We start from the raw sequence: 64,363 nt of genomic DNA, 5'->3' as shown, positions 1-64,363 counted from the left end.
AAATTTCGGTAAAATGGCGTTTTTAAGATTTAGGTTTTCGGGGAAATGTGCCTTTGGTCAAATGGTTTTCGGGCAGCGTTTTATATACTACTATACTTCTACATTTTGATATACAACCTTGTGCTTTTGCATATTTACAATTAGTAAACATTTATAATATTTGCAAAACAATTTTTTTTATAATGATGTACTTTTATTGATTAATAACAGCTTGGTATGCATTTTTCCTTTGGAATTTTGTTTTATACTCTACAACGAAATACGCACAACGAAAATGTAATAACACGAAAACAATGTAATGACGTCATATGTATATTTGTTAACCGCAATATTCAGCTTCATACATTGAAATAGGAACCTGAAAAAATAAACATTTTAATACTTTAAAAATTACAATTTTAAATCACATTTATTAGGTTTTGTACAATTATCTTTGCTGATTTTACTTTTATCAACTCACTGTTGGAACATCTTGATGACAACTTTCATAAGGAATCACGTGGTCAGGAGAGTTGGTTAAACTTTTGTGGTAAGGATAGGTATACGGCCCAGGAAAATTCGGAAAAGATAACTAAAAAAAATATTTCAAAAAGTTTAATTTAAAAAACTGAATGCTGTTTTTAAACTAAATTATCATTTTTTTTTCTTTATTTTTTTTACTTCATTTAATTGCTGGTTGTGATTTTCGACTGCTGGTGTATGGCCGATCACTTGATGTCGGGACATAAAATCTTGACTTTGTGAACCTAATGACGTCATACATAAGTTTGTTTGGTCGTTTATATTTGCAGGAGCCTCTTTATTAAAACCTGTCCATTTTAAAAAATAAAACTAATTATTTGTAAAATATAATAGTGTACAGCAATATTTTCTTAATAAATTTTAATATAAACATATTTTGTTTATTTTTTAAGTAGAAATTAAAAACAAAAACATACCGGCAGATACGTTTTTTATCCAGTCCTGTTGGTCGCCATTATTTCCGCTCGGATAAAACATTTCGCTTGAGAAAACCGAGCCCGGAAGGCTAGGATAAATTTGGCCGGAAAACGGGAACGCAGTCGGGGCGGTGGCTTGCTGAAATGGCCAGACGTTTGAAATATTGGTTGTTGATTTTAGTTTCTTCCATTTTGCGCGTCGGTTCTGAAACCAAACCTGTATAAGATCAAAAGTTAACAACTAAGTAAATTATTTTATAAATTATTTGGTATTAAGCCAGTTTTCCTTATTTTTAACCTACTGACGTATATGCACTTTTAAAAACTTAGTATTAAATCTTAAAATTAGCCGATTTATGCATCGTAAGCTAATAAAACACACTTTATTTTGGCGAATTAAATTGCTCTAATTATCTATCACAGTAAATCGACCTGCTTATGGTGAAAGTCGTACTTGTTTCAAAGAAAAATACAAAACAAAAATCAATCGACATATTAAAAGCTAATCTGTGTTTATAGCCACACAATTCTAATCATTAATATTTAATTGTCAACGCTATTGAACATAAAACTGCGATATTATTTGATTTAAATTAATTTTGTTTAGACGCAGGCATTATTATTTTATTCTAGGATTATATTTAAATGACGTTGTCAGGTTCTATGATGGAGTAAATAGCAGAATTGTTGTCCCATTATTTGCGGATGATATGGAAAATTTTAATTACCTATTTAAAAATTTAATTTTTAAAAATAATTTTGTAAATAGATTTTGTATATACCTGAACTCTTGATTCGGTTAGGCCGATTCTTAATGCCAATTCCTCTCTCATGAAAATATCGGGGTAATGTGAAGTCGAAAAACTACGCTCCAATTCATTTAACTGCGCAGGCGCAAACCTGGTTCTGTGTCGCTTTGTTTTGTCGTTGTTTTTGTCGATTTTCCCAGAGCTTTCGTCGCTTGGCGGATTTACGAGATCCTTGTTTAAGAATTTGGGGGATTTTTGTTGTTTTTCGACTATCGTGTTCTTGGAGATAATTTTTTCCTTTGTGGGTTGGTTGCCACTTTTTAAAACTTTGGCGGCTAGTTTACCTTTTTGAACTTGTTTCATTGATTCGCTTTCTTTTCTTATGACAACTTCTTTATCGCAGTTTTCAACAACTTTTTGCATAAAGTTTTTTCGTTCTTCCTCATTTACAAAACTGGACAAAAGGGGTTCACTTTGGACTAAACTTGGTTCTAAACTATGGCCAATATAACCCATGTTGTAACCTTTATACTCAGATGGGTCGAATGAATATTCTTCGTTTCCAATACCTTGTTTATTCAAAATACCTTGATTCCAATTGTATTGGTTCTCATACCCGTACTGCTGTTGTTGTTTTTCATTTACATAAGGCTCAACTGTCCTGTTGTACGAAAAATGAATCGTCTCCGAAATTTTCGTTTTCCAGTTTTGGTCGAAATTTTGATCTTCGTCGTTATATAATTTTTCTCTGGCATTTTCTTGCTGCTGTTGAGGCTGACTACATGTGTTGAAGGGTTTCTCCGTGTTGATCGGAGCTTGGAATGCAAACGTATGCATTATATTTATAAAAAAGTTCTAAGTTTGTCTTTCAAGTTATTAGTTTAATCTAATAAAAATAATGTTTTAATAATGTTTTTATATGCATTACTCCATCTATTAATTTTGTGTAGTAAACTTTGTCTACAACTAACTATTCGAAAAAAAAACGTTTTTTGCCATTTTTAATTTTTTTGTTTAAATTTTAAATAATTTTAACATAAAAATGCACTGCCTTAAAATTCAACATTACTTGCTTTTGCTTACTAAAATTTGACTAATGAAAATTCGATTTCCGCTTTTTTGATTTGCAAAAAACTATTGGGACTTTAGGTCGTAATTCTTTGGCTTGCGAAATTCAAATCTCCATTTTTCTCAAAGCTATCGACAACTAATATTGCTATAATCGTAAATTTTTTTTTATGAACAACATCCGTTCGTCCGCGCCATATTTAGGGGAGAATTTGAAATAAAATTAAATTTATGAATGCAAAAATAAAATTAGTTCATTAACATAGAAATAGGGTACGATTTAATTTAATATAATACTCAAACATTTATTTTTTACTAAAAACTGTAGAAATATTTTTTTGCTATAAAACTGTATATTGTGCTGACTTTCTATAATTATTAAAAAATAAATTTCGAAAATTTCTCGTTCAAAAAAAAACATCGAGGCCCCCCTTTTTCGACAAAAACAACATTTTCTTTCGCTGTGTGACGTAACAAACGAGTCGACATATGCTATTGTGACATCAGAGGCGGTAATAGTGCGACCCAACGAAGCGAGAAGGCAGTGATGTCACGAACCACCAAGAGGCTTAATTAGCGACGATTTTCTCGCGTTTTTGTCGCAACTTTGAGAACGAATTTCTGTAAATGGTTACCAATACTTTTTGCAGCGGAGTATATGTAAAAAAATTGGCTATATTTAATTATAAGAGTTGGAAATAAAATGTTCAAATACCAAATTTGCCATAAAATTTCTTTTTTTTGTTAAAATAGTGTTGTTAATTGTTTCACTTTCTGTAACAATATTGTATGGTTAAATTAAAGATCAAATTTAAACAAAACAATCTAATTTTTTTTTAGGCTTTGTAAAAAAATTTTTTTACTTTACCTAATGCAAACCCGTCTGCCCAATATTTAAAAATATAAAATAAAGTTTAGATAAATATAACAAAATTGTGTTTAGCAGAGGTTTTATAATTTATATGTTATTAATTTATTGCTTCACTTTATAAACTAGTGCAAAAAAGCGCCATACTTTTACCAGAGTTACATTTTAGAAATGTGACAGTCTAATCATGCCGCCGAGAGTTTTAAATCAACGTAATACACGAATTTAAGATGTGACATTTTCTTGATGAGATAATCGATGCAAAGGTAGTGCCGTATTCTCACATCGCATTTCGATTCATTACTGACTTAATTTAAAAATATAGAAATTTTGCGAGGTTTTATTTCTGTTGAGAATAAATTTGGATTGTGCGGGGCCGTATTATTAATGTTTCATAATTTTTGATCAGATATTTTCTTGTGATAAATTTTGCATTAACTGACTAGGAAAAAAAATTATTGTTTCAAAATTTTTTTTAAATTCGAACCAAATTTTATTTAAAAACTAAACAGCGTTATATATTTTAATATATTGTATCGATATTTTTATATAACATTTTATGAGAGTTTTTATATTTCTGTTAGTCCGAATAATCATCAGGTTACTAAATAATCTAAATTATTTATTTAAAAAAAAGGTAATTTTATTATTTTTACTTAAGTAAAACTATTATTTACAATACATGTGTATATTTGAACATGTTTGTAAAAATATACGAGGTACATTATTTCTAGATATTTTCAATTTCTTATAAAAAAAAAGAAAATTTAAATTAATAAAAAAGAAATTGTTTAATCGTCGTAACTTTTTAAACCCAACAAATCAGCTGTTCGAATAAATTTTCCATTTTCGTCAAAACCTGGGTCTCGGCGAGGTGGCTGCGACGCGCCCTCTGACGGTTTGTTTTCTACGTTGTCCATGTCATGCGTCAAGCTTATCTTAAGTGAACAATATAAAAAGGATTGAAGGATTTTATTGGCATTTTTAAAACCTGGATTTGTTTGCCTATTTTGTGTTAAATTACATAATCCTAATTTTCATTACAATGATTTATTTTTAAGGTTTGGCATTTTTCACAAAAATGACTTAATTTTTTTTAGTATAACTTACTTTCATTGTGTCTTTGGCTATGGTATTTGCTCCCGACGAGTCAGCTTCTTCTCCGCCCCTGGTTCTTAAGTAACGACATTGACCCAAATCAGTCCATCCATATTGCATTGTTTTCATCATTAACTCCATAGAAAAGTTCCGCAACACTGACCGCATAAACGACGTTTTTCGTTTCGGCTTCTTGTCTTCTTCCCTTTTTCTTTTTTCTTCTTCAGTCTCTTCCTCAGGTTTTTTGTCCCTAAATGGAAATGAAATAAGCCAAAGTTGTTTTTAGGCTTATTAACCTGACGTTGAACAAGCAAATTTCATAGCATCGTTAAAAATTTCAATATTCACTTCCTGTAAAATGACTGTTTTGCTGTATTAAATATAAATAAGTTTAGAATAACATTTGGTTAATCAGTCGAATGACAGTTTAACTATGAGACAACCAAAAGCAGAAGAAATCTTTTTTAGAACAACCAACGTAATAGCACCCCCATTTTTGTTTGTTTGTTTTAATAAACTTAACTTTAATGAAAAATTGTTTTTGGTTTGAGTTCTCTAAGGTTAAGGTTTTTTTTTGCTTAAATTAACCAGTCGACAGTTTATGTAAACACAATTTTACAAAATCTAAATAATTTTAAATATTTATTTTGTTACCAGTTTATAATATTATCAATAGTTTTAAAGAAATCTTCTTTTTTAACATCGAACTCTTCTTCTTGTAATTTTATGTCGTATAATTTCAGTTTACGTTGATTGTCGTAAAATTGTTGAGGTTTAATGTTGTGGATCTGGTCTAGCAGTTCTTCCAAACTTGGGATTATTTCATTTATTGCAAACTCACTTTCGTCTGCAAAAAACAAAACTGTTTACATTTAATCTATACTCTAATAAAACAAAGCCGTATTTTAATCAAATTAAAACAATTAGGTATTATCTCTTATCACAAAAAAAACATTATTTACCTGGTTTATATTTTGATCCACCTGGAAAAGGGCTTGTTTCCGGTCTCCTGCTGGAATTACTAATATGCGACGACCTTCGTCTGTTTTGTGTAGTTTGACTTCGAATGACGTTCTTACTGCAAAAAAATTCAATTTATTACACTTGGGATATTAAGAATAATGTTTTAGGTAACAACTTCTACCCAAAAAATCTAAAACTATTACCTGTTGGATTTTGTAGCTGTTGGCACTTGATTTAAGATCGTCCCTTCTTCAATAACGTCTAACGAAAATGTCTTTGTTTTTTCCTTACTTGTTGTTGTAACATCATCTTTAGGCATTGGTATAAGTTTTTCCTCAGCAGGTTCTTCTGGCGAATTCTGTTATATAGTAAAAATAAAGTTTTGTTTGTGAATATTTATTAATAAGTTTTGTTTGTGAATATTTATTAATAGAAAGAGTCTTTATGTGTAATTCACCTTAAAATAATAACAAATTGCAAACGTACATTACCTGATTATTTTATCACATTTTAGGCTAAGCATGTACGTTTTTAGCCTTTATTAGGCCCACCAACAATATTTATATAAAAAAGCTAATTTTTTAATTAAAATATATACCCGATTTCTAAGAAGCTTTCTGTATTTATCCGCAAATTCTCTTTTCTGAACATTATTTTCCAACTCGATAATTTCTTCTTCTGTCAAGTAGGAGTGAATGCGACTTACCCGTTTTGTGAGGCGTCTATAGTTTAACTAAAAATAAACAAGTAGTAAAAACCAGGAATACCCAATCAAAACTTGTTAGCGTTGTAAAAAAATTCATGCAGTAAAATATTACAAAAGTATATATTACCTGTACGCTTTTCTCATAAAGGTCAATTAACTTAAGAACCCAGACTTTTTCGTTGCCCAACATCTTTTGTTTTCTCCACAACTGCTCCAATTCCCTGTAATTTCGTCTAAGCGCAATGTTTTCGTTTGAAGTGGAGCCTAAACCTAGCCGAGGCTTTTTTAGGATGTCGACCTGTTCTACGCTTATGTCGTCACAATCAAAAGTGCTGACAATCGACTCTGTCCTAGCGCTAGTAACTGATTTTCCCAACTTAGACATATGCCTATCGAGCTGTTGATACTTCGTAGAATTTTCGTTGCAGCGAAGGCAGTAAGTTTGTGCTAATGGTTTACATTTTTTGTAAAAGTGTGGGCTTACGCGGTTAAGAAAAACGCACCGCACTTGAATTTTGTTATTTTACGTTTACAGCTTTTGATCAAATTTTCGCGATTAGGCTTCTCAAGTATGGCGTTAAGGGTCGCGGAATAACCAATGGGCACGTTACAACCTCAAAGAAGCAAATTCGCTAATCAACTTTTTACTTTTACCCTTGTCCAAAGCTCTTAAGTCAAGAGTCATTTAGCTGTTTTTCGTCGATGCCCGAATGCACGAGTGTGCCTATTTGAAACCTTTCTATGCCCTAAGGTCGTAAGGTCAAAAAGAATTAACGTCATATCGGAAAAAGGTCGTAAGCCAAAAACTTAGCCAATTCGGTTGATTGACAGAGCGGACTTGCTTCATTTATGCTACATTTAAAAATGTTTTTTGATTTTAAACATTAATTACTGCTCTCTAATATATTATAAAAACATAAACATAGCTGCTACATATATAATTATTATACCCGTCCATTTGTTTAAATGAATAATATGTATCCCTAGCTAGCCTGGTAAATGCATCTAGCATGATAACACTGTCAAATACAAAAGAGGTTATCAGATATTCACACTTGTTTATATATTATGACTAACAATTTATTAAACAGCATTTATTAAAATTAAATAATAATAAAATTGAAATTAGTTTTTAAAAATAAATATAATTTATTTCAATACTAACCACATAAGCTTTTAAAAATAAAAAATTAAAATTTTTTTAAATAAATCTGAGTTTAAACAACACAAAAATTAAATTATAAAAAACAAAGCCACAACACAACATAAAACACCACAGTTATGCATATGTACTTAAAATATAACAAAAAAAGTAATAATAAGGGAACAAAGTATTTGAATTAAAACTATTCAAATTGCTTGATATTTTTTAAAATGGTTTCTTCAAAAGTTTCATTTTCGTAATATCGTTTTCGAAGTGTTCTGTATTTTCGTAATCTGTACAATGCTTCTAATTCTTTTACAACAAACTCGCCGCGGTTGACCAGTTGTTGAATTTCTTTTGGATCCTGAATATCTTTATTTTTTATAAAAACTTGGTGGCAGCGGTCGCGAAAGTAAATGCCACCCTTCGGATAATCTCGTCCAATAAAAATTAGCTGCAGGGTTAAATAAATATTGTTAGTAATTTAAAGAGAACACCAAGAAAAACCAAATAAAGGTACACAACAATTCTAAAAAAAAATTTCAATTTTAACTCTGCAAATGCCAAAATGTAAACAAATTTACCGTTTTATAAAGTCTTTTAACTGCATGTCTCATTTCCATTCTTAGATTCTTTTTTTTCTAAATAAATAAAATAAAGTTCGTTTATCGTGTATATAATATAAATGCTACCACGTCTTCTTAAAACTATGAAGCATATTCTTGTTACTATCAAAGGTTTTTTTGTTTTGATACTGCAATTAATTACAAAAATAAACAACAATCATTACTGTATAGTGACGACGTCCATGCCATCAACAATTTTAATGCTTGTATTCAAAATTAAAAAGTTGACACACATTTTTTAAGACGGTTTCTAGTAAAATTTTATCTAAAAGTATATTTTTTTAATAAAATATAAGGGTTGCATTTTAATGAAGTCCCATAAAGTTAATATTCTTTAATTACTAAGATTTCCGGTATTTGCCACTTTTATGTGACATTCTCTGTTGTTATTAAAGTTACTAAATAGACAGATAACCGTAAAAATTGTTAAATAAACTGAAAATAGAATATTTATATTTTAAAATGTCTACACCAGCATCAACGGTTTGTACTGTTTTAATTATAAATATGTTAATAATATAGAAAACAATTAAATATTGGTAACCGGCAGCGTGGTGTAGTGGTAATTGATTTGTAATTAATTCAATGATTATGAGGTCGTGGGTTCAATTCTCATTGCTCTTATCTGCTCATGCTGTAGCGTCCTTGAGTAAGGCGCTATAAACGGTATGAACTCCTCCTAACAGGTAAGCCAACACTTGATATGCAACATAATTACCGGGCAATTATAATCTCCATAATATCCCAAACTGCTAAAGGCAACTCAAGACTGGGTTGGAGTATCTGACAGACTATGTTTAGGTCGTGTATACGACCTTTCTACATAAAGATATATAAAAAAAATGCATGACCTAAATAAAATGGGGACGCAGAATTTGAGGGAATGGAAAATGAAGGAACGGAAATTGAAGGAACGGAAAATGAAGGAACCGGAAAATGAAGGAACGGAAAATGAAGGAACCGGAAAATGAAGGAACGGAAAATGAAGGAACCGGAAAATGAAGGAACGGAAAATGAAGGAACCGGAAAATGAAGGAACGGAAATTGAAGGAAAGTGAAAAAAGGAGAGGCGGAATCTTAAAAAAATAAAACGCGGAAATTCCGTTGACTGTTGATTTGTATTTAAGTCAATATTATTTTAGAAATAAACGGGCATTTTATAGAAGAGAGTTAGGGTATGCTGGGGTAATAAAAATTAACTCATTATCGCTCTTCAGTTCTCGAATAAATGACAGTAATCCTAAATAAACAGTCAACGGTATTTCCGCGTTTTAGTATTTAAGATTCCGCCCTCTCCTTTTTTGCTTTCCTTCATTTTCCGGTTCCTTCATTTTCCGTTTCCTTCATTTTCCGTTCCTTCATTTTCCGGTTCCTTCATTTTCCATTCCTTCATTTTCCAGTTCCTTCATTTTCCGTTCCTTCATTTTCCGGTTCCTTCATTTTCCATTCCTTCATTTTCTGTTCCTTCAATTTCCATTCCCTCGACCCAATAAAATATTAAAACAATAAAATAAAATGCTAAAATTTTAAAATTACCATTTTGTTTATAAGTTGTAAAATTTCTATAGATTTATTTACAAAATGTTTTTTAGTATGAAGATCACAGGCGAAAATGGGACAAAGATGAGTACCAAAAGATTGCAAATGATCGCTTAAAGGAGGAATGTGAAAAGACAGAAGACCGTAAATACTTACATATTATATTATATATATTTTTATATATACTTTTTGTTATATATAAAGTTATTTATTAAACAAAACTATAGACTTTTCTTTGCTTAGTTCACAATTTTTGTTATTTTATTTTCTGTTATTTATTTATTTTCTCCACCGACTGAAATAATTTGGATTTATAAAGAAGGTTTTGAAACTTTTAAAACAGCACTTAAACAATAACTTACTAACAAATACATATATACCATTATAAATAAATTAAACTTCGTAAGATATTTACTTTAGGCAATTACAAAACTTGCAAACTTTAAACTTTAATATTAGGTTATGCCAATTTTATAAAATATTTTACATATTACACATTTTAGGTTCCGATGATAAACCAGTAAAAAGAGAATTGTTAAAAGCGAGGTCATATAAAATTGACTTGGATTCCCAACTTGGCAAATCCGTTGTAATAAGTAAAACTACCTCGGGAGCAGATAGTGGAGGATATTACTGTAATGTTTGTGATTGTGTTGTTAAAGATTCCATTAACTTCTTGGATCATATTAATGGAAAAAAACGTGAGTATAGGTTTGCAAAAAAATATTTAATTGTATATATATATATAATTTTTGTTAAATATGATAGGCTATTGTTATTTACCATTTTTTTTATATTGGCACATCTTGGTCATTATTGCATTGTTAATAAGTAGTGCAATTTTAAATGCCTTGGTGTAGATAAAATGATAAAAAACAATAGCTATCATGTTGTTATATATAAAATATATGGGAATCTGTTTTTACTATTTCTTAAGCAATTATTTAATGTAAAAATTTTTACATATCCAATCAGAGGAGTTATAATTAGAAAAAGTTTATAATAATATACATAACTTCTAATTGGTTCGGCCCCACTAATTTTATGTCTGGACATTATAAAAGGTACAAACACTCGCAAAGCCCAAAATTGATTGTCAGGTTAATATCTTGGCAGATGGCTTAATTATACTCAAAATTTACAATGTAAATTCAATACTAGATCAAGGTAAAAAAAGGTTAATTCAGGGGTATGCCATTAAGTTAAATGGTTTTTATAAGATAAAATAACTGATAAAATATTTTTTTAGATCAACGTAACATGGGAATGTCAATGAAAGTTGAAAGGTCAACTCTCGATCAAGTACAAAAAAGATTTGAAATGAACAAAAAGAAAAAGGAAGAACAAAAGAAGCAATATGACTTTGAAGAAAGACTAAAAGAATTAAAAGAAGATGTAGGATAAATGGTTCTACATTTGAAAAACATTATATATTTATTATTTAAATGGCTTTAATATATTATAATTTTATATTATTTAGTGACTTCAAAATAATAACCATTAAATCTCTCTTACTTTTATCAGGAGGAGAGATTAAAAGCGCACCGAAGAGAAAAGAGAAAAGAAAGAAAAAGAAAGGCAGTAGTTGAAGATGAAGGAGATAGTGACATTTCTGCTCTTATGGGCTTTGGTGGGTTTGGATCTTCCAAAAAGCGATAACCCCTATTGTTACAAATTTTTAGATTTTATTGTGAGAATTGGACCATAATTTTAAGGTACTGTATTTACCAGTACAGGTTTATTTAAGTTTTTTAATCATGAACGGGTGTATACGTGTTTACAGACACAAAGTGAGTATACTACTTAGAACTGTATTCAAATGAATGCCAGAAAAAGTAATGTTTAATATGGCCAATTGAAACTTAAATGTTTGTTGAATATTTCCTGTGATAAATTAAAACAACTATGAACGGTTAAAATGCTTAATAAAATTTTTTTATTACCCCCATATATATTATTAATTTTTTTTATTCAAGGTATATTAATGCTTATAGAAATAAAAATGTATAATACACCTAAATAGAGAGATACAAAACACAAAATATTTTTAGTTAAAAAATAATTAATTAAAACCAATCATCTTTAAAATAAAATTCATAGGAACTAGAGTGAGTAATATACCTGACCCATTTGTTAACTTTCAAATGGGTACTTGAGCCACTTGCTTCGTTTATTTTAAGTCCTGCTATTCTCATGTCAGACAAGCATAACATTGGTACCTCAAACTGAAGAGTTAGCCTCGAGATTTCAAACACAATAGCTGGACTCCACTCTGATACCATAATCTTGATGGTTATTGTGTGTTCTGATTCCCCTGGAAAAATAGGACTCGAAAAAATGTAATCATTTGGTTGTTTATTGTGTTCAAATGTTACATTTGCCAAACTAGAAATACCACTGACATTTAAAACAGCAGCTGGTAGCCCAATTGTCCCTGTTAGTTTAACAGCAGGATTGCGTACGGGCAAACTACAATGAAGTTGCATGTGAACAGTTAACAGCTTGTCCTGCTTACATGGATTTATGTTTGTGAATAAAGTGAATGGAAGAGCTGAATTTTCGCCAAGCTGGTCTGTGCTGTAGGCTAAACATCCTAAATGGCCAGGTGATACAGTTGCTTTAATGCAGTTTGGCAAGTCCTTTTGAGATATTGAACGATTAAACACTGAGTTTTTTAAAATATTTTGATTTTCTGACTTCAAAGGAAACAAAATTGTCATAGCAACATCCTTGTTTAAATAACTTTTGATATCAAGTTTACCCTCTATGTTGCAGAACATAAGATTTCCAGTGGAATCAATAATCACATTTAATGTTTCAATTAAATCCACGAATATTTCATTATTCGGGTTTGCCTTTTTTGTCTCAAGTGGTTTTTTTGAAGATTCACTTTTGGTCATGCGAGATTCACTTTCCTTGGTAACACCAAAAAGGTTGTCAGGAATATAACTCAGCAGTCCATCTGGCTCAGGTCGGTGTTGTTTTACTGCGTTACATAGAACTGGTTTTAGTTTTGCTGTGTCAGGAATTTTGGGAAATCCCGCACTTGTCGATTCATTAAGAATCTCGTAAACAAGTCCAATGTTATAAACAAGCACTTCTGAGTTTAACAACCCTAGAAAATCTCTCAGCAAGGTTGTAAGCCCTTCTAAATAGTCCAACATGGTGTAACTTGACATATACCCATTGTCACTAACAGCAACCATATAAATGCAATCTCTCTTAATGTGAACATAATAAAGGTTTTCATGAAATATGTTGACTGGTAAGTTTTCAGAATTTGCTTTTAGCTGTTTTGAAAACCAGCTGATGTCCCATTTGTATTGCGAAAACAAAAATTGTTTTTGCAAAATCAATTCCGCCAAGTCATCCAATAAAAAAATTCCATTTAACATTGCCTAGTGTGGAAATTTTACTAATTTCTATGATTTATAATATGCACAGTTATTTAATATATAATCAGTTTATTAAAAAAAATAACTTCAACTTTTATAATATTTAGCATAGCAAAAATATTTAAAGTATATACGGTTTTTAAATAGCATTTCATTTTTCAATAAAGTAGTAAAGTAGTTTTAATTTATAGGCTATTTGTAACTATGACAATTATACCCTGAAGAAATATACGGTATTATTTTTTAACTTCTCTAATAAACAAAACATTTTTTTAATCACACAGGCACTATTACATATTTTAAATATCAAAATTAAAAGGCAATTTATTTAAATTGTTATTAAATAAACAAATATGAATGTTGTAATGCACATAATATCCTTATAATAAAAATTTATAATTTTGACAAAAAGTGAGGTCCGGTTAATAAAATTTTGTTGTTGTAAAATGATTGCAAAATATTTCACACAATGAGAGTTTATGGTAGTATAAAAGATGAAGTTAATATATAAACTTATTTATACGGTCACTATTGTGAAATTTTGTCAAAAGATAATTTTTGATCTATATCACAGTGGGAAATTTCAAATATAAGGAAACTTTTTTTGCGTTACATAGTAGATAAAAAATAAATAAACTGTTGAAGTTAGTTACTACTACAAACTTATTCAATATAGTTAATTTAAAAATAGCAAAAAAAAGTTAAAGAGTTAAAACTATGGCACAATTATTAAAACAAATATCAATACTTACAAGGAAGAACACAGCTAAATTATGATCAAATCTTGGTAATAAAATTAAATAAGACAACAATTTACTAATAAGCATAAAAAGAAACATTATTGTGGCTATATACACCAGGTAATTGTATTAAGCTTTTAAGCATCACTAGTATTGTTAAATGGAAGGCCTTGGATGTACTGTGGCTGTTCATTACTATTTATAGTAGCACCATCTATATTACTTACACTTTCATTTTCTTGCAGAGCATAGTTTTGATCATTTCCTGTACAATTTAAATTTGGGACAACCACTTTTATCATTATCCAAGCAAGGTAGCCAACAAAAACAAGGTAAGCAACAGACACGAGCGAGGCAATTACCACAAGCCATACCTGTGTTATTTGGCCAATATAAGTCACAACAAAATACAGGTTTATGCCAACGACAAGTCCAGAAATAAGTCCGCCCACTATTTTCCAGGTAAGATTATTTGTAAATTCACCCATCAGACTATACATGCTTGTAAATTGAAGAACAGGAATTAAAGCGAATGGCAGTTGAAGACTTTGTAGTACATTTAAGAGGTCATTTAGCCCGGTTAAATGCTGTATATCAGAAAAAATGGCAAGAAGAAGTGTCGGGCATATTGCAATAGAACGTGTAAGAAGAATTCTCTTTGCTCTAGTCCATCGCAAATCAAGAAAGCCCTCCATAACAAACTGACCAGAATAAGTCCCTGTCATAGTGGAGCTTTGACCAGCAGCAAGAATCCCGACGCCCCAAATGTAGTAGGCTGCAGGACCGAAGAAACAGCCAAGAAGCAGCCCACCTTTGTATAGGTCGACCTTGATGTCTGTTGAGTTTGCATTTGCTTCCGTATATGGAAATTTGCCAGCAATGTCTGGAATAATGCCAATGCTGCTGTTACAAGTAGCGTTGAGCTGTTCGTTTGTAACATTGTAAAATCCCTTAGCAAACACTGACACCACAAACAAATTTATAACAAACGAGACAGCTAAAGCTACTGTTGATTCAATAAAAAAGTACATGTTGGCTTCACGAACGTCTCGTTTTTTCGCCCGGTTTACATCTCTTGATTTCACCAATGCTGAGTGGAGATACATGTTATGAGGCATTATCACAGCACCAATAATTCCAACAGCTTGAAGTAATTGCTTGGGACCACAATCGTTGCAATGTGGAACTAAAGTGCCAAATATTACTTCACCTTGATCTGGTTTTACAGTTCCATATTCATATCCAAACGATACTGCCATAATTGTTATTAAAAATGCAAAGAAGGCTTCCAGTTTTCGTAAACCATACTTGTCAAGAAGCAAAAAGACAAATGCATCACATGCTGTAATTAGGACGCCTGCATACAATGGAATTGCACCTCCAGAAAGTAAAGACAATGCAATGGCAGATCCAATTACCTCTTGCATATCAGAACCAACAATTGCTATTTCTATCATTATCCATAAGGCAATTCTTGGTGGTTTTTTATATTGCCTGTTGCATACTTCAGCCAAGTGAAGCCCAGTTACAACACCTAAGCGAGCAGCAAGCCTTTGCATTAGTAGACCCATAATGGTTGCCATAAGCAATACCCATAACAATTGATAACCAGCAACTGCTCCAGACTGCAAATCAGACTCTATATTACCGGGATCTAAATAGGCAATGCTCATCAAAAATCCAGGCCCTGTAAAAGCCCAGAGCTTTTTCCAGCGAAATGGAGGCATGTCTGATTTATAACATGGCCCACAAGTACAGTCCAGATCTTTTTCTTCATTTTGATGGGGAATCTGTATTTTTTCTTCAAAGTAAGTTGCTACTATTGGTCTTTGGATATCTTCTGGTTCTTCCAAAATCGGTGGTTCATGGACACTGTTACTGTCTATATGATCTCCCATGTTACTATTTACACTGGCAGTAAAAGTGTTTTCTAATGAAAATGATTCCTCGCTAGTTGTCAAACGTTTCATAATCGTATAAACATTTACATTTAATTTTGACTCTAAAGGTCATGAGATAATCACACGATAATAAAAATATAATGCGCTTATTGATTGCGAAACACTGTAAATAGTACGATGAAAAAAGCCAACTTGGCAGTTTACAGCGGTTACATTAACTGACTAAAGACATAAACCCCAAACTCATTATGCAAATAATGACGTTAATCCCAGTCTCAACTATTACGTCATAGGCAGTACTTTTAAAAACAACTACATGATTTTTTATGTTTTGTTTCCTGTTTTTTGCTAATTTTATAAGATATATTGCATTTTTATTTACATTAAATTTTTGCAAAAATATTTATATATATATATTCAAAAAAAATAAATATGTAAAAACTATTTTTTTATTTATATTTTATAAGATTTTTATGTCAATACTACGTGTTTTTAAATGTTTACGTAATTAAAAATAAAATTTATACTTAATGTATAAGATCTTAAGATGGCTAGGGAAAGGCAATTAAACTGTTTACTTGCGTAAAGACAATGGAAAGCTAACTCAACAGTTTGTGTGCAAATATGTTTTACTTAATTTTTTAAATCGTTTTATCTGTTTGTTCTGTGTAGGTAGGTCTGTAGGCGGTAGGCATATACGCGAAACAACAAAAAATTTAAATATAAATAATTTACGTTAGTAAAAAAATGGACGGCTGTCTTTCGGAATTTTGTAAAAAAATTCCCAAAATTGAATTACATGCACATTTAAATGGTTCAATAAGCAATAAATGTTATGCAAAACTACTGAAATTAAACCCAGAAAAAGAAAATTTGATGTACAAAATAGATGGTCGACAAACTATTAAGGGTGTTTTCCAAATTTTTAGTAACATACATAAACTAATGGATAATGCAGAAGCTATAAGCCTTGCTACAACAGACATTATTTCCGAGTTTGCAGCTGAAAATGTCATTTATTTGGAATTACGAAGTACACCAAAAGATATCGAAAATACTGGTTTAACAAAAAAAGTTTACATTGAAACTATTTTACATGCAATTAAAGAGCATCCAAAGTCTGATCAAGTTATTGTAAAATATCTACCGTCCATAGACAGAGGCAGGTCCTTATCAACAGCATATGAAACTATAAAGCTTGCAGAGGAGTTTTCAAATTCTTGTGATGCTATTGCTGGAGTAGATTTTAGCGGCAACCCGACTACTGAAAATGGCTGCGAGTTTATTCCTGTATTGACTTATGCAAAAAAAGCAGGACTTAAAATTGCAGCTCATATTTCTGAAATTAAGGATAGGAGAGAAGAAACTAAGCAATTTTTGTCATTGCTTCCTGACAGAATCGGTCATGGAACATATATTTGTGATTACCCTGAGTTGACTAAGGATGTTGTTTCAAATAAAATTCCCTTGGAAATTTGTGTTACATCTAATTTCAGCACTGCTACCTCACCCATGGATTATAAAAATCATCACATTTCATTTTGGCATGAGAAATCACACCCTATTGCAATTTGCACTGATGACAAGGGTGTATTTAACACGACTCTATCCAAGGAATATCAAATTGTAAAGGATGCATTAAATTTGTCAGACAAGCAAACTTTAGACTTGTCTAAAAAGGCTATGGATTATGCATTTGTTGATAAAAATACCAAGAAGCAATTGCTAAAAACTTGGAAAGAAATGGCAAAAATTGCCCAAGTTATTTAATTGTTCCCGAAAATATTCGTAATTAAACATTAGTTTATTTTAATATTTTAATTGTTTTATAACACCTGTAAGTGAATTATTTTAATTTTTGTACCAAAATTTACTTTAAAATTTTTAGGTTATTTTTCTTAAAATATATAAGCTATTTTTAAAATGTCTGAAACACTTTTAAAGTTTGTTCCATTTGTCAGTTGCGTAGAGAATGGGTTTTGGACAAAACTGGCTGAAAACAAATTAAACTTTTACAAATTGGACGACTCTAGGCGCAAGATTCAAGGATTTTACACCAACTCTGATACAGATGGGTTGCCATGTCGACATACTGTTGAGTATGATGCTTTTCTGGAATTTAAAAAAGCATCTCCACTATGTTGTATGACACATGGAAATTTGTATAATAAAAACACAATAGAAGATTTTAAATCTGAGGATAAGAAACGCCTTTTGTCAGTTGAAAGTAACTTAATATGGGATGCTATTAAAAGTGGTGATGCTATTAAAGACCCAAGTCTTCTTGTTAGATTTATTCTGCTCAGTTTTTCTGATTTAAAAAAATATAAGTTTTATTATTGGTTTAGTTTTCCCTCATTTATTCATAGCATTCCAATTCAAATTACTTCATGCACTTCATTAAAGGAATTATATTGCGATAAAAATTGCTTGCCTAATTTGCAAAAGGCTGTGGATAATTTTCGAATTTCAAATGATGAAATCTTGCCTGGATTTTTTTTAATTACATACGCTGGTGACATTAAGTTTAATCAACAAGTAAAATTACACCCCCTTAAAGATTTTTCCTTAATAAATAATGGGAAAAACAAATTAGTTTTCGGCTTTTGTGACCCTTCAACCATGGAATACTGTGGCTGGCCTCTTAGAAATTATTTAACTTTAATAGCATATCATTGGGCAGAAAGTTTAAACGAAAACATTGATATTCTTTGTTTAAGGGACCGCACCCATCTTGGAAAAAGAACTATTTCACACTCCATTTATTTGAATGTAAACCTTAATTCTATTAAAAATAAACCAACCAATGTTGTGGGTTGGGAGAAAAATAAAAAAAATAAATTAATGCCAAAAAGTGTTGATTTAACAGACAGCATGGACCCCAAAAAACTAGCGGAATCATCTGTCGATTTAAACCTAAAACTAATGAAATGGAGATTAATGCCAGCACTAGATCTCGATAAAATTGCATCGTGTAAATGTCTTCTATTAGGCTCTGGCACACTGGGTTGTAATATTGCTCGTGGTTTGTTGGGTTGGGGGGTAAGAAATATAACGTTGGTTGATAATGGCACTGTTTCTTTCTCGAATCCGGTCAGACAAACTTTATTTGAATTTTCAGATTGCAGTATTTCTGGAGGTCGTCCCAAATCCATCGCTGCAGCTGAGAGACTTCAGAAAATTTTTCCTGGTGTTAATTCTAAAGGAATTGAGCTTTCTATTCCAATGCCAGGTCACCCAATGTACAGCAACGACTCTTTAGTTCAAAAAGTTAAAAGCGATGTTTTGATGCTAGAGAATTTAATTGATTCCCATGATGTGGTGTTTTTATTAATGGACACAAGAGAAAGTAGATGGCTACCCACTTTGTTATCAGCTGCAAAGAACAAGTTAGTGATCAATTCAGCTCTCGGATTTGATTCATACTTAGTTATGAGACATGGTGTGAGTGGGGATTCAAAATTGGGATGCTATTATTGTAATGATGTTGTTGCACCAGGTAATTCAACTAGAGATAGGTCACTCGATCAACAATGCACTGTCTCGAGACCTGGCGTTTCTATGATAGCAGCAGCTCTTGCTGTTGAGCTTTTAGCATCTGTTCTTCAGCATCCATTTGGAGCTGCATCCTTACCCTCATCCTCGGATTCGTGCTTGGGTCGTGTACCTCACCAAATTCGTGGTTTTCTATCAAACAATCAAATGATCTATCCGACAACTAATGCTTTTAGTAAGTGTACCGGTTGCTCTGATACAGTTATTGAAGCTTACAAAAATCGAGGTTTTGATTTTTTGTTGGAAGTGTTTAACTCTACTCATAGTTATTTGGAAGATTTGACTGGGCTGACTTTGCTTCACCAGCAGTCTACAGATGCAGAGTGTGATATTTTGGAGTTTAGTGACTCTGAAAGCATTTAATAAATTTCTGAATTACTAATTTTTTGAAGCAAAAGTTTGTTATTATAAAATAATTTATTTTTTTATTGATTTTTTATACTATATTTTTGTGATGTAATGTTTTTGTAAATAATGTAGTTAAATTAGCACTATATATTCCTATTTAGGTATCTTTATTTATTTATCGATTACAAACTTGTTTGTGCATGTTACATAGACAGTAATCCTATTACTAATAAAAAATATATAAATCACAATGATCAATTAAAAATTATCCCCTTTCATATAATAGATTGTTTAAGTAGATTATATCTTATATAAACTGCATCCTGATGAAGATTAAAATGGCATGGAAGGCAGTGATATTAATTGGTGGTCCAGATAAAGGTATTAATTTTACTTACATGTTTTGAATGTAGATGTATTAATAATATGCCAGTGTATGTTAATAAAAATTCTTAAAATCTACTAAACATTTCATATTGCCTTCATAGAACCAATTTGATATTTAATGCGGAGTGTTAAATTTCAACCATTTAACTCTGCAGGCTTTTTTATCTGCTTAGTTTTAGTTTTAAATTTTAGTCTAGTTAGTAACCATTTTTGATTTGTTTTCTAACTACCAGTTGTTATATTTATATAGGCACCCGATTTCGGCCTTTATCCTTGGATGTACCAAAACCACTATTTCCTATAGCTGGCTTGCCCATGGTACAACATCATATAGAAGCTTGTATTAAGGTTTGAAAATTATTTATATTTTAGTTTTATAAAGTATAAATAAAAACAGCAGTTTGATGGTACAAAGTTGTTTTCATCATATATTATTATATCTTAGTTTGTGCTAATGTTATTATTTTTTACAGCTATTGTTTTTTTTAATTTATTAAAGACTATGTTAAGTTTTTAGTAAGTAAATGTTTCATAATTTGCTTTTTTTAGTTGTTATACGTATGGTAAATCTCACAAATAAATTAAAGCTGTAATTTTATGTCCTAGATTCCAGAAATTAAAGAAATATTTTTGATTGGTTTTTATCCAATGGATGAGTTAACTGCATTTATTCGAGAAATGGAAAAAATGTTCAGAGAACAAGAATTAGATGTTAAAATAAGGTTCATATTTTTATGTCCTGTGGCACTTACAAACATTTTATTATTATAAACCAATACTATAAGTTTAATTAACTGCATATTATTAACTTAGTTTTTAGATAAAAAAGTTTTTAGAAAAAAAAAGTTCATGACAAATAAAATCCTTTTATAAATTTTTTTGTAGCTATCTGCCCGAGTATAAACCACTAGGTACTGCTGGTGGTTTGTATCATTTTCGTGATCACTTAAGTGATTCTGTAGCTTTCTTAGTTATAAACTCTGATGTTTGCTGCAATTTTCCTTTGAGTAAAATCATGAAATTTCATCAGGAACATGCAAGTGATGGGATAACTATTGCTGCAACTAAAGTAAATATTTTAAATTCACTGTTGATATCACTTTTAAATTTTGCTTTAATTTTAGTTTTGTGTCACTATGCTTTAATTTGGGATGGGCCAATCGAATTAAAGTCCGGGTAAAGCATTTTATGGTACTTGGACATCAAGTAATAATTTGCAATTTAGGAACGTATGCAATTTACTAAACTTAAAAAAAACGCGAGATTTGCTTTTTTTAGTAAATTAGAAATTACTTCTAATTATATTACTACTTCATAAAAAATGCTATCATTTCACAATAACAAATTTTTTCTTATTTGTCAATTTGAAGTTTAAATGACATCATAACCCAATACTCGAACTCGGCCGAGTATCGTGACAAATAACTCGGGCTTATCTAATCCGAAAAATTTGGCTTTCTGCCCATCCCTGCTTTAAATGTGGTTTCTAAGTTAAAAAACAAAAAAAAAGATTTTTTAAAAGTTTTTTTATCATATTGTATTATTATACAATAAATAATAATAATATTTTAAAGCTAAAGGTTCAGTTTATTAAGGAGTTTATTACACTTTAATATTTGTATAGTTTTAAAATGTTCCAGGATTTTTGCCTTTTTATTATATTGATTAATTTTATTATTTTATTAATTTGTAGGCAACAACTCAGGAATCATTAAGTTATGGTTGTGTGGTTGAAGATAAAACAACACACGAAGCAACCCACTATGTGGAAAAACCTGATACCTTTGTAAGTCCCTTAATCAACAGTGGGGCCTATGTTTTTTCACCCAAAGTTCTCAATTTTATGAAAAACATTTTTCGCCGAAACCAAGAAGAAAGGTAAAGTTTTTTAATCATTTTTAGGATTGTGTAGTTTTCGGTCCTAAAAAAAGCTTAAAATCGTAAAAGTAAAAGAATACATTTACAAAAAAGTATAATAACCTTTATGTATTAGTTATCACAATTATTAAATAGTTGTAACATTGGGAATAGAATATAGGGTTGAAGTATATATATATATATATTCATATATTTCAAAAAAATTATCCATTCGTCTTTAACACCATGGCAACATTATGTTTTAAATAAATTGATGCCACAGTGTTATAAATTGACCTTCCCCTTTATTACTTTTTAAAATTTTTAAGGTTAAATAACTCTGGAGACCAGCGTTTACTTGATAAAATGTCGCTGGAGAAGGATATTTTATATGAATATGCAGGAACAGGAAAAATGTTTGTTTACAACATGGAGAATTGTATTTGGGGACAAATTAAATCTGCAGCGTAAGAATTAAATATATAAAAAAATGTATTTCAAAAATCAGCTATTTCGTTCTAAAGACAGTTAGAATTTGTAGATAGGTACTTAACTTTTATTTATATGCATTTTAACTAACACCATAACAATTTATGATAATTATCATTTATAAATAACATGTTGTTTTAGATCTGCAATACATGCAAACAAATTATATTTATCTTTACATGGACAAAACAGCCCCAAAAGGTTATCAAAAAATTCAGTAAATGGACCTGAAATTCGAGGTAATAAATTAAAATAAATAATTATTAATAAATAAAATACAATTATTATTTTAAATTCATTACACTTAAATTTAAATATTATTAGGGGATGTTTTTATTCACCCCAATGCTAAAGTTCACCCCACTGCATCGCTTGGTCCCAATGTGACAATAGGGCCTAGTGTTGTAGTTGGGGCTGGGGTAAGAATTAGTAATGCAATTGTTTTGCCAGGGGCTGTAATTGGGGTAAGTTTGCTTTAAAACAATTTTTTAATAAAATAGAGAAAAAACAGCATAAAAAGCGGCAAAATAAGTTCATTTATTGTTTTTACCAAAAAAAAACATTTTTTTACGATAATTAGCTAAATTTTATGAAATTTTATTTTTTTATCAACAGGATCATTGTTGTATTTTAAACTCAATTATTGGTTGGGACTCAGAGTTGGGGCAGTGGACCCATTTGAAGGGTACCGCCCACCAACCCAACCCTAATGCCCCCTTTGCCAAGATTGTAAGTGGGGGTTTGTTTAACAGTGATGGAAGGCTAAACCCATCAATTACAGTATTGGGTAGGTTTTTTTATCTTAGTATTTTTAAAATAAGGTTTATTTGCATTGGTTTGATACAAAATTAGTAGTGCCTTAGTGCAATTTTGATTTGACTTGGCTGTTATTAGTTTTCCCTTGAACTAGTGTTGGTATGTTAATTGATAAGCAATCTGCCATTTATAAGTTGAGCCTTTGCAGGTATTAACATTATTAGCATTTTGCAAAACCAGCGCCATGTTGTATTGGTGTTTAATATATCACCATATACAAATTTTAATATACCAGCTGTTTCTTTAATACAAATATAGTAAATTATTTTGCAAAATAAAAATTGTTTATTACACTTCAATAGAAAACGTTTAAATAAAGACTACAATTTTTTGCAATAAAACTTTTATAATGATGATAAAACTTAAAATTTTTATGGTTCACTTTTTCAGGACGGAAGGTACATGTAGCTTCTGAGATAATTGTTTTAAACAGCATCGTTTTGCCCAACAAATCAATAACACACAGTTCAAAAAATCAAATTATTTTGTAAAATGTGAAAACTCTGAGCAAATTTTTATGCACTTCACCAAAGTATAAATATTTTATTTCTTCAGCAAGCTTTCTTCAAATATGTAGTAAATATATATATACCTATGCTTAAAGAACATACTATTTAAATTGTGTACAATAGTTCTTTATTATTTTCTTCAGAAACCAATTTTCTTTAGTTGTTTGTTTATTTTTCTGTGCCCTATTATTCTAGTGATAGTCGAATTATGTAATAAAATTGTTTATTAAAAATAGCAATTGACTTTGGTTTTATAATATCAGATGTAGTCAATTATTTTAATGTGTATTTACCAACAAAGGGTATTTACACGAAAGTTTTAACATGCAATTGGCTATCTGTAAATAATTAGTATATAGTATTAAATATTATATAAATAAATTAATCTGCTTAGTCGAACATTTAACGTCATGTGTGCTATCCGTTTCGTTAGGGTCTGTTAGTGAAGTTACTCTTGGAAGATTGCTTTACTTTAAGCATTTAAGCAATGCTTTATTTCACGTTAGAAGGGGGTAAGTTTACCGGCAGTTTTAAATACAGTTTGCATCAATTGCCGTCCATGTATCGTTTAGGCTTCGGCTTTAACGTCGGTTTACGAGTTTTAGAGACGTCAGCTTCATTTGTGACGTCATATTCCTCGTAAATTCCTTCGTCACCGCCCTCATTTTCTACACTATTTTGTGCTATAATGCCTGGTGAAGTCGTCGTTACAACTTTGGACTGGCTTTCGACTGGTGAGGGTAAGTTTTTCGGTTCGTCTGGGAAGTATTTTTCGTAAGTTGATTCTGCGGAGTGCATTGTTACATACGGTCCGTTTTTAACACCCTGGAATATAAAATTAATTTAAATTGGCTTATTTCTCATCGAGTAAACATATAACAACCTCCATTTCCTATCTAGTAAATTTGTTTATAAACAAAGTTACAGTAGAAAAGTATTGTGTCTGTTTTAGAAAGCAATCGTAAAATAAACAAAAATTCTAAGTACCAATTATAAAAAGTTAAATACTGCAAAAAGAACATACTGTTTTAGACAAATTCTCTACCGAACGTGCAAAGTTTTTTTGGTCTTTCGCATGTTCATGCTTGATTGTTTCATCCGGAACTTGATCGTAAATATCATGATCATCATCATCAAATTCAGACTCACTTGGGTGTTCAAACCCTGCGTTAGGGTTACCGTTAAAGCCTGAATTTTGTGGTACGCTGAATCGTGGATTAGTGTGGTCATCTTCAATAGGCGGCGGTGCCGGTGTTAAGCGTTTTTTCGTCAAATACCAGGTAAGGAAAATAGCAATTGGGTGGGTTATAACCAAAGGAACTATAACAGCAGCGGCTATAATACCCCCATCACATGAACTCATAATAATTCAATTGAGATTGTTTGAGTACTGACTATAACGTAAACAAGTTAAACAATTTGTGTATTCTTAAATATTTCTAAAATAAAAACAATAATATGTAAATAGATTTATATAATTTTATGTTATCTTATTTTAATATTCTTGCTTTCTGTTAAAATTCTTTTCTCGTAATTTTTTAGCACTTAAGATTACTGACTAAAAGATAAGAATATTATGTAAATAACATTACTTTATTATCAACAATAAACCGAATAGCGTTACTCGAATAGAATTTCAGCGCCTTACAATTTACATTTCTTTGGTCGAACTAAACGAACGTACCGCTGCCTAACAAAAGAAATGTTAATCTCTTTTGTTATATACGAACATATACTTTTCGATAACTAGCTTTCTACTTAATAATAAATTTAAGCAACATGCAAAAGCAAACTATGAAATTTAAACAAAATTAATTTGTTAAATTTTTTCATTTCCTTTTTGACTTTCTAATTTTTTTTTCAAATAAATAAAACTGAATTGATGACACCTCTAACAGGCAAGCTAATAAATGAATTTCGAAATTAATTATTACATTTCGCATTGCCGAAGGCATACATTTAAGGCGTGTGTCCAAATAATCACCAACATAGTAAGCTAGGTTAGGCTCTTTTTAGAGGTTGAATGTTGTACGGATTTCAGTAAATTCGAAACTTAGCGCTTGATTGAACAGTTGAATCAAATCTTTGACTTCGCAACTACACTCAATCCATTTTTAGCTACACTAACCGCAAAAGAAAGCGAGAACAGAAGGCAAATAAGGTATTCCGTGTTTCAAGTCTTTATTAGATTTTTTAAACTGTAAAAAAACAACTCTTGGGTACGGAAAAACTATTTTGGTATAATGGTATTTTTGAAATATGTAAATTACCCTGAAAAAAAACTTAAAAGAGCAACTGGCTAAACCTGGCCAATTTCTTTTATAAATTTTTCGTTATTTCAAATGTTTTGAAGTTCAACAACTTATTTTACCTATACATAGTACACTTAATATACTTATGACTAAAATAAATTTTCTTTTATGTTAAACAGTCTTTTCACATTAAATTAAATTATATTTTTGATAACTGTGAAAATTCTATTGCGAATCTTACGCTTAGCTTACGATGGATAGTTAAAATTGATTTGGCACATTTTTAATATGTAAATTGAATTAACCCATTTTTATTGACTTTACCTATTTAATCCATTTACTGATAGCCTACTAGGGTATTTTTTACAGATTCTTTTGTAAATTTGTCTAGTCGTAAAAAATATTTTGAAAAATTAGGCTGGAATGTATTGTTTGTTTTAGGTATCTCGTCACGCGTGGTTAATCAACATTAACAAACTCAGCTAGTATTACACAAATACCATAGAGCAAATACACTTGTTGAAATAGTGGTTATTACGAAATGAAAAATATCTAGGTTTAATTCGACAGCTTGCCGTGTAATACACATTAGTCCATTTGAATTGCTATTATTATTTGTAGTATAGATTTCGCTGTTGTTTATTCAGAGCTAAATGTAAACCAGGTGGTGTGATCGTAAGTTTCGGTTGGCATTAGAATCATCTCTGGAAATCCCCTTGCCTACAAATGTATCAATTATTGTACGGCCATTTAAAACAAATTTAAAAAAAACTAACATTATTTTAAAAAAATGTTAAAAAAGATTAACTGTTTTTTTTAAGTAATTTAGTAAAAATAATATTTTACCACATTAACTGCATTTGGCCAATTTTGTGTTTCTAAGCAAAACGTAGAGTGCTTGTTGTATGTTACGTTGGTTTTCCCCACAACTCCGTTTAAGAAGTTTCCCGTATAAAGTTGAATTCCCGGCTGCGTTGTTTCAACTTTTAACGTACGTCCATTTGTGGCATGCTTGACACTAGAATAATAAATTAAATTAAGCTAATAGTTAAACTAAATAAAAAAATGTCTTATCACATTGTATGTAAGTTTATTTTTATTAATGCGTTTTTTGTATATATTTATCCTCGTAGTTGAAAATCAACTTTATTGCCTATTCATGGACTTAAATTTGTTGCCCCAACCCAGTCTTAAGTTGACTTTAGCAGTTTAGGAAAATTATTAATTATAATTTTTTAATAATTATACTGCCGACTAGTTTTTAGCTCGGCAGGTGTTCGCACTGTTTATAATGTCTCACTGAAGGGCGCTACAGGATAAAAGCGGTTAAATCAAACCTAGGAGCTTACGTAGCAAAGCCACTTACATACATTTACGTTTAAAAAAGATCGATTTTTATGTATGTTATTCAATACAGTCAGAAGTTAGCATGATGTAAAACTAACATAGCTGCAAGATTTTTCTTCTTATCTTCTGGCAGGCAATAATTGTGGTCGAACCCACCACCAGGTAGTTTGTTTAGAAGTTCTTCAGTCAGAAAAGTTTCTTGCCTAATATCGAACAACGTATCTTCAACTTCGTTTATTTTGCCTGCATTTAATAAAGTATAGTCTTAAACCAGTTTGCTTACAAAATGCATGTGCCTAGCTAGTTGAAAAAATACTATATTACTCATTAAACGGTATAAATGTCAATAAGTTAAATCCATACTAAGTTAGTTAAGTTCTGCCATGATCAATTTTCTTTTTACATTTTTTGCATTGATGCTATTATTAATTTGTAAAGTTATTTTATTAAATGTTTACCCGATTAAAAATACTAACCTGTTACAAGACAATTCTCATCCGTGGGCAAATATCTGGTTGAGGGAATCATGACTTTATGATCACTTAAGTTTGACCAGTTATCCTATTTAAAAACGGCAAATTACTTGAAAACTGAAATGTATGTGAATGGTATAAACGTTTTAAATTAATGGTATTTATTATTATGTTATGTTTTAAAAGTCACGTACATGTCCACCCAAATTAAAATAACTGTGATTGGTCAGGTTTATGGGCGTCGGCTTTGTTGTATTTGCAACATATCGGATGGACAAGACATCGTTCTCTAATGTATATGTCACCACCACTCTCAACTCGCCGGGATATCCTTCTTCACCGTCTTCGCTTGTTAATCTTACAAAAATCATGTTACAGCTAAAAATGACTTTCGATTGACTAGTGTGTTATTAACAGTAACTTAAATGAAAAATTATTTACTTTAAGATTAAAGACTTTTCATAAACTTTCGGGTTCCACATTTTCTAAATAAACAACATTTAGACGATTAGTTCTAAATTTATGTATTAAACATACGTCTAAAGCTACAATAGAGTACTTTATCAAATCCGCATTTGCCTCCATGAATAGAATTTGGACCGTTATTAATTGGTAGAGAATAATCCTTGTTGTCAATTACAAACTTTCCGTTTGAAATACGATTGGCAACCCTACCTATTACCGCTCCAAAATAAGGATTATAACCTTGGTAACCTATATGTAAAACGTTTAATGAAAAAGGTAGACTATATATTTAAAAAACTGCATTTTTTAAGGCTCGGTGTTGTATTAATGTAGTTTACTATATGATACTTGAAACATAGCAATAGTAAACTATAAAATTTACCCTGCATGTCAGAAAAACCAGTTACAACATCGCTTTTGAGTCCATTTTTATCGGGAACTTTTAAAAAGACTATTGTAGCTCCATAGTCAATAATTCCAACTTCAACTTGACTGGACTTTAAAGTAAACAAATTTACAGTCTTGCCTTTAAAATTTCCCTTAAATTCTTGCTTCGTAAAAGTTGTCATTGCTAAAGTTCTGTAACAAATATAAACTTAAAACATTTTATTTTGGTAGTTAACTCTTTAGTTTGGGTTATATTTTATGACCCGTACTTTATGCATTTGTTAAAAAATGTTTTTATTTTAATAACAATGTTGCTGTTTTGTTAAGTGTGTAAAGTAAATATTATTGTGTAAAAAATATTATTTAACCTATATTATTTTATTTAAATTAGGTTATTTCAATAAATTTATAAATTTTTTAATAAACGCTTAAACTGTAGGTATAGCCTATTTTACAATTCAAATTATTTAAAACCTATAACATAGCCTTTTGTATTTAGTTTCTACGGTAAATTACAATATAATCATTTAGATATAACTAATATCTGCATACAGTTAAACCCTGCTCTGTCTGACCATCGTGTATTTTATGCTCGCTTGCATTTTTTAATGACAAGGCAAACATTTAGTATCAGAAAATGTAAATATTTATTGATGCCGACATGACAAAGTTTTTGTAACTATTTTATTTTAAATAAAGCAAATGTTCATAAATAATAAAAAATTACCACATATTTATTCTTACTTTTGTGTTAACTAGTTACAATTGATAAGCTTTTTTTCCTATAAATGCAACTTTCTCTTCACGAAAGTTTTAATTATTTATACGATATCTATGGTTGAATTTTGTTGTAGTCGTCCTTGCGTGATTTTGTTGCCCACTGTGCTTTAGCGAAGTTACCGCCAAAAATTAAATGGTTTGTTTTTGTGCAGAAATAGTATTTTAAAAAACATTAATCGAGTGTTAAGTTAACCAATGTTACAATAAAATAAGACTTTTGTTACTTTTTGTAAAAAAATTACGCAATCTTAATAGTGACGTCATACGGTGACAACCATTTTTTATTAAAGGTTGAATAAATTTAAACAAGTTTTTATTTTGTACTAGAAACGGTTTTATTATAACTAAAAGTTTTTAATTTGTTGTACTTGGTGATTTTATAGATGCCAAAATTAATAATAAACCAAAAAAAACAGTTACTTCGATTATATTGTTAAAAAGAATTTTGTAAAAAAAATTGCAACCCTTATAAAAAATGGGCATGTCCATCAGTTCCTTGTTATAAAAAAACAATTTTGTTTAGAATTTTACTTTGGCTATTTTATTATTACCAAGTTTCTGTTTTGCAAATAAACAAATTTAATGAGTTTAAATAAATAAACATTTTTTTAGTGTTGATATGTAATAATTACCACAGATAAAGATCATAATTACAAAAATATAAATAAAAAAACTTTTTGTAAAAAACATGTTTTTAAATTCACCAATTTCAAGTCGGTTGTTACATCAACACCATGTTACATTTCTTCATAACATGTTTAAATCTACATCAGTCTTCCCGAAAGCATCAACAATATTAAGTAACCATCTCACTCAGAGAAACTATCCTCATTGGACTTCCTATTTTGTAAAATATTCTGACGTCATTGACGACCAAAGAGGATTGTCACATTTTAACTGGAGCATTAAAAACACAAATTATCACATTTTGCGCACTGGTTGCTGGCCTTTTATTAAATATCATTGCACTAAAAAACCCTTTGAGGACTTAAGTCTTGACAATAAATTTTTTCGAGTTATTAAAATTGTAAACCTAGGTATACCATGCCTTGCTTATGGGTTGGTTGCTTGGTTTTTAGTTTCAACAACTGAGGAAGTTAAAACTGATCATGGGATTGTTAACATATATTTTTTGTATAAGGAAAATCCTAACTCAAAATATTAAATTTATGTTTTTTAACTTCCACTATCTACTGCCGTAGAACTGTGATTTTTAAAATATATATATATATTTTTTTTTTAATTATTACTTTTAGTTACAGTAATTATTATTACTTAAGATATTTGACTATCTGTATTTTTTCTTGATGTATTTATAAAATAAAGAGTTTATGGATAGATGTAAAATCTAACTATTTTTTTAGATGATTATTTTTACAAGTGTATAAAGTAAAAGGAATAGTTAATTAGTTAATTATGGTTCGTCACTTACCTTCTTCAAGTGAATCAGAAACTTATTCTGATTTGGATTTGGCAACTACTTCAGAACAATCAAGTAGAACATTAAGAACAAGAAACAATCGGAACACAAAAAAAGTTGAAACTAAAAAAATAAAGGTAACACATTTTTATATGGAACTGTTTTTGTATTTTAAATTATGTATTCATATTTGTTTGCATTAACTTGGGTTTATCTTGTATAACTTATTCTTTTTTGGAAAATTTTTGGTCTAAACCTTTTTCAAAAACTCATAAATTAAAAAAAAGTGAAACAAAAACTAGTATATACTTGCATATTTAAAAAAAAAATTTTTAATGTCAAGTTAAAAAATCTGAACAGTTTATAAGTGAACCAGAGTCTTCCGATCTTTCTGATTTTCAAGAAGAGAAAACTCGTGACACTCGATCAAAGAAGAAAAGAAAATTGAGTCCAAAGTCAAGCTCAGAGGACACAGAAGATGTGTCAGAAGATCAGAGTCAGGAAAATGAAAATTCGGATTCAGAGGAGAAGGTTGTAACTAAAAGCTTGTTATAAAATTTTTGTGTTGATTATTTATATATATTTTGGAAGGTTGTAACTGCGAGCTTGTTATAAAATTTTTGTGTTGATATAAGACTAGATTCTATACATTTATATATGTATATGTTTAATTTGACTTCGAGAACTAAGGATAATGTCTTGTGTTGCTTGTGCAAGAATAAAATTAATACTGTTCTGGATTTTAAGGGTATATATATTTGCCTTATTCTGTAAAATAGCCTACTTTATGGTTTGTTAATTTTATTTTTAACTGGGTTATTTTAATATAGGCTATGTATTTGTGTTAACCTTTTATTTGTGTTTAATTCACAGAAACCAAACAAAAAGGAGAAGTACAAACGAAAGATAGTAAAAAATGTAAGTTTTGTAATTTCACAATATACTTTAAAAAGTTACATAAAAACTATTGTATGATGTATTGTAAACTTATAGAAAAAGAAGAAAAGAAAAAGCAGAAATGAGAAGCATGTTGGAAGGAGGTCAATCAAGAAAATATTAACTGAAGATGCCCTAAACGAAGAAACGAAGGTTTTAAATTAGTTTTAATGTTATTTATGTTGTGTTTTAAGAATAAGTTATTTGTGCAAAATATAGTCTGTTGTTAAAATAGTAATAATTTAACAATTAAGAGTTTTAATTAAATTTTTGTGTAAATAATTTATTTGTGGAAGTTACAGTTTGAATGAATGGCTTACAATTAGATTACGCAGATCTAAAAAAAAATTTTAAGCTATTTGTTACTAACAGAATGCAGAGTTGGAAGAAGAGGAAAGAAGAAAAAGGTTAAAGGAGAGAGGCAGTGAAAAACTGGTTGAAGTCAGTCTGGATGACTCTATTCCTTTAATCGAACCAATTTCTGTTACTAAAAGATTGGTTTTGCAAAAAGAACCTCTTGTTGAGGTTGGTTTCTTCTAACTTTGTTTTTATTAGAAAATAATGATTAGATTTTGTTTTGCTTATTTAACAATCCCAATTATCATTGTGCAACATTTTTATATTACTGTCCTTAAACAAACTATTTTAACTCACAGTTCTTGCCGATTTTTGCTTGTACTTTGCAGTCTCAAATATTTGAAGGACTAAAAACTATAAAAATTATTTTATTTTTACATATTTTAATTTTTTTTATATTAATCAAAATTTTTATTGTTTGTGCACTAACACAGGTTCATCCTGAAATAACAGTGCATTTGAAACCTCATCAAGTTGAAGGAATTCAATTTATTTGGGACAATTTAGTGGAAAACACGACCAGAGCCAAACAGGAAAATGGAGGGGGTTGTATACTAGCGCACTGCATGGGTTTAGGCAAAACTTTACAGGTAGAAAAAAAATTGTTTTTGTTTTTTTTAATTAGTTGAACTAGTCAATTTCCTGTCTACTAAGCTGCATTTTACTGCAATGTTTAATTTCAATTGCAACAGATATTTGTATACAGTTACTTAGCTGAATATCATAAGTGATCGTTTTTAATTTTTAATGCCTATAAATTCGACTTTATTTATAAGTTTGCAAATTGTTATCACTTGTTTATTAAAAGTATTTTTAAAAAATCACGGTTCTTTTTATGGTTTAAGTAGATATCTTAAGGCCTTCTGTTGAAAAAATGTTATGCTGCTTTTTATTTTTTACAGACTATAACATCTATACACACCATTTTTCATTGCAAGGAATTATCAATAACTACTGCTTTGGTGGTAGCTCCCTTAAACACTTTACTGAACTGGGTTGATGAATTTCATAAATGGTGCCCAGACAACAAAACAATTAGAGTAAGAAACACAATGTTGGTGTTATATTTATGCTTAAACTTTAAAAAAAAAATTGTTTTTTTTTGTTAAAACTAATTACTGTTCATCGTTTCATGGCTTATAAGACTGAATAGGACAAAATTTTTAAATAAAAAGAAAACAAATTTTTAAATAAAATTTAGACTGAAAACCATGCACCTGAAACCTTATTTTACTTATAATAAGACTGTTTCTATTAACTTCAACTCACACTTTACCCTTTCCTAAAAAAAATGTTGACCTGAATTTCAGTAAAATGTTGTTCACAGAAATTATTTTTTTGGGGGAAAAATGCTTATAAAGTCAAATGATTTTTAATATTATAAGAAGATAACTTATTTTATAAAATAGATTTTTTAATGTTTTAAGATTATTATCATTTAAAATTTTTAATTTATTTTATATAATTGAAATTGTTAATATTTTTTTATTTTATGGGTTAACAGGTTTACAATTTAAGTGAAAATTCATTGCGTCGTGCTCGTTTAAACATGTTAAAAGAATGGAAAAGGCTTGGTGGTGTGTTAATTATGGGATACGACATGTTCCGGTTACTAGCAACTGGAGTTGGAATCAAATACAAACCCTGGAAAGTTGCTTTTCAACAACTATTGTTGGACCCTGGTATGTATTTTAAATTGTGGGAAAAAAATGGTAAAACATTTTTTTATATTTACTTATTCTTGATGTTGAAAGGTTGACTTTACAAAACATTAACATAAGGCAATATCAGTTACCTTGACCCAGTCCCAATTGTCTTAAGCAGGGTATTGTAGACTATAATTGCCTAATACCTGAACTGTTGATTAAGTATTGGTTCAGCAGGAGTTGATACCATTTAGCGCCTTACTTAGAGCACTACAGCATGCAAGCAGTGGGAATTGAACTCAGGACCTTATGTTGTGAACCAAGGGGTTCTGACTACTACACAACACTGCTGGTATTTGTTTTAGTCACATACTATTTAAAATCAGTAAATCAAAAATTCATAATATTGCTATTGCCACAATTAAAGCTATTTTACTATCACCACTTTACTATTTCCACTAATAATACTGTTACCAGAGTTAGGGGAGGGTAATATAGTAAAGACTGAAATAATGTATGTTATATTTATGAAGTTGCGCAACTTAATGCAAAAAAAGGTTTGCTGGCGATAGAGTAGAAATAGTGGTAATAGTGCAATTAGTAATAAAAAAGGTTAAAATTTGCATTTTAGAGACGCCTGTCCATAACAAGATATTTTATGTTTATTTTTTTAGGTCCAGATTTGGTAATTTGTGATGAGGGTCACAAGTTAAAGAATTCTGAAGCAAATATCTCGATTGTCATGAACAAAATAAAAACCAAAAGAAGATTAGTATTGACTGGTACCCCACTACAAAACAACTTGATTGAATGTAAATTTTTAAATTATTATATGAATAATATATTTTTGTTGTTTATTTTTAGTAGGATTTTTTTATTAAATTATTAAATAAATGTGATTTTTTTAATCCTTTAACAGTGTTATAATTGTGTAGCTCAAATTTATGATAAAATAATCTTATTCGATATAATTTTAACAATTTTCTTTCTTAAATTTATATAAAAAACTATTTGTTACTATATTTAATGTGTTTTAAGTTTTCCATTTTGTAAAAAGACGTTTAAGGAATTTTATTAAATTTTTTTTGTTTAGGTCAAGTTTTTTATTACACTTTTACATTTTACTTTGTTTCCAGATCAATGCATGGTTAACTTTGTCAAACCCAACCTACTTGGTTCCTTAAAAGAGTTTCGAAACAGATTTGTTAATCCAATATTAAATGGTCAACATTCTGATTCAACAGTTTATGACGTTAAACTAATGAAAAAAAGATGTCACATTTTGCATGAAATGTTACATGGGTTTGTTCAGGTATTGCTTTTTTGTGTTTTTGCAATAAAATATTTTTTCTACATTTTTTTGAAGTAAATTATTTTTACACCACCTTTAGTTACATATTTAAATTTTAAGATAAAGCGGTAGTAAGTAATTTAACTAAGACCCCTGTAATTTTTTAAAACTTATTATTTGTGCTTAACATAAATAATACTGCACACTTTAAATTAATAATTTTAAAGTAAAATTTAATTTTATTAATACAGCGTAAAGATTACACAGCCTTAGCTAAATATTTGTGCGATAAAAAAGAATTTATCCTCAAAGTGAGATTATCAGATGAACAAATTGATCTATATCGTCATTTTCTCAATACTAAAACTAACAGAGGAGAAAACCCCAATGCTGTAAGTTTATATAAATAAAAAAAATTTCTGTAAAACATGTGTTTTTTGGCATTCCTACGGCTTTTATGTTGTAGTGCTCTTAAATAAGGCGCTATAAATGGTGTCAACTTCTGTCAAGCTAACTCACAAGTAAATAGGTGGGCAATAAGTTAAATAAAATCTAAAAACTGACAATTTGTGACTAGATCAGGGTAGCAAATGTTACCTGAAGTTGGCCCTCCAACACATAGCTCAAATTTATGATAAAATAATCTTATTCGATATAATTTTAACAATTTTCTTTCTTAAATTTATATAAAAAACTATTTGTTACTATATTTAATGTGTTTTAAGTTTTCCATTTTGTAAAAAGACGATAAATAAATTAGCTATAAAATTTAATAAAATAACAATTTTAAATATTTGTTATATTTTAAAAGGTTGAAAGAGGAAGTAGGGACACTGGTTTATTTGCTGATTACCAAAACTTATTGAGAATTTGGACCCACCCTCGTATATTACAACTACACACTATAAGAGAGGTAAATTTTTGATAAACCATAACAAATTTATGTATGTAAGAACTTCTTTTCAGTCTAATGATTGTTATTATTGCTATTATTAAATTTTAAATGGTTTTTATATACAATTATGCATCAACAAACATTGGTAATTTTTTCTAGGTTCAAGCTTAATTTTGTTATTTAAAAAGTTACTATTGAACATTCAAGTTTTTGTAAAACTGTGTTAGAATAAAAAAATCTTTATTATCAAAATATAAGGTATATTTTTAAAACCTGTAAATAAATTAAAAAATGAATAAACATATTTTGACACTAGGTAAAACGAGCAAATTTAAAATATGAAGATTCCTCCGATGAAGCAATGAGTACAGATCATGAATATAGTCCAACAAAACCTAAGTAAATTTTTACTATTAAAAAATATTTTAACAGTAAAAGTATAATTTGCACTAGTTTTTATTCAAACTAAATCTTGATATTAAACAAAAAGTGGAAAATTTAATAATATACTTATTTTTTTAAACTATTAAAAAAGGTTATTTGTAATATTTAAAAAAAATAAAGAATGTTTTAAATCTTGGTATATTTTAATTATAGACCAGAGAATGGGATAAATCTTATCCAAAATAAACCTGAGACAAGTATGCAAGAAACTTTAAACAACAGTGTTACTCTAATAGAGAGTTCTGACGAAGAAAAGGGAAAATCTGACACCAAACTTTCACCGTGAGTTTCTTCTTTTCAACTAATTTAAGTTATTTTTGCAATTTAAAATTTTTAATGTTTATTTTTTTATATTTTAAATTAAGCGGAAGAAAAAGATCTCGCCGCATCCAAATGAGCTCTTCAGAAGAAGAGGAAGAAGGCCAATCCAATGATGCCACAACTTCTGAAGAGGAAGAAGCTGCAATAAGCTCACCCGATGAAGAGGAAGAGGATCAATCTTCAAGTGTAGAAGAAGAAGAAGAGCTGGAAGTTGTAAAAAAGGCAAAATCTAGGAGCAATCGATATCGCACCCGCATTAAGGAAGACAAAGAGGAGGAGGAGATAATTCCATGTAATAGCAAAAAATGTTTATTTTTTGGGAAATAAAAATAAATTTTATTACTATATGGTTATAAAATATTTAAATATTTTAATCCTAATTCTATTATTATTTAGAAAAATTTAGCTTAATTTCGTATTTTTAGATGAAGATGAATTTACGGATGAGTGGTTTTCGTCGATTATTCCTCCCGATCACCGTGCTTTTGACAGTGTTGAATCAGGAGGAAAAGTTGCTGTTTTATTTGAAATTTTAAGACTCGCCAAAGAAAGGGACGACAAAGTGTAAGTTGTAATCTTTAACTTAAATTAATTTTTATTTTTTCTAAGGGAGTTAATGGGCTTGTTATAGCTAAGGTTATTTGAAAAAAATAGCCAAAGAACTAATTTTAAACAAAATTTTAAATTAAAAAAAAAAAAAATTTGTTAAGAAGTTTTTATTTCAATAGATTAAAAATTAATGTTTGGTGTAATACATTCCTTTTTCTAAGAATTTTTGTTAACAATAGGTAAAGCTAATGACATTAGTTATAATTTATAAAGTATGTTTTGAAGAAAAAAAATTAATAATAATTTTATACATCAGTTTATTAAAAAATGAGGGTCACTTATACTTTTTGGTCCTTGTAAATTGGCTGTAAAGAACAACCAAAAATTAAAACGACTATACAGTTTGAAAATAATTAACAAACGGACCATAAAGTATGACAGTTTATTTAAAATATGTAAAATACAAATAATCCAAAAAGAAAACAATGTAATTAATTGACGAATGAAGCTGAACTTTCTCTTTTATGGGAGTTTGAGGGTGTCGACTCCATCATACTTAGTGAATTTCGTTGTTGTTCCATGCTGAATTTTTGTTTTCTATTACAAGGGATGAGATGCTTGCTTTAGCAACTTTACTTGCATTGCTGGAGGGCCTGCTTGATGGCATTTTTTTAAGAGATTGTTTTTTTTTGTCTATGGAATATTTAGTCTGGTTTTCATCCCTAATAATAAAAAATATTGTGGTAATTTTGGTATGATAATTAAAGTCATTATGTCAACATGTAATTTCATCTGGCAAATAGCAGTTTTATTTTATTTTGAAGGCCTATAAATTGGACTTACACACACACATATATATAAGAAGTTGTTTTTTATCCAAAAAAAATATTCTGGCAAAATAAATAAGTCAACTTACAATAGACTGCAATTTTCAGGGTAAGCCTGTTCCCCATGTTTAAACTGATCAATTCCAACATTTTCTGCTTGTTCTGTTATTCTAATTAAACCAATCATCTTTAAAGTATAGAACAGCACAAAACAGCATAAACCTTAATAAAAACGAGGGTGTAAAAAATCTGGTTGGCGTAAAAGGTTGCGTAAAAAATCTCAAAAATTATATTCTTGTATCTTATTTGTGTAATTTTGAGTCAACATTTGCTATGCACTTACCTGACCATAATATTATTGAGATAATTCCCAATAAGTTCCATCCCAGGCTTTTAAAAGCTAAAGAATGTCCACTGTAGATTATTCCACCTACTGGTTTTCCATTTAGATATTGACCTCTTATTGCAAATATTGGTGCAGTAATGCAACCTACAAATCCTGTAAATTATAAATGGTTGAATAATGCATCAAAGTTTGTCAGTTTTTGCTATTTAGATTTTAACATCACAATCATTAAAAGTAAAACAGCTTTGTTGTCTGTCTTTTGACCGAGAAATCTTTTGTTTCAGTTTTGTTAAATTTTGTCTTCTGCATTTTTTAATTATTAAATTCTGTGAAAACAAAGTACTTACCACCACCCATGTGAACAGCCACAGCATCAAGTGGGTCATCGATTTGAAATTTTATCACCAAAACTTGTATGAATTTAAATACTAGGCCTGCAAGAGCACCGACTACTACAGCAGCCCATGGTTCCAAATCATTACATGCTGCACTCATAGACACCATTCCTGCAAAATATAACATTTGAACCGGAGATTGTAAATTTTTAATTTTTGATATAAGACCAAATGTTGTTTTGCAACATGTTTTTAAAAAGTTTACTATTAAACTTTTTTTTTGTTGTTTGAAAAAGGTTTTGTTTTTCTAAAAAATTGCTGGTTGTTTTTTCTTACGTGATTGGTTTGCTATAGTTAAAAAATGATAAGGTTAAAAATGAAACAATACCTGCTAAACCACCATTGATTGTCATGAGAAGAGACCAATATTTTCCATATCCCTTTACTGAGTTATAAAGTCGATTGGTTACCATGGCAACTAACCCACCAGACGAACCACCCAAAATGGTGTTCATCATTGCCAAAGCTATTTCGGAACCATTTCCCTCCTCTAAAAAAATAATTCAGTCTTTTTATTATCCTTGCCTGGCCATAAGATATAGGTGTATTTTTTTTTTCTTTTTTAAAAACAATTCTTGCCTGATACAGATTGCAATGATCCACCATTAAAGCATAAGAATCCAACAGTAAGTAAGAAAGCTCCCAAACTTGCCAATGGAACGCTGTGGCCTGGTATAGGTAATATTTCGCCAGATAAAGAAAACCTAAAAGCGAATGTAAATAATTTGTAATTCTTAAAAATATTGTTACAGTAATTTTTTTCACAAATTTACAACTTTACTAATATACAGAAGCACAAACCGCTTTTAATCACATTAAAAACCTGAAAAATTGCTAAAATACTGTAAAATTACTTAACTACTACTTTATGATTGATATTAATAAATTAACCTCCCAATCCGCGGACCAAGTATAATGGTTCCAACTAGTGCAGCCATACCACCACATAAGTGCACCACTGAACCACCAGCAAAGTCTTGCATAAACACACCAGTTCCTCCCCCTGTATATAACCATCCTATATCTGCCCACACCCAGTGAGCTGCTACTGGGTAGATAAATCCTGAAATATTGGGTTGTAAATATTTTTGCAATATTTTTTTGTTAATAAAGGTGCCTGGGTAACCTAATTTCAGCCAAATATTAGTTTAGAATTCTGACCATAAAACAAAAATTAAAAGTTGACCGAAGAGCGGGTTATCAACTAGTGTATTGTAAAATATTTTTTGCATAATAACAGTTTAATTTTATTAGTTTTAGGTTATATTCTTTTTAGATCTGATTCAAGTGGTGCTTATAATTTTGTTACAATGTTAGGTTTTAATTTGTCTAACCTGTTATGCTAAAACTGTAAATAATATAACATGAAAAGTCCGCTCTTTCAGCCATTGCCCCTGATACTATGGTAGCAGAAGTAGCTGCAAAAACATACTGAAAAAACCAAGATGCAAAGTAATTGGAGGATGACACATATTCACTGTTGGTTTCCTTGAATTATACAATAAACAAAAAAAAATAGTTTTATTACTGGAAGAGAAATGTGTTTAAATTTTCATGTTGATTATTGTTATCAAAAAAATACTTAGTTTACAGAATTGCTTAAAAAGATAAAACACGAAGTACTAAGATAATTAAAGTTTTTTAGACTATTGTTTAAGAAAATTTAACTAAAGATTATTTAACTTATTTCAACATAAAGTTTTTTAATTGATATATTTGAGGTTGCTTTTTTACCTCATATATGTTGACCGATGTTGAAAAGAATAAATTGTGACCAATAAATGAATTTCCAGGACTGCCATAAGCAAAAGAATATCCAAAAGCCCAAAAAGCTAACGCTCCGATGAACATGTCCAATATATTTTTAATCAAAATATTGACTGTGTTTTTACTTCTTACTGAACCTGCCTCTAAAAATGCGAATCCAGATTGCATTAAGAATACAAATACACCTATTCAAGAAATATAAAAATTTGATTACATGTTTTGAAACTTTGTTTAGCATTTGATGCGAAAATATAAAGATAAGAATTGCAAAAAAAAATTGATTAGCTATTTTTACTAGGAATCTTTTTTGGTGTTATTTTAGTTCTAATCTTTTAAATGCGACATTTTTTTTAATTAAATTATTTTTTATTTAAGAGTATGGCTGAAGTTACTTACCACATAGTAATACAAACACTTGATTTTGGTTGTCTTTCATAATGTTTATTTCATTTTGTAAATCTTCTAAACTGAGTTCTGTCATTTCAGCCCTCATGTTAAAACTTTAACTATTAATTTTCTATTTATAATTTTGTTTATTCTAACTTACATAAAAGATGCAAATTTATTATTTATAGATTTTAGGACTATTTTATTTTTTTTCTATTTTCAATCAAATAGTAGGTTGAGGTTATAATTTAATTATTTAACATGTCGTCCAGTTATAATTTATTGCCATCAGAATATATTAAATATTTATTAGTAAGAAAAGGTTTAATTAATTTTTGTGGATTACATATTTTTCTCTATCTAATCATCAAACATAATATTCTATTTAAAATAATTATTGTAAGATGCTAACAAAATTTGAACTAACAAAAATTTTTAAAAGTTGTTTTTAGGGTATGTTTTCGTATTGCTTAAGCCTTCAATAAACTAAAATAACACTCTATTACAAATCAATTGTTATTATGTTAACAAAGCTATTAAATTTATTGACTAACTATAATGCTATTTTGAATAACACATAATCTAATGTTTTTTATCCTTTTTTTGAATAACCAATCTGGTTGTTGTAAACCTGAGCTTATTAGGATGGTATTACCTTGTTAAGTAGTGATTATTTTTACCTTTATGCTAAATTATTTATACCTGGATTAAGTTTCCCTTTTTTAGTGATAAAAATATGAACTCTTGGGTTTTTGTTTGTTAAAATCTGCTTAACACTATAGTTTTACACTAATTTTGTAGTCGATATAAATGTAAATATGTTAGGTCTTAAAAAGAGTACCACTAATTTATAATTATTCTAATAAAATTGTTTTATAAAATAATGTATTAGATTTTCATATCACATTCTCGTTTAACTTAAATGTGTGTTTAATTTAAAATAGCAAACTTTGTGTTTAACTAAAAAAAATACAAAACAAGAGTTAAATTACGTTTCCATTCTTTACTTTTTTTTTATTAAACTATAAAATAAAAACAAAAATATTTTCTACAAATTTTATTTAATTTTTAGATTGGTGTTCAGCCAGAGTCTTCTCTCCTTGGACTTGATTGAAGAAATGTTGAAATTATCAACAATTAAAGCCGAATCAGAGGAAAGCGCTGGTAAAATAAACCATAATTTTGAGAAATGGTACAAAAATGTAGATTATTATAGGATGGATGGTTCATCTGGTGGTAAAAGTAGACAACGTAGCATCAATGATTTTAACAACGAAGAAGATCGAAGGTTTTTTTAGTTTGTGTTTTAAATTTAACAAATTTTTTCGTATTAATAAAATGAATGATTTGATTTTAATGGACCTTAGCAGACAATACTTGTAATTTGTATATGTAAGTCTTAGAGGTTTTCAAATTTACAAAATTTGCTATTTCTGGTATGTAGATAAATTATCACAGTCAAATGTAAATAAAATTATCACAGTCAAAAAATGCAGATTATGATTAGTTAGACCTAATGTTGGTTAAAATTTTAGAGTTATAACTTTACTTTTTTTACTGAATTCAGTAATTTTGATCAGAAAATAAAATATATTGTGCCTAAGGAATTTTTTAATACATTTTAATATTATGTATGATATGCAGCTGACACATTTTTTTTCAAATTTTATTATTTATAAACTGTTGTATAAATAAATAAGAAAAGGAAATGGCCGTTAAGGTCCATTGGCGCGATATTATCTTAGTTCTTCCAAGTCTATGTAAAATTATAAATTAATTGACAATATAGTATAAAATTTTATATTTTTTTGACTCATGGCTAACCTAACATTTGTTTCTTATTTCAGGGGTCGTCTTTTTCTTATCTCCACTAAAGCAGGATCATTAGGAGTTAATTTGGTTGCAGCAAACAGGGTTGTAATATTTGATGCCTCTTGGAATCCTTCTCATGATATCCAATCTATATTCCGAGTTTATAGATTTGGGCAGACTAAATGTTGTTACATTTATAGACTTGTTGCCCAGGTTTTTCTTTACACTTTTTTTAACTTTTATTTTTTTTTTGCGATCATAATTTATTTTTTTGATGGTATTGTTAATTTTCATTATATCAAACTTATTATTTTAAGTTATTTTTCACAATTTGTTTTTTTATAAATTTGTTAAATCTGTTCAAAATTTATTTAAATATGAAATATTTACTATAGGGTACAATGGAGGAAAAAATATACGATCGGCAGGTGACCAAACAATCTCTAGCATTTCGAGTGGTGGACGAGCAACAAATAAATCGACATTTTACAGCAAGTGATTTACAAGAATTATATCAATTTACTCCTTCAAAAATTCCAACAGAAGATGAGGAAAAATCAAAACATATTCTTCCAGATGTAAATAATGTTATATTTTTTCTTGAAATAACTTTTTCGAGTGGTTTTCTGTTATTTAAAATTGTGCTAGGTTCTATCTCTTCTGCTTTCGTTTTTGCAGCATCTTTAATTCCGGGCGCTATAAATGGTTTGAACTCCTGAGCCTAAAATCAATTAGCAGTTTAATTATAGGGCAATTGTATTCTATAACATCCTATATCAGCTTGAGACTGGTTCTGGGTGACTAATGTTCCTCTATGTTTAGGCTGAAAGTTGAAATTTTTATGTTGGGAATAAATATATACATAAAATAAAAGTAGGCATTTAAAAAAAATTATAATATATTGCTTTTCAATATTTAAAAATTTCAAGGATGATTTGTTAGCTGATATACTTGGTGAAACATCCTCAATAGGGAAATATATTTCATCATACCACAAACATGACTCACTACTTGACCACCAGGAGGCAGAAGAGCTTACTGAAGAAGAACGAAAAGCTGCATGGGACGAATATGAAAATGAGAAAAAGGTAAATTGAAAAATAGATTGTCTAAAATTTTTTTTATAAACTTTGGTTAAATTTTGTTATAATCTCTTTTAAATAAATATTTAATGATCGAATTTTTAAAAGATTGTGTATTTATTTTTCTAATTTTCCTTTGAAATTGATTGTTTTGATAACAGGGCATCAGAAAGCAGCAAATGGTTTATGTTCCTGTTGCAAATAATAGCCAATTCAACGTACTACCACAAGGTGCCTTTGGTGCTGGTATGATTGGTGCCAACCCATTTATCGGTGCTGTACCAGTACCGCCGGTGTTGTTACCACGAATTAAAGAAGAACAACAACAAATGGAGTTGCAGAAAGTTTTACGAAGTCCAGCTGGTGCCGAGTTTTTATCAACTTTGTCCAAATTGCCTTCAGAACAACAAGAACTTGCAAAATCAATTTTTACTCTTATGATAAAGGTATAAGTGTCAATAAAATAGAACAAAAACTTTTTTTTTTTTATAGAAATTGACGTTAGTTTAATCTCATCAAAGTAGCTTGCTTTTCTTAAGAATTAAAATTTTCACTTTTATCTTCTATGTTATGTATAAAAAGTACCATCTTAAAACGTTTAAAAGTTTCCAATTACATTTAAAAGAAAAACGTTTAAAAGTTTCCAGTTTAATTTTCAAAAATCCATAAAATTTTTATAAACTGCTATTACCAACAGTTTGATTTAATCATTTTAGACAAATCATAAATTAATTGAGCACAGAGCAAAATACAACTTGCTTCAACCTCTTGACAAAGAGAGAACAATCGGAGGATTAAAGTCGATGTCAATTTATAAAAACTTGACTGATCAAGCTTTTGATTTGGTGTTTTTTAATCTTCAAATAAAACAAAAACAGATGCAAAATAATTTAAAAAAGGAAATAAAAAAACACGAGATGGAATTTAACTGGCTACAATCAAAGGTATTTACTTCTTAATGGTAAATGGCACAATTCTTTAGTTGACATTAGGTGCAAGTGCAATTACAGTATAAATACTGGATTTACTATTGTCTTTACTATAGCATTTTAAATTATAAGTAATTGAAATAATGTAAAAACTTGACTTTTTAGTACCAAACGTTATTGGACTCTTGCAGAGAAAGTTCTTTGTCTAAGGATCAGGCATCGACGTCTGCATCTACACAAGAACAAACATCAAGTGAAACACAAGAACAGGTGCTAAATACAATATATCTATTTTAAATATATATAATTTTTTATTTTTTTTCATATTACTTTAAGGTGATAGGTTTTATATTTAAACAGGTTTTTAGGCTTAAATCTTGGACTCAAGAGCGAATGATGTTGCATAAGTGTGTCTTAAACCTGAAACCTTTCGGTCGTGGTTTGAAGCCATTACTGCTATACCACACTAGCGGACATAAAGCTTTCGATATTAAATTTAATAATTTTTGTTTTTTTTTCAATAGAAAAGTAATGCTGATCTTGCCCAAGCCTCTGAATTTGCCAGAAACTCATTTGCTGAGATGGCAAAAGAAAAACCAACTACTGAAAAAGAAAAAAACAACCTTCCAGGTATTACTTTATATATTTTTAAATTTAAAAATATTTCTTTGTACAAATACTAACATTGCAGTCAAATAATATAGGCCAGTCGGGTCCCTAACTTTTTTTTAATAGTTTTAAATAATATTACATTGCCTAGTTGGAAATTAGTTCTTAAACACTTTACGCCGTCGAAAACCTCTGTCTCTGTAAATAAAAAAGTTTAAGGACAAACGTACAAATTTTTAGTCCTTATTTTTATTTTTTAAGAACCGGTTCCCAAAAAATTTCAATTAAAAAAGTTGTCGGTCGTACTTAAACCATCTGACCACGTGACTTCAACATCACACGATATTGTCGTTTCTAATGACAACGTCATTATGATTGACAGCGACTAAGCAAAAATCGTTTGACCAAATTTATCAACAACAAAAGTCGTTTGATCACTTTCATTCATCTCACTGTGGAATACTTTCCGATGCCTACAAAACAACTCCATTGCTATCTACATTCTATTTACACAAGTGAAAGAAGAAATAATCTATTGTTTATTTAACCTGTAATAAAAAGAATAATTGTCTTTCTCCACTTATTGTAATTTCTATTCTACTCACTGTTTAAAAGACAGTGCAATGTGTATTGTGCTGTTGGTATAGATAAATTATTCTTTCTTAGGAAAAATTTATTTTTTTGGAAAAATATTTGATGAGCTTCTAGTTATTTTTTTTAAGTTCTTCATCAACCTTTTCCTTGTTATTTACTGTTTTAAAACTTTTAAATATTTGTTCTTGAACGTATCGTTCGTTAAAGCAGAATAAATATGTGGCCGGCCTTGTTTAAACTAGACACTTGTTTTAAATGATAGGTGTTTGGTAAAATTAACGACTTTTTTGGTTATTTAATTCGCTTGCTTTCAGTAAAAAATATGTATATTAAGATATAGTGCACTTCTACTACTTTTTTGTTATCCAATTCAATTTTGCTTCATTTTATATAGAACGACTATTGTTTAAAATAAATTTTGCAAAAAAAAACAGTAACTAGATTTATTTGATAAATAAAATATGGTTCGATATCGTTTAATCATTTTTAATAAACTTCTATTTCAGAAAATATAAGTATAACATAGATTTAAACGAGAAAACTTATCAAGTAAGCGCAAATGGAGCACAAACTACGGGATAGAGATTTTTTACGACGCCCACAGGAATTTACAGCTCAGAACAATACAAACCGAGTAACATATAAATATCAAATGAACGTTATTTGCAGAATATTATAGAGATTTAATAAAATATATAATTTGTATCATGATATTTATTCAATAAAAATAAAAAAATAAATATTGACTTGATTTTTAATAAAAAACAAGCAATTAATAATTATTCTAAACAACCAAAAATTTATTTTCAACCCGTTTTCGAGTAGAATCATAATATTATGACAAATAATTTAATAAATAAGTGTTGAAATATATTTAAAAAACAAAAATTAAATTTTACAGATATTTTACTTATCCTTTTACATTTTACTTATATTTTCTACAAATATTTTTTACCTTAACACGGACAGCAAAAAATTCGATATTTGACAGCGATTTGATATTATTAGTAATTAGTATTATTAGTAATTATAATATATTATGATATTATTAGTAATTATAATAAAATGTCGTAAATAGGAGGTTGGTGACACATTAAAATAATAACTAACATACTGAATATTTAGAACTTTTAATTTTAAAAAACAGAAGTTATCGTCTGTTAAAATTCTGACTTGAGGGAATAAAATCAACTAAATTTAAAAAAAAAATAAAATATGGTTCGTAGGATCCTTTATAAAAATATTTTAAAATTTAATGCTATTTTGGTTATAATAAGCGGAAGTCTGGTGTAGTGGTTAGAACAGTTACATTTACTGTATGAGGTCCACGGTTTAATTTTCATTGACTTCAGATTGTAGCGCCTTTTAGGTAAGGTGCAAACATTATTTACTGAACTTCTGCTACGCCAACACCTAATTAGCAGTTAGCTTATAATTATGGGGCAATTACAATATATTATATCTCAAACTGCTTAAGGCAACTCGAGACTTGGTCGGGGTAATTAATGTTACCCTATGTTAGATCGTGAAGTCGACCTTCCAAGATCAAGTATAAATTATAATCAAATAAATAAAAATATATAGGCTAACAATTATTTAGGTACAATTAACAAAAAAAGTTTAAACCCGTTTTTAAAGTTTTTATGCTATAATATACAAATAAACAAAATTTAAAAGCAAATTATCTATCTTTGATTTTTATTAAATCCTTAAACGAACTCACAACCTTTACGTTCCTTGGTAAATTTTATATTATCTTTATTAGATGTAACTCAAATAATATTTATTGTTTTGTTTTACTTTTACAGATTTAAAATTTTTGAAGGACCGTATAGTACATATAATATATTAAATTTATATATTTAGTATATTAAATTTATATATTTTTCAGGTTTTAGACAATACAAACTTAAAAAAACTAAACGAAATATTTTTCTGACTATAATTTATTTGCAAGTTTAAAATATATTTTTAAAAGTTATAGGGGAAAATTACAATAGTTTTAATTTTAAGATAAATAAATTACAAAACTAAAAACTATACAATGTAAACCAAAAAAATTGCAATTGGAAAGGTTACTTGCTGGTGAACCTGTACAAAATTATACATCTAGAAATGTTAAATTATAAACCAATTAACTACCATAAACTTAAAAAGTAAACTTAACTTCTATGCCAACCTTAAGGTATTGATAGTTTTTAAGTTGTATAGGTTCAAAGGCTGAATCTACTAGTTACGTGTTCTAATTTTTTTTTCTGTGATTTTTGTTACATTTTTGTTCTTAGTTGCCTTTAATTAAGTGAAATGTTATAATATTACTTTAAAATCGTTTAAAACTTGGATTAATTATCGTGATATCATAAATCTTGAAATTTTTTTTCGAAAATCGAATGAGTTAGGGTTTCTGTTTAATTAGGGTTAGAAAACAAGGGTTAGGCTTTCCATTAAAAATAAATCAAACATGCAAAAATTTTGATTTATAATTTGTTGTAGAAACGCTTTATTTGTTAGATGATTACAACTAGCTAATAAATTTTTTTTATGTTACTTTGCTATGTAAATATATTTGGGAATATGTTTATTTATTTTTAATAACTGTTAGCAATGTTAAAATTAATCCATTTTATTGATATGACGATTTAATAAATTGCATAATTTAGTAAGTACGTATTTAAAACTTTAAAAATTTGTAAATGTTAAGTTGTCAAAGTTGTATGAACGCTTTAAAATTGATAACAAAAATTGGTTTTGGATAAGCGTTTTTTTGTCTATTTACCATTAATGTCGAAGGACTGACTTTACGGAAATCTATTAGCCTCGTCCGCCAGTTGAAACGAGTAGTACTAAAATGAATGCGGAAAAGGCGGAATGTATAAAGGAAGATTAGGGTAAGGACAAGGTTATAAAAATTGCGCCCATGTTGCATTTTATAAACTTGGCAGACGACGCCAATAGATTGGAACTGTTTGTGTTTGTTTAAAAGGACAACAGTTATCAGTCACCCTCGTCGAGGTAATAAATATCTTATCCATATCGTATTTCCATACTTACAACCACTGTAGCAACAAATAAAACTTATTTGGTGTGCTCTTAACTGGATATTTTCTGTTAAAATTTGTAATATAGAGTTCAATGTGTTTATAAGCATTATGATGTTTTGTTAATGCGGAAGCTGGGGGACTAAAGACTGAGTTAACCCTTTTTTATCACTTGCTACATTATTTTAAATTTTCCCTATGGTCTGGGTTATTCGCAACATGTGAGGTCTGTAATTTTGTAACTAATATGCAGTTTGTTAACCTAGGCATGACTATAAATTAACAATATCAGCCACATATAAAGAATTTTTTTTAATCTTTAGCCTTCATATTTTATTTGCTTCTTCTTGCTAATGTCTTTTCTTCTGTTTTTTTGTTTTACTAACAGATCAAGTTTTACCATTACATAATTTATTTAAACTTTGTTACTTTTTTTAGAATTAGATTTACATTTTCAAGGCAAAATTGTTATACTAAAAAAAAGCCAAAAGAAAATTCAAGAGCATCACATGGTTTTTAGTGGATTTGAAACAATTTTAAATATAAGGAAAAGGGGCCGGGATTTTTAACGGAAAATACAGTAAGACAACCTGGAATTTAGATTGAAAACAATTTTAATTTTTGTTTCTTAATTTCAATTTTTTGTCTTTCACCATAGTTTGTATTAAAAATTTGAAATATTTAGTTAAATCAATATATTTTTTAACAATTTTTTTTAAATAGAAAAATTTGGATAAAGAAGCACTGCTTGGTAGAAAAGCAACTCTTGATAAACAAAACAAAATAAACAACATAATAATAAAAATAATATCTTGTATCAAATCAAAGCAAAAACGTACAAAAAAAGGTAAAATATGTATTTCTAATAAATAAATTATGACTGCTTAACAGTTTTAGTCTTGCATCACTATTCAGTACACTCTGACAACTTAATAATTAAAAAAAAAATGTATTAACATATTTTAAAAAAATGTCACATTATTTTGTATAATAACAATTTTAAAGGTATAGGTTTATTTAACAAAAAATAAGTACTTAACCATTTTTAAGGTCAAAACAACAATAAATTTTGCACGAGATGTGGTGACAATTACAACGATTCCCCCCCCCCCCCCTCTCCCAAATTTGTAAGAACTGTCGATGCTTTGTTCTACTTAAATAACATAATAATGTTTTGAATACTATTTACATGTTGCATTTGAGACACTTTGGTCTTATGTTTTAATAGGTAAATATGTAATTGATAATATTTTATTTCTTATTTAACATGCACTTTAAAATAAAATTGGGGTAGTTTTAAACTATCTTTTATTGTAAGTGCCATATTTAACATGGTTACTATAAATATGTCCAAATGGTAAGTCCATTCATATAAAAAAACAATTTATATTTTTCATTAATTTTAAATGCAAATTTACACTCAGTTGGACACCATTAGCTGCTTTTGTGCGTTTCTTTTTGTATCGCCTGGTCATTTCAAGCTTGCTTCTTTTTTCCCAGCGTTCTTAGTCACGTGATTTGTGTTACGCCTTTTTTGTCTTTTACTTTGTATCGTAACTTGGAATGATTTCGGAATTATATATTTTTAGTACGTCATATATTTAGAATACGATTCGCCCCGTTTTAACAATTCATAAATGGTCTTTAGTTAGTTTTTGTTAAAAGTATTATCAATTTATAAGTTTTAAGCCAGTGTTGGTTTTATTAATTGTTTTTCTTGTGTACTATTTTTGAATACATTGTAAAAGTTTTCAATTGTTGTGTCAATCGAGTTAGACAGTTGCAATTCTGTGCCCATTATCGGCATTATTTTTATATTAACTGGGATCTATCTGTAATCAATGGGCGTATTTTATTCTCCGATCAACCTAGTGTTGGTCACGAGAGGTAAGGTTAGATAAACCCTACATTTCGATTTATGAATTGTATGACACCATTTTATGCCTTCTAATTCGGCTTTGACTTCAGGAACTTTGGACTGAGCCCCGGAAACTTTTTTTTCCAGCTCAATTTGCGCACCTATGCTTTTAAAGGCTGCAGTGCGCTTTTTCGCGAACCTTAGCTACCGCCTCACAAGCCTTGACTTCAGTTTTGCGGACTTCTTTGTCTGCATCTTCTTCTTCTTGTTGCTTTTGTATTTTAAACTGACGTAAACTCAATTCAGCTTCCTTTTGTATTTATTTGGCTTAAACATTGAGCGCCTCAACGCTACCTCTATTTCTTTGCGAGAAAATAAATTGGCGGGACCCAGATACTGAAAGGACTCCTTGTATTGGTAGAAAAGAGGTAACAAATCCAGAAAGAAAACTTTTAAACCTTTCGTTTATTGCCGTATATCGGCTTTTAACTTCATAACTTTTAGCCAGTGCCTTTGACTTTTTATCTTCTGCTTGAACAGCCAAAAATTCGTTGCACGCCGCTAAACATTTATCGTAGGCGGTGTCAAAAACTGCTTCGCATCCAATGACCAGCCTTACCTCCTATTGTGCATTTATTTCTTTGAGGAGCTGGTTCTCAATTCGAGTAAAACTTGCCAAAGCAATTTTCCGGGCAAACTTTAGATCGACACTTGGTTCATTAACGGACTTCGATGTCGAGCTTGACCCCTGGTACTTCTTTTGAAATTATATATCCTAATTTATAAATCCAAACTTAACCTAACGTCAAACAATATACAAATCTAACTAACTATACTGCTATATCCAAATGTCATACAATTCATAAATCAAAATGCAGGGTTTATCTAACCTTACCCCTCGTGACCACCACTAGGTTGATCGGATAATAAAATATGCCCCTTAATTACAGATAGATCCCAGTTAATATAAAAATAATGCTGATAAAGGGCACAGAATTGCAACTGTCTAACTCGACTGGCACAACAATTAAAAACTTTTACAATGTATTAAAAATTAATACACAAGAAAAACAATTAACAGAAACAATACTGGCTTAACACTTACATATCGATATTACTTTTACCAAAAACTAACTAAAGACCATTTATGAATTGTTAGAATGGGGCGAATCGTATTCTAAAATATATGACGTACTAAAAAAATATAATTCCGAAATCATTCCAAGTTACGATACAAAGTAAAAGACAAAAAAGGCGAAACACAAATCACGTGACTAAGAACGCTGGGAAAACAAGAGAAAACTTAAAATGACTAGGCGATAAGGCGATACAAAAAGAAACGCACAAAAGCGGCTAATGGTGTCGAACTAAGTGTAAAATTACATTTAAAATAAATGGAAAATATAAATTGGTTTTTCATATAAATGGACTTAACATTTGAACATATTTATAGTAACCTTGTTAAATATGGCACTTACAATAAAAAGTAGCTTAAAGCTAACCCTTTTTTATTTTAACATGCATGTTAAATAAGAAACAAAATATTATCATTTTCATATTTACTTATTAAAACATAAGACCATTGTGTCTCAAGTGCAACATGTAAATAGTATTTCAAACATTATTATTTAAGTACAGCAAAGCCTCACCATAGCTTTCTTAGACATTCAATCCCCAAACAAAACCAAACGTTTTTTAACATTCAGACATTGTCGATCAGATTAAAAAGTTTTTAGACTCCTGATAGTTTAAAAAAAATATTTAAAACTATCTGGGAAGCTGTATTAGCGTCGTCCGCCAAGTTTATAAAAATCAAAATGGGCGGAATTTTATACTCTTACCTTAATCTTCTTTTGTACATATCGCTCTTTCCGCATTCATTATAGTACTACTCGTTTTAACTGGCGGGCGACGTTAATAGAGATCCTTGAAGTCAGCCCTTCAACATTGATGGTAAATTAACAGAAAACGCTTATCCAAAACTAATTTTTGTTCTCGATTTTTAAGCACTCATTCAACTTTTACAACTTGACATTAACAATTTTTTAAAGTTTTCAATACGTACTTACTAAATTATACAAATTATTAAATCGTCATGTCAATAAAATGATATAATTTTAACATTGTTAGCAGTTATTAATAATGAATAAACATATTAACGTATATAATTACATAGCATAATGACATAATATGAATTATTATTAAAGATAATGTTTAAATTGTAATCATCTAACAAACAAGGCGTTTCTATTACAAAATTTTTGCATGTTTGATTTATTTTTAATGGAAAGCCTAACCCTTGTTTTCTAACCCTAATCAAGCAGAAACCCTAACTCGTTCGATTTTCAGAAAAAATTGCAAGATTTATGAAATCACGATAAATTATCTTCAAATTCAATTTCATAACATTTTATTTAAATAATAGCAACTAAGAACAAAAATGTGAAAAGAAGTCACAGAAAAAAAAATTAACACGTAACTGGTAGATTCAGCCTTTGAACATATACAACTTAAAAACTATCAATACCTTCAGGTTGGCAATTCAAATAGAAAAGACGTTTAAGACAGAACTTTTAAAATAAAAATTTACATACCTGATTTGTTTTATAAATGCTAACCATAATGAATAAAACTATCAATAAACATTATGCCAATATTCTGGCCCAATATTCAATTTTACGTCGTAATCTACTAGAGTGACGTCATTTGGCGTTTTTATAAGAACAAAATTTCTAACTAAGATTGCAGACTAACTAGACTTGATCGGAGTGATTAATGTGATTAATGTTATGTTAGATCGTGAAGTCGACCTTCCAACATCAAAGATAAATTGTAAAAAAAAATAAAACTATATAACAATTATTTAAGTATAATTAACAAACAGAAAATTTCAAATTTGTTTTTAAAGTTTTTGTGTCATGATACACATATAAACAAAATTTGAAAGAAAATTATCTATCTTTTGTTTTTATTAAATTTTCAAACGAACTCACCCTTACATCTCTTACTAAATTTTACATTACCTTTATTATATGGAACTCAATTAATACTTATTGTTTTTTTTACTTTTACAGTTTTAAAATTTTGAAGGACTGCTTAATTTATATATTTAGTAACATTTGCAAAACAAAAACTTAAAAAATGAGAACAAAAGTAAAAATTGTTGTCCTTTTTTAGATTTTAGAGAATAGGAACTTAAGAAAACTAAACAAAATATTTTTTGACTATAATTTATTTGCAAGTTTAAAATAAATTTTTAAAAGTTATAGAGGAAAATTACAATAGTTTTAATGTTAAGATAAATAAATTACAAAACTAAAAGCTATACAATGTAAACCAAAAAAAATTACGATTGGAAAAGTTACTTGCTGATGAACCTGTCCAAAAATATACATCTAGAAATGTTCAATTATAAACCAATTAACTACCATAAACTTAAAAAGTAATATTAAGTTATATGCCAACCTGAAGGTATTGATAGTTTTTAAGTTGTATAGGTTCAAAGGCTGAATTACTAGTTACGAGTTTTAATTTTTTTTCTGTGATTTTTATTACATTTTTGTTCTTAGTTGCCTTTAATTAAGTGAAATGTTATAATATTACTTTAAAGTCGTTTAAAACTTAGATTAATTATCGTGATATCATAAATCTTGCAATTTTTTTCGAAAATCGAATGAGTTAGGGTTTCTGTTTGATTAGGGTTAGAAAACAAGGGTTAGGCTTTCCATTAAAAATAAATCAAACATGCAAAAATTTTGATTTATAACTTGTTATAGAAACGCTTTGTTTGTTAGATGATTACAACTAGCTAATAATTTTTTTTTATGTTACTTTGCTATGTAAATACATATGTTAATATGTTTATTCATTTTTAATAACTGTTAGCAATGTTAAAATTATACCATTTTATTGATATGACGATTTAATTAATTGCATAATTTAGTAAGTACGTATTTAAAACTTTAAAAATTTGTAAATGTTAAGTTGTCAAAGTTGTATGAATGCTTTAAAATTGGTAACAAAAATTGGTTTTGGATAAGCGTTTTTTGTTTATTTACCATTAATGTCGAAGGGCTGACTTTACGGACATCTGTTAGCTTTGTCTGGCAGTTGAAACGAGTATTACTAAAATGAATACGGAAAAGGCGGAATGTATAAAGGAAGATTAGGGTAAGGACAAGGTTATAAAAATTGCGCCCATGTCGCATTTTATAAACTTTGCAGACGACGCCGATAGATTGGAACTTCTTGTGTTTGTTTAAAAGGCCACCAGTTAACAGTCACCCTCGTCGAGGTAATAAATATCTTATCCATATCTTATTCCCATACTTACAACCACTGTAGCAACAAATGAAATTTATTTGGTGTGCTCTTAACTGAATATTTTCTGTTAAAATTTGTAATATAGAGTTCAATATTTTTACAAGCACTATGATGTTTTCTTAATGCGGAAGCTGAGGGACTAAAGACTGAGTTAACCCTTTTTTATCACTTGCTACATTATTTTAAATTTTTCCTAGGATCTGGGTTATTCGCAACATGTGGGGTCTGTAATTTTGTAACTAATATGCAGTTTGTTAACCTAGGCATGACTATAAATTAACAATATCAGCCACATATAAAGAATTTTTTTTAATCTTTAGCCTTCATATTTTATTTGCTTCTTCTTGCTAATGTCTTTTATTCTGTTCTCTGTTTTACTAACAGATCAAGTTTTACCATTACATAATTTATTTAAACTTTGTTACTTTTTTTTAGAATTAGATTTACATTTTCAAGGCAAAATTGTTATACTAAAAATAAGCCAAAAGAAAATTCAAGAGCATCACATGGTTTTTAGTGGATTTGAAACAATTTTAAATATAAGGAAAAGGGGCCGGGATTTTTAACGGAAAATACAGTAAGACAACTTGGAATTTAGATTGAAAACAATTTTAATTTTTGTTTCTTAACTTTAATTTTTTGTCTTTCACCATAGTTTGTATTAAAAATTTGAAATATTTAGTTAAATCAATATATTTTTTAACAATTTTTTTTTAATAGAAAAATTTGGATAAAGAAGCACTGCTTGGTAGAGAAGCAACTCTTGATAAACAAAACAAAATAAACAACATAATAATAAAAATAATATCTTGTATCAAATCAAAGCAAAAACGTACAAAAAAGGGTAAAATATGTATTTCTAACAAATAAATTATGACTGCTTAACAGTTTTAGTCTTGCATCACTATTCAGTACACTCTGACAACTTAATAATTCAAAAAAAAATGTATTAACATATTTTAAAAAAATGTCACATTATTTTGTATAATAATAACAATTTTAAAGGTATAGGTTTATTTAACAAAAAATAAGTACTTAACCATTTTTAAGGTCAAAACAACATCAAATTTTGCACGAGATGTTGTGACAATTACAACGATTCCCCCCCCTCCCAAATTTGTAAGAACTGTCGATGCTTTGTTCTACTTAAATAACATAATAATGTTTTGAATACTATTTACATGTTGCATTTGATACACTTTGGTCGTATGTTTTAATAGGTAAATATGTAATTGATAATATTTTGTTTCTTATTTAACATGCACTTTAAAATAAAATTGGGGTAGTTTTAAACTATCTTTTATTGTAAGTGCCATATTTAACATGGTTACTATAAATATGTCCAAATGGTAAGTCCATTCATATAAAAAAACAATTTATATTTTTCATTAATTTTAAATGCAAATTTACACTCAGTTGGACACCATTAGCTGCTTTTGTGCGTTTCTTTTTGTATCGCCTGGTCATTTCAAGCTTGCTTCTTTTTTCCCAGCGTTCTTAGTCACGTGATTTGTGTTACGCCTTTTTTGTCTTTTACTTTGTATCGTAACTTGATTTTTTTGAATGATTTCGGAATTATATATTTTTAGTACGTCATATATTTAGAATACGATTCGCCCCGTTTTAAGAATTCATAAATGGTCTTTAGTTAGTTTTTATTAAAAGTATTTTCAATTTATAAGTTTTAAGCCAGTATTGGTTTTATTAATTGTTTTTCTTGTGTACTATTTTTGAATACATTGTAAAAGTTTTCAATTGTTGTGTCAGTCGAGTTAGACAGTTGCAATTCTGTGCCCATTATCGGCATTATTTTTATATTAACTGGGATCTATCTGTAATCAATGGGCGTATTTTATTCTCCGATCAACCTAGTGTTGGTCACGAGAGGTAAGGTTAGATAAACCCTACATTTCGATTTATGAATTGTATGACACCATTTTATGCCTTTTAATTCGGCTTTGACTTCAGGAACTTTGGACTGAGCCCCGGAAACTTTTTTTTCCAGCTCAATTTGCGCACCTATGCTTTTAAAGGCTGCAGTGCACTTTTTCGCGAGCCTTAGCTACCGCCTCACAAGCCTTGACTTCTTTGTCTGCATCTTCTTCTTCTTGTTGCTTTTGTATTTCAAGCTGACGTAAACTCAATTCAGCTTCCTTTTGTATTTATTTGGCTTAAACATTGAGCGCCTCAACGCTATCTCTATTTCTTTGCGAGAAAGTAAATTGGCGGGACCCAGATACTGGACTCCTTGTATTGGTAGAAAAGAGGTAACAAATCAAGAAAGAAAACTTTTAAACCTTTCGTTTATTGCCGTATATCGGCTTTTAACTTCATAACTTTTAGCCTGTGCCTTTGACTTTTTATCTTCTGCTTGAACAGCCAAAAATTCGTTGCACGCCGCTAAACATTTATCGTAGGCGGTGTCAAAAACTGCTTCGCATCCAATGACCAGCCTTGCCTCCTTTTGTGCATTTATTTCTTTGAGGAGCTGGTTCTCAATTCAAGTAAAACTTGCCAAAGCAATTTTCCGGGCAGACTTTAGATCGACACTTGGTTCATTAACGGACTTCGATGTCGAGCTTGACCCCTGGTACTTCTTTTGAAATTATATATCCCAATTTATAAATCCAAACTTAACCTAACGCCAAACAATATACAAATCTAACTAACTATACTGCTATATCCAAATGTCATACAATTCATAAATCAAAATGTAGGGTTTATCTAACCTTACCCCTCGTGACCACCACTAGGTTGATCGGATAATAAAATATGCCCCTTAATTACAGATAGATCCCAGTTAATATAAAAATAATGCTGATAAAGGGCACAGAATTGCAACTGTCTAACTCGACTGGCACAACAATTAAAAACTTTTACAATGTATTAAAAATTAATACACAAGTAAAACAATTAACAGAAACAATACTGGCTTAACACTGACATATCGATATTACTTTTACCAAAAACTAACTAAAGACCATTCATGAATTGTTAGAATGGGGCGAATCGTATTCTAAAATATATGACGTACTAAAAAAATATAATTCCGAAATCATTCCAAGTTACGATACAAAGTAAAAGACAAAAAAGGCGAAACACAAATCACGTGACTAAGAACGCTGGGAAAACAAGAGAATACTTAAAATGACTAGGCGATAAGGCGATACAAAAAGAAACGCACAAAAGCGGCTAATGGTGTCGAACTAAGTGTAAAATTACATTTAAAATAAATGGAAAATATAAATTGGTTTTTCATATAAATGGACTTAACATTTGAACATATTTATAGTAACCTTGTTAAATATGGCACTTACAATAAAAAGTAGCTTAAAGCTAACCCTTTTTTATTTTAACATGCATGTTAAATAAGAAACAAAATATTATCATTTTCATATTTACTTATTAAAACATAAGACCATTGTGTCTCAAATGCAACATGTAAATAGTATTTCAAACATTATTATTTAAGTAGAGCAAAGCATCTACGGGTTCTTACAAATTTTAGGGAGGATTGTTGTAATTGTCACCACATCTCGTGCAAAATTTAATGTTGTTTTGACCTTAAAAATGGTTAAGTACTTTTACTTATTTTTTGTTAGATAAACCTATATCTCTAAAATTGTTATTATAATACAAAATAATGTGACATTTTTTTAAGGTAAGTTAATAAATTTTTTTTTAAATTATTAAGTTGTCAGAGTGTACTGAATAGTTGTGCAAGACTAAAACTGTTAAGCACAGTCATAATTTTATTAGAAATACATATTTTTACCTTTTTTGTATGTTTTTGCTTTGATTTGATACAATATATATATTACATTATTTATTTTGTTTTCTTTATCAAGAGTTGCTTCATTACCAGGCAGTGCTTCTTTATCCAAATTTTTCTATTTAAAAAATTATTTTCAAAAAAATTATTGATTTAACTAATTATTTCAAATTTTTAATACAAATTATGGTGAAAGACAAAAAAAAAAAAAGAAACAAAAACTAAAATTGTTTTAAACCTAAATTCCAAGTTGTCTTACTGTATTTTTTGTTAAAAAAGCCCGGCCCCTTTTCCATATCTTCAAAATTGTTTCAAATCCACTAACAACCATGAGATGTTCTTGAATTTTCTTTTGCTTTTTTTTAGTATAACAATTTTGCCTTGAAAATGTAAATTTAATTCTGAAAAAAAAGTAACAAAGTTTAACTAAAGTATGTAATGGTAAAACTTGATCTGTTAGTAAAATAGAGAACTGAAGAAAGAACCTTAGCAAGAAGAAGCAATTAAAATATAAAAGCTGAAGATTAAAAAAAATCTTTATATGTGGCTGATATTGTTATTTTATAGTCAGGTCTAAGTTAACAAACTGCATATTGGTTACAAAATAACAGACCCGGCATATTGCAAATAACCCTGACCCTAGGGAAAAGTTAAATTAATGCAGCAAGTCATAAAAAAGGGTTAACTCAGCCTTTAGTCCCTCAGCATCCGCACTAACAAAACATCCTAGTGCCTATAAACATACTGAACTCTATATTACAAATTTTAACAAAAAATATCCAGTTAAGAGCCCACTACATAAGTCCTATTTGTTGCTATAGTGATTGTAAGTAGTTTAGGTATGAAATATTTTTTTACCTTGACGAGGGTGACTGTTAACTGTTGTCCTTTTAAACAAACACAAGAAATTCCAATCTAAATATTAAACCATCATTATCTTTTGATATACAAGTTACAAGAAAGATTAGCAATGTTGTTTATTCTTATTTAGGTTGTTTTTGTAACAAAGGGTTTTTGACAAAAAGTTTTGCCAAAAATAAACTATTTATTAAATAGGCTATACATAAAAACCCACTTTTCTTTTGGCAAATTAAATAAATTCTACTGCTTTATTACAGTAGCACCACCGTTAAATAAGGCGTAAAAACACCCGCAAAGCCAAAAACCAATTAATTGGCGGACGAAGCTAATATAGCCTCACCATAGCTTTCTAAGACATTCAATCCCCAAACAAAACCAAACGTTTTTTAATATTCAGACATTGTCGATCAGATTAAAAAGTTTTTAGATTCCTGATAGTTTAAAAAAAATATTTAAAACTATCTGGGAAGCTGTATTAGCGTCGTCCGCCAAGTTTATAAAAATCAAAATGGGCGGAATTTTTATACTCTTACCTTAATCTTCTTTTGTACATATCGCTCTTTCCGCATTCATTATAGTACTACTCGTTTTAACTGGCGGGCGACGTTAATAGAGATCCTTGAAGTCAGCCCTTCAACATTGATGCTAAATTAACAGAAAACGCTTATCCAAAACTAATTTTTGTTCTCGATTTTTAAGCACTCATTCAACTTTTACAACTTGACATTTACAATTTTTTAAAGTTTTCAATACGTTATACAAATTATTAAATCGCCATGTCAATAAAATGATATAATTTTAACATTGTTAGCAGTTATTAATAATGAATAAACATATTAACGTATATAATTACATAGCATAATGACATAATATGAATTATTATTAAAGATAATGTTTAAATTGTAATCATCTAACAAACAAAGCGTTTCTATTACAAAATTTTTGCATGTTTGATTTATTTTTAATGGTAACCCTAACCCTTGTTTTCTAACCCTAATCAAGCAGAAACCCTAACTCGTTCGATTTTCAGAAAAAATTGCAAGATTTATGAAATCACGATAAATTATCTAAATTTTAAACGACTTCAAATTCAATTTCATAACATTTTATTTAAATAATAGCAACTAAGAACAAAAATGTGAAAAAAAGTCACAGAAAAAAAAATTAACACGTAACTGGTAGATTCAGCCTTTGAACATATACAACTTAAAAACTATCAATACCTTCAGGTTGGCATAAAAGGGAAGTTTACTTTTTAAGTTTTGATATTTAAGTTGTTCACAATTAACCTTTTTTTTTTTGTCGCACACACGCAATAAATAAACCGCTATTTTCTATATAATCTCTTTCTTGATATATATTTTTATGCGGGTTCATCAGCAAGCAACCTTTTCAATTATAATATTTTTCGTTTACATTGTATAGTTTTTAGTTTTGTAATTTATTTATCTTAAAATTAAAACTATTGTAGTTTTCCTTTATAACTTTTGAAAAAATATTTTAAACTTGCAAATAAATTATGGTCAGAAAAATATGTTGTTTAATTTTTAAGTTCTTATTCTCTTAAATCTAAACAAGCACAACCATTTTTATTTTTGTTCTCATTTATTATTGCATGTATCGTTCGTTATCTTTTCACTTCATTTCGCTCGTGTGAACTTATGTATTTTCTTACTCTTTAATGTGTTCGATTATCATGTATTATTGTTATGTAATATTTTCTTTTTTGACATCTTATCCCACGACATACTGTTTGCTGCATGTTCACAGTGTATATTGGTTTCGATTTTGATATAATGTAATTTGTTCATTATGAAATGACTTCGTATATTTTGTTGTTTACTTGGTCATTTGGGGCCGGAATGTTAAGTCCAATTATATGAAAAACTAGCAATTTATATTTATATTAATTTTAAATGAAATATTACACTCAGTTCGACACCATTAGCTGCTTTTGTGCGTTTTTTTCTTTTTGTATCGCCTTATCGCCCGGTCATTTCAAGTTTTCTCCTTTTTTTCCAGCGTTCTTAGTCACGTGATTTGTGTTTTGACTATTTTGTCTTTCACTTTGTATCGTAACTTTTTTCGAAATTATTTTTTTAGTACGTCATATATTTTAGATTACGATTCGCCCTGTTCCAACAATTCATAAATTGTCTTTAGTTAGTTTTTGTTAAAAGTATTATCGATTTGTAAGTGTTAAACCAGTATTGTTTTTGTTAATTGTTTTTCTTGTGTACTAGTTTTGAATACATTGTAAAAGTTTTTAATTGTTGTGTCAGTCGAGTTAGACAGTTGCTATTCCGTGCCCATTATCAGCATTATTTTTATATTAACTGGGATCTATCTGTGATCAAAGGGGGTATTTTATTCTCCGATTAACCTATTGTTGATCACGTGGAGTAAAGTTAAATAAACCCTACGCCAATAAATTATAAATACATTAAATATATAAAATCAAGTATTTTTTAGTTTTGCAATATTTTTTTAGGGTGTTGATGCTGGATAAAAAATTCAAATAGAAAAGACGTTTAAGACAGACCTTTTAAAATATAAATTTACATACCTGGTTTGTTTTATAAATGCTAACCATAATGAATAAAACTATTAATAAACATTATGCCAATATTCTGGCTCAATATTCAATGTTACGTCATAATCTACTAGAGTGACGTCATTTGGCGTTTTTATAAGAACAAAATTTCTAACTAAGATTGCAGACTAACTAGACTTGATCGGAATGATTAATGTTACCCTATGTTAGATCGTGAAGTCGACCTTCCAACATCAAAGATAAATTATAAAAAAAATAAAACTATATAACAATTATTTAAATATAATTATCAAACAGAAAATTTTAAATTTTTTTTTAAAGTTTTTGTGTCATGATACACATATAAACAAGATTTGAAAGAAAATTATCTATCTTTTGTTTTTATTAAATTTTCAAACGAACTCACCTTTATATCTCTTACTAAATTTTACATTACCTTTATTATATGGAACTCAATTAATACTTATTGTTTTTTTTGCACTTTTACAGTTTTAAAATTTTGAAGGACTGCTTAATTTATATATTTAGTAACATTTGCAAAACAAAAACTTAATAAATGAGAACAAAAGTAAAAATTGTTGTCCTTTTTCAGATTTTAGAGAATAGGAACTCAAGAAAACTAAACAAAATATTTTTTGACTATAATTTATTTGCAAGTTTAAAATAAATTTTTAAAAGCTATAGAGAAAAATTACAATAGTTGTAATGTTAAGATAAATAAATTAAAAAACTAAAAACTATACAATGTAAACCAAAAAAAATTACGATTGGAAAAGTTACTTGCTGATGAACCTTTACAAAAATATACATCTAGAAATGTTAAATTATAAACCAATTAACTACCATAAAAAAGTAATCTTAAGTTCTATGCCAACCTGAAGGCATTGAAAGTTTTTAAGTTGTATAGGTTCAAAGGCTGAATCTACTAGTTACGAATTTTAATTTTTTTTTCTGTGATTTTTATTACATTTTTGTTCTTAGTTGCCTTTAATTAAGTGAAATGTTATAATATTACTTTAAAGTCGTTTAAAACTTAGATTAATTATCGTGATATCATAAATCTTGCAATTATTTTCGAAAATCGAATGAGTTAGGGTTTCTGTTTGATTAGGGTTAGAAAACAAGGGTTAGGCTTTCCATTAAAAATAAATCAAACATGCAAAAATTTTGATTTATAACTTGTTATAGAAACGCTTTGTTTGTTAGATGATTACAACTAGCTAATAATTTTTTTTTATGTTACTTTGCTATGTAAATACATAAGTTAATATGTTTATTTATTTTTAATAACTGTTAGCAATGTTAAAATTATACCATTTTATTGATATGACGATTTAATAAAGTACGTATTTAAAACTTTAAAAATTTGTAAATGTTAAGTTGTCAAAGTTGTATGAATGCTTTAAAATTGATGACAAAAATTGGTTTTGGATAAGCGTTTTCTGTCTATTTACCATTAATGTTGAAGGGCTGACTTTACGGAAATCTGTTAGCTTTGTCCGCCAGTTGAAACGAGTAGTACTAAAATGAATGCGGAAAAGGCGGAATGTATAAAGGAAGATTAGGGTAAGGACAAGGTTATAAAAATTGCGCCCATGTCGCATTTTATAAACTATGCAGACGACGCTAATAGATTGGAACTTCTTGTGTTCGTTTAAAAGGACACCAGTTAACAGTCACCCTCGTCGAGGTAATAAATATCTTATCCATATCTTATTCCCATACTTACAACCACTGTAGCAACAAATAAAATTTATTTGGTGTGCTCTTAACTGGATATTTTCTGTTAAAATTTGTAATATAGAGTTTAATATGTTTATAAGCACTATGATGTTTTGTTAATGCGGAAGCTGAGGGACTAAAGACTGAGTTAACCCTTTTTTATCACTTGCTACATTGTTTTAAATTTTCCCTAGGATCTGGGTTATTCGCAACATGTGGGGTCTGTAA

At 29.0% G+C, this 64,363-nt stretch overlaps 11 protein-coding genes, 1 long non-coding RNA gene and 1 pseudogene across 13 annotated transcripts; 6 read left to right on the top strand and 7 right to left on the bottom strand.

Annotated features, from left to right (window-relative positions):
• Positions 1 to 4,414: 4,414 nt before the first annotated feature.
• LOC145754613 (uncharacterized) lies at positions 4,415 to 6,775 on the bottom strand. The gene is made up of 7 exons (XM_082570733.1): positions 6,518 to 6,775; positions 6,283 to 6,417; positions 5,888 to 6,042; positions 5,705 to 5,799; positions 5,376 to 5,568; positions 4,734 to 4,971; positions 4,415 to 4,561 (listed from the first exon to the last, which is right to left on the bottom strand). The coding sequence occupies exons 1-7, from the start codon at positions 6,773 to 6,775 to the stop codon at positions 4,415 to 4,417; spliced, it is 1,221 nt and encodes a 406-aa protein (XP_082426859.1).
• A 783-nt stretch (positions 6,776 to 7,558) lies between these two features.
• LOC145762334 (LYR motif-containing protein 5B-like) lies at positions 7,559 to 8,281 on the bottom strand. The gene is made up of 2 exons (XM_082574643.1): positions 8,119 to 8,281; positions 7,559 to 7,988 (listed from the first exon to the last, which is right to left on the bottom strand). The coding sequence occupies exons 1-2, from the start codon at positions 8,155 to 8,157 to the stop codon at positions 7,737 to 7,739; spliced, it is 291 nt and encodes a 96-aa protein (XP_082430769.1). The 5' UTR covers positions 8,158 to 8,281; the 3' UTR covers positions 7,559 to 7,736.
• Positions 8,282 to 8,550: 269 nt separating this feature from the next.
• On the top strand, positions 8,551 to 11,660 carry LOC145740721 (zinc finger matrin-type protein 2-like). Its single transcript, XM_082558552.1, has 5 exons — positions 8,551 to 8,643; positions 9,753 to 9,843; positions 10,203 to 10,400; positions 10,949 to 11,094; positions 11,224 to 11,660. Exons 1-5 carry the CDS (start codon positions 8,623 to 8,625, stop codon positions 11,356 to 11,358), a joined length of 591 nt encoding a protein of 196 aa, XP_082414678.1. The 5' UTR covers positions 8,551 to 8,622; the 3' UTR covers positions 11,359 to 11,660.
• On the bottom strand, positions 11,556 to 13,196 carry LOC145740720 (AP-4 complex subunit mu-1-like). The gene has a single exon (XM_082558551.1). The coding sequence runs from the start codon at positions 13,092 to 13,094 to the stop codon at positions 11,766 to 11,768; it is 1,329 nt and encodes a 442-aa protein (XP_082414677.1). The 5' UTR covers positions 13,095 to 13,196; the 3' UTR covers positions 11,556 to 11,765.
• A 144-nt stretch (positions 13,197 to 13,340) lies between these two features.
• Positions 13,341 to 15,972, bottom strand: LOC145740719 (natural resistance-associated macrophage protein 2-like). The gene has a single exon (XM_082558550.1). The coding sequence runs from the start codon at positions 15,802 to 15,804 to the stop codon at positions 13,972 to 13,974; it is 1,833 nt and encodes a 610-aa protein (XP_082414676.1). The 5' UTR covers positions 15,805 to 15,972; the 3' UTR covers positions 13,341 to 13,971.
• Positions 15,973 to 16,414: 442 nt separating this feature from the next.
• LOC145752827 (N6-Methyl-AMP deaminase-like) lies at positions 16,415 to 17,623 on the top strand. Its single transcript, XM_082569544.1, has one exon. The coding sequence runs from the start codon at positions 16,483 to 16,485 to the stop codon at positions 17,503 to 17,505; it is 1,023 nt and encodes a 340-aa protein (XP_082425670.1). The 5' UTR covers positions 16,415 to 16,482; the 3' UTR covers positions 17,506 to 17,623.
• Positions 17,506 to 19,691, top strand: LOC145750886 (ubiquitin-like modifier-activating enzyme ATG7). Its single transcript, XM_082567317.1, has one exon. It carries the CDS (start codon positions 17,659 to 17,661, stop codon positions 19,651 to 19,653), a length of 1,995 nt encoding a protein of 664 aa, XP_082423443.1. The 5' UTR covers positions 17,506 to 17,658; the 3' UTR covers positions 19,654 to 19,691.
• A 187-nt stretch (positions 19,692 to 19,878) lies between these two features.
• On the top strand, positions 19,879 to 23,925 carry LOC145751887 (mannose-1-phosphate guanylyltransferase regulatory subunit alpha-like). The gene is made up of 10 exons (XM_082568412.1): positions 19,879 to 20,019; positions 20,276 to 20,373; positions 20,632 to 20,747; positions 20,911 to 21,094; positions 21,719 to 21,903; positions 22,212 to 22,349; positions 22,513 to 22,610; positions 22,696 to 22,835; positions 22,987 to 23,158; positions 23,578 to 23,925. The coding sequence occupies exons 1-10, from the start codon at positions 19,965 to 19,967 to the stop codon at positions 23,676 to 23,678; spliced, it is 1,287 nt and encodes a 428-aa protein (XP_082424538.1). The 5' UTR covers positions 19,879 to 19,964; the 3' UTR covers positions 23,679 to 23,925.
• Positions 23,456 to 25,130, bottom strand: LOC145753818 (uncharacterized). 2 transcript variants are annotated; one of them, XM_082570558.1, is made up of 2 exons: positions 24,721 to 25,130; positions 23,456 to 24,521 (listed from the first exon to the last, which is right to left on the bottom strand). In XM_082570558.1, exons 1-2 carry the CDS (start codon positions 25,057 to 25,059, stop codon positions 24,243 to 24,245), a joined length of 618 nt encoding a protein of 205 aa, XP_082426684.1. In that variant the 5' UTR covers positions 25,060 to 25,130; the 3' UTR covers positions 23,456 to 24,242. The 2 variants fall into 2 exon arrangements, with proteins under 2 accessions (XP_082426684.1, XP_082427201.1); XM_082571075.1 differs by having other exon boundaries at positions 24,742 to 25,130.
• A 1,457-nt stretch (positions 25,131 to 26,587) lies between these two features.
• LOC145754514 (galactose mutarotase-like) lies at positions 26,588 to 28,802 on the bottom strand. Its single transcript, XM_082570617.1, has 8 exons — positions 28,616 to 28,802; positions 28,328 to 28,482; positions 28,210 to 28,253; positions 27,963 to 28,125; positions 27,772 to 27,856; positions 27,394 to 27,538; positions 26,795 to 26,966; positions 26,588 to 26,668 (listed from the first exon to the last, which is right to left on the bottom strand). Exons 1-8 carry the CDS (start codon positions 28,800 to 28,802, stop codon positions 26,588 to 26,590), a joined length of 1,032 nt encoding a protein of 343 aa, XP_082426743.1.
• A 1,974-nt stretch (positions 28,803 to 30,776) lies between these two features.
• Positions 30,777 to 46,421, top strand: LOC145743322 (transcriptional regulator ATRX-like). Its single transcript, XM_082561261.1, has 25 exons — positions 30,777 to 30,957; positions 31,181 to 31,351; positions 31,694 to 31,738; positions 31,814 to 31,909; positions 32,129 to 32,281; positions 32,548 to 32,703; positions 33,016 to 33,153; positions 33,618 to 33,795; positions 34,434 to 34,571; positions 34,896 to 35,071; positions 35,302 to 35,442; positions 35,862 to 35,963; positions 36,262 to 36,344; positions 36,543 to 36,671; positions 36,755 to 37,002; positions 37,136 to 37,274; positions 42,054 to 42,269; positions 42,829 to 43,006; positions 43,189 to 43,371; positions 43,723 to 43,881; positions 44,037 to 44,321; positions 44,592 to 44,819; positions 44,970 to 45,074; positions 45,329 to 45,434; positions 45,675 to 46,421. Exons 1-25 carry the CDS (start codon positions 30,817 to 30,819, stop codon positions 45,800 to 45,802), a joined length of 3,822 nt encoding a protein of 1,273 aa, XP_082417387.1. The 5' UTR covers positions 30,777 to 30,816; the 3' UTR covers positions 45,803 to 46,421.
• On the bottom strand, positions 37,816 to 41,087 carry LOC145763639 (putative ammonium transporter 1; annotated as a pseudogene).
• Positions 46,422 to 54,983: 8,562 nt separating the features above from the next.
• On the top strand, positions 54,984 to 56,863 carry LOC145763521 (uncharacterized). Its single transcript, XR_014288430.1, has 3 exons — positions 54,984 to 55,803; positions 55,947 to 56,070; positions 56,277 to 56,863. It is a non-coding gene; the product is annotated as an uncharacterized LOC145763521 (long non-coding RNA).
• Positions 56,864 to 64,363: the final 7,500 nt, after the last annotated feature.

This window comes from Corella eumyota, chromosome 1, assembly GCF_963082875.1.
Source record: "Corella eumyota chromosome 1, kaCorEumy4.1, whole genome shotgun sequence".
NCBI classification, from domain to species: Eukaryota; Metazoa; Chordata; class Ascidiacea; order Phlebobranchia; family Corellidae; genus Corella; species Corella eumyota.
This window is presented reverse-complemented; position numbering and strand designations above follow the sequence as displayed.

What these genes read in the sequence shown, in the direction of transcription:
- LOC145740720 (XM_082558551.1), bottom strand. Translation starts at nt 13,094, where the DNA reads ATGTTAAATGGAATTTTTTTATTGGATGACTTGGCGGAATTGATTTTG.
- LOC145754613 (XM_082570733.1), bottom strand. Translation starts at nt 6,775, where the DNA reads ATGTCTAAGTTGGGAAAATCAGTTACTAGCGCTAGGACAGAGTCGATT. An exon ending in GAAAGCTTCTTAGAAATCGG is followed by an intron (nt 6,043 to 6,282) that starts GTATATATTTTA and finishes ACTATATAACAG; the next exon opens with AATTCGCCAGAAGAACCTGC. An exon ending in ACAGCTACAAAATCCAACAG is followed by an intron (nt 5,800 to 5,887) that starts GTAATAGTTTTA and finishes ATTTTTTTGCAG; the next exon opens with TAAGAACGTCATTCGAAGTC.
- LOC145743322 (XM_082561261.1), top strand. Translation starts at nt 30,817, where the DNA reads ATGGTTCGTCACTTACCTTCTTCAAGTGAATCAGAAACTTATTCTGAT. An exon ending in CAGACAACAAAACAATTAGA is followed by an intron (nt 33,154 to 33,617) that starts GTAAGAAACACA and finishes ATGGGTTAACAG; the next exon opens with GTTTACAATTTAAGTGAAAA. An exon ending in TTTTTACTCTTATGATAAAG is followed by an intron (nt 44,322 to 44,591) that starts GTATAAGTGTCA and finishes TAATCATTTTAG; the next exon opens with ACAAATCATAAATTAATTGA.
- LOC145753818 (XM_082570558.1), bottom strand. Translation starts at nt 25,059, where the DNA reads ATGAGTTCATGTGATGGGGGTATTATAGCCGCTGCTGTTATAGTTCCT. An exon ending in TAGAGAATTTGTCTAAAACA is followed by an intron (nt 24,522 to 24,720) that starts GTATGTTCTTTT and finishes TTTATATTCCAG; the next exon opens with GGTGTTAAAAACGGACCGTA.
- LOC145752827 (XM_082569544.1), top strand. Translation starts at nt 16,483, where the DNA reads ATGGACGGCTGTCTTTCGGAATTTTGTAAAAAAATTCCCAAAATTGAA.
- LOC145754514 (XM_082570617.1), bottom strand. Translation starts at nt 28,802, where the DNA reads ATGACAACTTTTACGAAGCAAGAATTTAAGGGAAATTTTAAAGGCAAG. An exon ending in TGGTTTTTCTGACATGCAGG is followed by an intron (nt 28,483 to 28,615) that starts GTAAATTTTATA and finishes TTTTACATATAG; the next exon opens with GTTACCAAGGTTATAATCCT. An exon ending in AAGAAAAATCTTGCAGCTAT is followed by an intron (nt 26,967 to 27,393) that starts GTTAGTTTTACA and finishes TTATTATTCTAG; the next exon opens with TGTCAAGCATGCCACAAATG.
- LOC145762334 (XM_082574643.1), bottom strand. Translation starts at nt 8,157, where the DNA reads ATGGAAATGAGACATGCAGTTAAAAGACTTTATAAAACG. An exon ending in TTAAAAGACTTTATAAAACG is followed by an intron (nt 7,989 to 8,118) that starts GTAAATTTGTTT and finishes TTAACCCTGCAG; the next exon opens with CTAATTTTTATTGGACGAGA.
- LOC145750886 (XM_082567317.1), top strand. Translation starts at nt 17,659, where the DNA reads ATGTCTGAAACACTTTTAAAGTTTGTTCCATTTGTCAGTTGCGTAGAG.
- LOC145751887 (XM_082568412.1), top strand. Translation starts at nt 19,965, where the DNA reads ATGAAGATTAAAATGGCATGGAAGGCAGTGATATTAATTGGTGGTCCA. An exon ending in GAATTAGATGTTAAAATAAG is followed by an intron (nt 20,748 to 20,910) that starts GTTCATATTTTT and finishes ATTTTTTTGTAG; the next exon opens with CTATCTGCCCGAGTATAAAC. An exon ending in CCCATCAATTACAGTATTGG is followed by an intron (nt 23,159 to 23,577) that starts GTAGGTTTTTTT and finishes TCACTTTTTCAG; the next exon opens with GACGGAAGGTACATGTAGCT.
- LOC145740721 (XM_082558552.1), top strand. Translation starts at nt 8,623, where the DNA reads ATGTCTACACCAGCATCAACG. An exon ending in TCATATTAATGGAAAAAAAC is followed by an intron (nt 10,401 to 10,948) that starts GTGAGTATAGGT and finishes ATATTTTTTTAG; the next exon opens with ATCAACGTAACATGGGAATG. An exon ending in TAAAAGAATTAAAAGAAGAT is followed by an intron (nt 11,095 to 11,223) that starts GTAGGATAAATG and finishes TACTTTTATCAG; the next exon opens with GAGGAGAGATTAAAAGCGCA.
- LOC145740719 (XM_082558550.1), bottom strand. Translation starts at nt 15,804, where the DNA reads ATGAAACGTTTGACAACTAGCGAGGAATCATTTTCATTAGAAAACACT.